Genomic DNA, 72,089 nt, shown 5'->3' with positions numbered 1-72,089 from the left:
CCAGTTGTTTCCTTAAATTAAGCATGTTATCCCTAGATTCAGACTCTATTCCAATCTTGATGTACCTTGACCCTAATTTCGATAATTATGCACTATCGTTCTATTTGTTTTCAATTGTTCTTATGCTTTTATATGCATCACCCTTATTGTTTAATTTGAAACCCGATTGAATGAAATGACTTGTGACACCATAACCATGAAATTTTATGTATTGTTCATACCTGTTTTGATATAACTTTTATTTCAGGATCATGCCACCTAAAAAGAAGAACCCAGCAATAACTTCTACCACAGATCCTAATGTTCTTCGACTTCTGGAAACCTTACAATAGCAAATAAATGCTATAGCTCAACAACAACTAACTCTTCAATAACAAATCGAAAACCAAGATAACAATGAACCATACCAACCACCTGATCCACCAGTACCACCTCGATAAATTGTTACTTTCAAAGCTTTTCAGAATGTGAATCCACCTGCATTTCATGATACCACTGATCCGGTAATAGTTAATACATGGATTAGGGAAATGGAACGAGCTTTTGAATTGGTTCAATTGGGAGAAGATCAGAAGACGCCATATGCTACTTATTTTCTGAAAGGGGAATTCATCTATTGGTGGGATTCAGTGAAAGCTATGGAGACAAATCAGCCAGTTTCTTGGGAAAGGTTTAAGAGGTTATTACAGGAAAAGTATTACCCTAAGTATATGCGGAATTAGATGGAGCTTAAAATTCTTGAATTGAAGCAAGGAAGTATGTCTATATTGGAGTACGAGAAGAAGTTTACGGAGCTGTCAAGGTTTGTTATGAAGTATACCAACACTGAGGAAGAGAAAGCAAAGAGATTCCAAAAAGGATTAGAGCCTTGGATCGGAGATAGAGTGGCTATGTTTGAGCTTGATACTTATGCTGGAGTAGTACAGAAGGCTGCTCTGATTGAGAGTAATGGGATACAGTCAAGGAAATAAAAGGATAACAAGAAGAGAAAGGTTCCATTTTATGGAAAGAAGTCTGAAGCCGGAAGCTCACAAGACAGGAGTGTGAAAAGGATTGGATTCTACAAAGGTGAAAATTTTCAGAAGAAGGGAAATTTGAGCAAGAGACAAGATTCTAAGGGGGACAACCAGTCAAGCCATGGACAAGTTGGACAAAATAGATTTCAGAGACCAGAGTGCAAGCATTGTGGAAAAAGACATCCAGGAGTGTATAATAAGTTGAACATGACATGCTATAGATGCAATCAGAAGGGACACTTGGCTAACGAGTGTAAGATACCGAAGCCGGGAGTTACATTCTATAAATGTGGAAAGACTGGACATATAGCTAGGGAATGCAAGTCAACCGGACCAGTCAAGGCTTTGATGAACGTGGCAAGTACTAGTGCAAGCATGCCAGCTGAGGTATTGGCATTACCTCCACCATCTACCGCAACTCCGCAAGCGACAACAAGGACATTTGATTTAAAGATGAAGAATGCTGTTCAGAATTCTGAGGTGATAGCGGGTAAACTTTTAATGAATAATGTTGAAGCTAAGGTATTGATTGATTCTGGAGCTACTAGATCTTTTATATCAGAAACTTGTATTGATAAACTTAAATGTGATAAAATGACCCTGAGCGAGGTAATAGATGTGGTAATTGCGAACCAAGAGAAGATTCCTGTGAGTCAATTCTGTCCTAAGTGTGAGATTGATATTTCAGGGCATAAATTTTCAGCAGACTTAATACTTTTCAAGTTAGGGGAGTTTGACATAATCTTAGGCATGGATTGGTTAGGGAAGAATAATGCCCATATAGATTGTAAATATAAGAAAGTATATTTAAAGACAGAGATTGGAGAAAAAGTGGTATTTAAGGGTCATAGGCAAGAGCGACTGTTTCTTACAATCATCCAGGCTAAGAAATTTCTTAGGAGAGGTTGCGAATCGTTCCTAGCCTATATAGTGGATTTCGAAAGAGAGATCCTCTGCATGGAAGATATCCCCGTAGTCAACAAATTTCCAGATGTGTTTCCAGATGAACTACCAGGTTTACCGCTTGATCGACAGATTGAGTTGAGATCAACCTTGCTCCAGGCGCGAAACCAGTTTCGAAGGCACCTTATAGAATGGCACCAGCAGAAATGAAAGAGTTGTCAAGCCAGCTACAGGAATTGTTGGACAAAGGAGTGATACGTCCAAGTACGTCACCATGGGGATCACCTATTCTATTCGTAAAGAAGAAGGATGGAAGCATGAGGTTATGTATAGACTATTGAGAATTGAATAAGATGACGATTAAGAACCGTTACCCGCTACCAAGGATAGATGATTTATTTGATCAGCTGAAAGAAGCTAAGTGTTTTTCCAAGATTGATTTAAGATCAAGAAATCATCAATTGAAGATCAAAGAAGACGACATCTCGAAGACAGCATTCAAAACAAGATATGGACATTATAAATTCTTAGTAATGCCTTTTGGGTTGACTAATGCTTCTGCAGCATTTATGGATCTGATGAACCGGGTATTTAAAAAGTATTTGGACAAGTTTGTAGTGATATTCATTGATGATATTCTTATATATTCAAAGTCAGAAGAAGAACATATGCCACATCTATGGTTAGCATTGGAGATATTCCGACAAGAGTTGTATGCCAAGTTTTCTAAGTGTGAGTTTATGTTAAAGGAAGTTCAATTTTTGGGACATGTTATTGGAAGTGAATGAGTCAAAGTGGACCCGACAAAGATTGAGGAAATTATAATTTGGGAGAGACCAAAGACGCCTACGGAAGTGCGAAGTTTTCTAGGATTAGCGGGATATTATAGAAGGTTTGTTAAAGATTTCTCGAAAATCGCCACGCCATTGACTAAGTTGACTAGGAAGAATCATAAATTTGGATGGAATGCAGAATGTGAAGATAGTTTTCAAGAATTGAAATAGAGGTTGGTTACAGCTCTAGTACTAGTATTACCAGACGATCAAGGAGACTTTGTGATTTTCAGTGATGCTTCACATAAGGGCCTAGGTTGCGTGCTAATGCAACACAACAAGGTGATTGCGTATGCGTCAAGACAGTTAAAACCACATGAATTGAAGTATCCTACACATGACTTGGAATTAGAAGCTATAGTATTTGCACTTAAGATCTGGAGACATTACCTTTACGGAGAAAGGTGTGAGATCTACACGGATCACAAGAGTTTGAAGTATATTTTCACTCAGAAGGAGCTCAATATGAGGCAAAGGAGATGGTTGGAATTAATTAAGGACTATGATTGCTCGATAAATTATCATCCGAGAAAGGCAAATGTGGTAGCTGATGCTTTGAGTAGGAAAGAGAGGTTGAATATTATAACGACTCGTGTATTTTTCTTTTTATTTTAATGTTTAAAAGTGTAATAAAGGTTTAAATAATTAAATAAAATGTGTGTAATGGTTTTGGCAGCAGTTATTGATTGTTATTTAATTATTTGTGATCTGTTGATATGTAGGATGGAATTGTGTAATTTATTAGTGAGTTATACGATTTTATTTCGCTTGTAAAAGTGACTTTATTACAGTTTTAATTTTATAAATATTTGGATTGTCTTTAAAATTGGTTTTATAATTTTATAATTTCAATAATTATTTTTAGGACTTTATAAAATTAAGAAATCAATCTTTCATTAATTATTCATTTTCGCATGATTTTCTGAGTGTGCTTAATGGTAAAATCCATATTTAATTATGGGAATCTTCAAAAATTATGAAAATTATATTTTATTAAGTTCGTATTATTCTGAAAATTTTAAAATTATTTTGGGAATTTTAGAAGTTAGTTTCACCCGCGCGTTATTTCCTTATTTGTTAAAGAGCGGGTTCAAAGTGCACCTCGAAGATCATTTAAAAAATTTCGAAACTTATATTTTATAAACTTCGGGATATTTATGACATTTTAAGATTATTTTTATAATTTTCTGAGATTATTTCGTGTGCACCTTTGTCTGTTAAATTCGAGTTTCAGGACAAAACCGAGCCACAAAACCTCCATATCTATCTTATACATTATGTGTCAGTTTCTTATTAATCAGAGGGACACGTGTTATATTTTATTTTGCAACATCTGTTAACAACAAAATAAAAAAAAATTAATAAACAAATGAACCCCCCGGTTGTTCACTGTCTTCCTCGATCTCTCTCCCCTCACTCTCGAATCTCTCTGTTCTCTCTCTCAATCTCATTATCTCTCGTTTCCCAGTTTCTCTTTTTCTTTCTTCCTCTCTGTTTCCGTTTTCTTTCCCGACGTTGCTCGTCTCGTCGCCGTTTCCGGTACTTTTCCGGTTGTTTCTTCCTGTTCGATTCTGGCTTTGTCTTGATTGGTATATATATATAAGTGTGTGTATTGTGTGTGTTTAAATTGCATATGTGTGTGTGTTGTGGCGGCGCGTAGCCGCGTGTGTGTGATGGTGTGTTTTCTGTTGAGCTGGTTCCTTGTTGGGCTTGTCCTGTTTGCAGTTGGGCCTGTTAATTTGGGCCTGGCTGTTGATGTTGGGCCTTTAACAGTGAGGCTAGTTGTGTGTAGTTGGACTTGATTTTTGGGTCCTGCAGTTTGGGCCTTCTCTGTTGGGCCGAATTGAAACAACTAGGTTTGATTGCTATAACTTTAATTCCTATTTTCCTTTTTCTGCAGGAATAAATGAATAATATTCATGAAATCAAAACTTTCGTTGCGGGGAATAATATTAATCGGTATAATTTATTTGGGAACCCGTATTATATCGGGCGCCAATAAATTCTGCCGCCGTTGACGATGAACTTCGGTGAGTCAACGGTGGACGGTGATGACTTTGTTCTGAGTCCTAAATTTTATAAATAAATAAAATAATTTACGAAAATACTTTTGGATTTAAATAACTAATTTTGAATGTTGTTGTAATGTATGTTGTATAAAATGATGGGGTGATATTGTGGATTGTTATGATTGTTGATGTCGATAGTAATCGACGGGTAGTCTTATAAACAAAGAAGTTGCTGCCAAAATTTTATAAAAATATATTTGTAAACATACATACTTATATTCTACGTGTTACCCCTAATTGTGTTTGGGCTACGTGATTATGTGTATAATAACTATACGAGTCGGGTTATCGGATTGGGTTATTAGGATTTGAGGATATCAAGCATGTCGGTATAACTAATTAGGGTACTCTGTATTTGTAGATCCCAGTCGAGTTTTCCTAAGACCAAAGTCTGCGTGAAAGCTACTTAGGGTTTTGTAAAGCGATGCAAGGCAAGTACCCCTGACCATTCTTTTATGGTTTAGTACGTATGAATAGCTAAATGTTTTATTCTCATAATGGAACAGAAACGTTCTAAGTTACGTATCCCCTGTAGTTATAAATCACTGTTTTCAAATTGTTTTGGGGAAAAGTAACTTCGAACGGTACCTATCTCGAATGAAATGAATTGCGAACTGGACTTTATATATGTGCTGGTAAAATAAATGATTTTAAAATGAGATAGGTACAAATGTTTTGAAAACTGCATAAAACGGTCAGATATGGGATACATTGGGGCCAGAGTAGGCCTATTGAGGTGGCGTAAGAGGCTAATTCGGTTGCGCGCAATATAAAACCGATTAGTCCAGCAGATCAGAGACCTAGTTAGTCTCTGAGTTCCAGAACAGGTAAATGGGATGGCAGTTAGAGCCGTCTGGTGTAGATAGCCTGATCAACTGTCTTCACATATCCGCTACGTATCTGATTTGGATTTGTGATACCTGTAAGAGCATAAATAGTTGATACAACGGTTTTATAAAAGTGATTAGCATGCTAAAATTAGACTCTGGTATTTACACAGCCCACTACTATGTTGTTTTGATAAAGCATGCTAGTTATTGATATCCAGTTATTTTCGATTTTCATTATAAAATATTGATATTAAGATTACAGTTATGTTCATATTATTGTTACATTACTGCTTTTATTCCGTTATTCATATGTTGGTGCTGCTGAGCGATTATGCTCACCCTTGTAAACTGTTATGTATATCTTGCAGATGCCTAGAAGACCAGTCAGACAGACCCGTGTTCCCGTCCCTTCTGGACCTGGCTCCTCTGAGGTAGTTTGTATCAGGCTATGAGGTCTGATGAGTTGCTGAATAAATTTAGAGTGTGTTAGATGCTGAATAAATGAGTTGTAATAATGTGAAACTGAATCATACTTGAACCTGGATCAGATCTTGGTTTGGGATCAAGTTAGTATATTTTAATAACAATCTCGTTGTTTATATTTTGGTTATTGTGTTTGGTGACGTCAACTCTTGACCCCGGGATTGAGGCCGTCACAGTTGGTATCAGAGCTACAGGTTCAAGTCCCTGATTCAGGTTAGGGATTGTGTCGAGTAGGTGATAACGTGAGTCTTTAGGTGTGAGTCAGCAACTCATATATAGGAGCAAACCTTTAGAGTCAGTCGAGAGTTCCGACGGTGTTACCCTGGCATCTATTAATTGTTTTGATAGAATTTCCTTGACCTGGTTATGTCTATCCTGTATAATTATTATGTTGACGGTGGCCTATTGCGATTTCGAGTTCTCCAACTCGGGAGAATCCCTTTGACTCGGATAGCTCAGATTCTGAGAGACCCCTGGATGTTGTTACTAAGGAGACCCCTATGCCTCATCCACCAGTTCTTTCCTTTATGCTGAGAGACATCCCTGGACCTGGTACTCGTCCCCGTTGGGTACGTAGGTCTGTGTCTGCTGTTAGGGATTTCCCTCCCGGCTGTGGTCCTAGTTCTTCTATGATGAGACCTCCAGTACCTCATGTGGCCCCTAGTGGTACTTCTTCACCGATCCCTTACCATGTTCACCGAGCGGTGAATACTTCCTTTATTAGAGATCATAGTCCGGAGTGGGCTGCTCAGTTTGATCAGATACCTATTGCACCTTTCTAGGGCATTTCTGCCCCTTCCCCTGAGGTGCGGGCCCGTGTGCGAGCATTGACCCAGATGGCGGTTGAGAGGGCTAGATCTATTGACCGTTTCATTAGCTCAGAGTTCAGAGCTGTGCAGTATCAGGACCTAGTGAATTGGCTAGTGTTTGAGCTAGGTTCCATTGGTGGTAGTGGTAGTGGTTAGACAGGTTTGCAGCAGAGAGATACAAAGCTCAGAGTTGACTTCTAGGATATCTGTAGTTGTTTACTTTGTATATGTATATTATGTTGTGATAGTTGTAGTAGGCGAGGCTGCTATGATAGCCAATTTTTGTGTGTATTCGGATGATTTCTTTTCGGTTGGATTTTCAATTATACTAGTTGGATTCTGTTGGTTATTGTATAGCAGCTGCTTTATTCTATTGTTCAGTTTTTATATATTGTGCGTTGCTATTATTGTTTTTATTATTATTGTTGTTTCTGTTGCTGGCATTTTTAGATTATAATCATTCACTCAGGACTGATCCAATTAAACTGGGGATGAGAATATTATCTTAGTGGCAACGCTCTCCTGATGCATAAATATAAACTGCCTGGAGCAATCCATTTCTTATATATGACTGTTATGTTTCAGGAGATGCCACCAAAGAGAAACTCTCAACCAAATAACGGATCTGCTGGGGATCCTTCCATGAGTGAATTGATGAACATGTTGCGTCAGCAGTCTACACAGCTGGTCCAACAGCAACAACAATTCCAGCAACGGCAACAACAATTACAACAACAACAACAGCAACAGCAGCTCATACAGCAACAACAACAGCAAATCCAACAACAGCAACTACAAATCCAGCAGCAGCATGAGATGAGGAGGAAAATCAGGGTGTTAGTTTTAAGTCTTTTCAGACAGTGAAGCCCCCAGAGTTTAAAGGAGAAGTAGATCCTGTTGCTGCCAGGATATGGGTAAAGGAGATGGAAAAGGCGTTTGCGCTCACCAAGGTGAGTGAGGATTTAAAGACGGACTATGCTAGTTATTTTCTAAAGAATTATTCAAATTATTGGTGGGAATCCACGTGAGCTCTAGAAGGAGAAGGTCCAATTCCATGGGCCAGATTCACAGAGTTATTTTTGGAGAAATACATTCCGGACTGTCTCCAGAGTCAAATTGAGATGGAATTTTTGGAATTGAAACAAGGAGATAGGAAGGTTATGAAATATGAAGCGAAGCTTACGGAGTTGGCCCGTATAGCACCGGAATATGTGAGTTCAGAAGCTCAACGAGCGAAGCGGTTTCAACAAGGGTTGAAGCCAGAAATAAGGAGTGGAGTTGTAGCCTTACAACTCAAGACCTATACTTCGGTAGTTCAGGCTGCCCTAGTGATAGAGAGTGATCAGAGGTTAGCTGCAAAGGAGCAGGGTGAGAAGAAGAGGAAATTTGAAAGTGGACCTGCTAGGTCAGAATCAGGAATAGCGAGTCAGAAGTTCCAGTGCTGGTTTGGAAAGAATAAGAATAAGAGGTTCAAGAGGCAGAATTTTCCCCAGGCGAAGCCCGGCACTACTTCAGTTAACTCTGCCCCAACGAGGGTTAGTAAGCCAATGGTTGATTGTAAGATGTGTGGGAAGAAGCACAGTGGACAGTGTCGAGAGAATATCAATTGTTTTAAGTGTGGACAAAAAGGTCATTATTCCACAGAGTGTAAGTCTGAGATTCAAGGAGTTACTTGTTTTAGTTGGGTAAAGTGGGGCACATAGCTAAGAATTGCAAGTCAGTGACCCAAGGTAATGCTGGAAGGAGTGTGTCCCAAGGACTAGCAACCAGTACTGCTAGAGCTAGGACTTTTAAGATGACCCAGAAGTCCCCAGTTCATGATTTCGATGTGGTTGCAGGTACGCTTTCTCTTAATTTCGTACCTGTTAACATTTTATTTGATTCATGAGTGTCCAAATCTTTTATATCTGTGAATTGTCTGAATAAAATGCAATTGATGTTGGAAGACCTAGAAGAACCTTTGACCATAGAAGTGGCTAATAAAGATAAAGTAACTGTAAGTCAATTTTGTCCTGGATGTTCCCTAGAGATTTTAGAGTATATGTTCCCTGTTGACTTAATACCCTTTGAGTTGGGAGACTTTGATATTATTTTAGGCATGGATTGGTTGTCTTTATATAAGGCGAATATTGACTGTAAGAAAAAGAGAGTTGTTATGTACACCTTCGATAATAAAAGAATCAGTTACCAAGGACAGAGATAAGATAAAAAGTTCCTTTCAGTGATGCAAGCGAAGAGATTGTTGCGGCAAGGATGTGAGGCGTATTTGGCTCATGTGGTGGATACGAAGAAAGAGACCCCCATTTTGGATGAGATTCCCATAGTGAGAAAATTCCCTGATGTGTTCCCAGAAGAGTTACCAGGATTGCCACTTGATCGAGAGATAGAGTTCTCTATTGATTTGATTCCTGGAGCTAAACCAGTTTCTAAGGCTCCATACCAGATAGCCCCAATGGAAATGAAAGAATTGGCTAAGCAACTTCAGGAATTATTGGACAAGGGAGTCATTCGACCCAGTATTTCTCCATGGGGTGCTCCAGTGCTATTTGTGAAGAAAAAGGATGGAAGTATGAGATTGTGTATTGACTACAAAGAGCTGAACAAGTTGACGATAAAGAATAAGTATCCTTTGCCATGCATCGACGATTTGTTTGATCAGCTTAAGGGAGCATGTTATCTCTCAAAAATTGACTTAAGATCTGGCTACCACCAACTGAAGACAAAGCCTGAAGATATTCCCAAGACTGCATTCAGAACAAGGTATGGCCATTATGAGTTCTTAGTGATGTCGTTTGGATTGAGGAATGCACCAACGGCTTTCATGGATTTGATGAATAGGGTATATAAGGAGTACCTGGATAAGTTTGTTATTTTATTTATTGATGACATCCTTATATATTCGAAGAATCCAGAAGAGCATGCAACGCATCTACGGATTGCCCTTCAGAAATTGAGGGAAAAGCAATTGTATGCAAAGTTATCCAAGTGCGAGTTTTGGTTGACAAAAGTACAGTTTCTTGGACATGTAGTGAGTAAGGAAGGCATCAAAGTAGACCCAGTAAAGATTGAAGTTGTATCAAGGTTGGAGCAACCGAAGACACCGACTGAAATAAGAAGTTTTCTTGGATTAGCAGGATATTATCGAAGGTTTGTAAAAGATTTCTTAAAGATTGCATCCCCATTAACCAAGTTGACCCGGAAGAATGAGAAGTTTGCTTGGACGGAAAATTGTGAAGAAAGTTTCCAGGAATTGAAGCGGAGATTAGTGACGGCTCCAGTATTAGCATTTCCAGATGAGACGGGAAACTTTTTTATCTATAGTAATGCTTCCTTGAAAGGATTGGGTTGTGTGCTAATGCAGCATGACAAAGTTATTGCTTATGCCTCCAGACAGTTAAAACCTCACGAGCAGAAATATCCAGTTCATGACCTTGAGTTGGAGGCTATAGTATTTGCTTTGAAGTTATGGTGTCACTACTTGTACAGAGAGAAATGCGATATTTATACAGATCAGAAGAGCCTGAAGTACATATTCACGGAGAAGGATTTGAACATGAGGCAGAGAAGATGGTTGAAACTGATTAAGGACTACGATTGTTCGATTAATTATCACCCAGGTAAAGCCAATATGGTAGTTGATGCCTTGAGTAGAAAAGAAAGATTGAATATGATTAAAATGGCAGAAGAACTAGCACGAGATTTGGAAATAATGGAGATTGAGGTCCGAGTACCTAGTGAGAATCAAGAGCAACTATATGAAGTTACTTTCCAGCCGGCATTAATGGAAAAGATCAAAAGGTGTCAAGAAGGAGTTATGGAACAAAAGTCAGATACTTTGACGGGAGAAGAGTTGTGTACTCAAAAAGATAGTCAAGGTTTGTATAGATTTTCATCCAGAGTTTGGATTCCTAATGTAACGGAATTGAAATACGAGGTATTACACGAAGCACATAACTATAGGTTTTCTATCCACCCTGGTAGTACTAAGATGTACCAGGACTTGAAGAGAAGCTTTTGGTGGCCAGGAATGAAGAAGGATATTGCCAATTGGGTATGTAAGTGTCATGTATGTCAAACGGTGAAAGCAGAGCATCAACGACCAAGCGGATTGTTACAACCTTTGGAGATTCCCCAATGGAAGTGGGAAGAGATTGCTATGGATTTTGTAGTGGGATTGCCAAGGACGAGAGCGAATCATGATGCTATTTGGGTAATCATTGACAGATTGACTAAGTCAGTGCATTTCCTTCCGATCAATGAAAGGTATTCATTGGAAAAGCTAGTTAAGTTATATTTAGATGAGATAGTTACCAAACATGGAGTGCCTGTGTCTATAGTGTCAGATCGAGACCCGAGATTTAATTCCAGGTTCTGAACTAAATTCCAGGAGTGCCTAGGAACAAAGTTGAATATGAGCACTGCTTATCATCCTCAGACGGACGGCCAAAGTGAAAGAATGATTCAGACCAAAAAGGATATGTTGAGAGTCTGTGTTCTGGATTTTAAGGGTAATTGGGTTGAACACCTACATTTGATTAAGTTCTCAAATAATAACAGTTACCATGCCAGTATCGGGATGCCGCCTTACGAAGCTTTGTATGGACGTAAGTGTAGATCACCATTATATTGGGATAAGGTAGGATAAAAGAAAATGTTAGGTCCCGAGTTGGTTCAGCAAACCAGAGATGCCATAGTGTTGATCCGAAAAAGGTTAGAAGCAGCCCAAATAGACAGAGAAAGTGTGCAGATTTGCATAGGAAAGATATGGACTTCGAGATAGGAGCTCTAGTGTTATTAAAAATATCACCTTGAAAAGGGTTAGTACGATTTGGTAAGAAGGGTAAACTTAGCCCTAGATTTATAGGACCCTTTGAGGTTTTGAAGAAAGTGGGAAAGGTTGCCTATGAGATAGCGTTACCACCGCAGTGGAAACACATTCATAATGTGTTCCACGTGTCTATGTTGAAGCCCTATATTCCTAGTTCGAATCAAGTCATAGAATATAAACCGATTGAGCTTCAGCCAAATTTTTCCTATGTGGAACAACCGATTCAAATCCTAGACCGTAGAGAACGAGTCCTTAGGAATAAGTCGATCCCTATAGTAAAAGTTCTGTGGAGAAATCCTCGAGTAGAAGAGTCTACTTGGGAATTAGAGTCAGACATGCTTGATAATTATCCTCATCTGTTTAGTTAAGTTAGATTATGGGGACAGAATCTTTTTAAGGGGGGAAGGATATAACGGCTCGTGTGGGACAGAATCCTCGAGTAGAAGAATCTTTTTAAGTTAAGTTAGATTATTTTTAGGACTTTATAAAATTAAGAAATCAATATTTCATTAACTATTCATTTTCGCATGATTTTCTAAGTGTGCTTAATGGTAAAATCCATATTTAATTATGGAAATCTTCAAAAATTATAAAACTTATATTTTATTAAGTTCATATTATTCTGAGAATTTTAAAATTATTTTAGGAATTTTTGAAGTTAGTTTCACTCGCGCGTTGTTTCGTTATTTGTTAAAAAGTGGGTACAAAGTGCACCACGAAGATTATTTTAAAAATTTCGAAACATATGTTTTATAAACTTTGGGATATTTGTGACATTTTAAGATTATTTTCATAATTTTCTGAGATTATTTCGCGTGCACCTTTGTCTGTTAAATTCGAGTTTAGGACAAAACCGATCCATAGAACCTCCGTATCTATCTTATACATTATGTGTCAGTTTCTTATTAATCAGAGGGACACGTGTTATGTTTTATTTTGAAACATCTCTTAACAACAAAATAAAAAAAAATTAATAAACAAATGAACCCCCCCGGTTGTTCACTGTCTTCCTCGATCTCTCTCCCCTCACTCTCGAATCTCTCTGTTCTCTCTCTCAATCTCTTTATCTCTCGTTTCTCAGTTTCTTTTTTTCTTTCTTCCTCTCCTTTTCCGTTTCCTTTCCCGGTGTTGCTCGTCTCATCGTCGTTTTCGGTACTTTTCCGGCTGTTTCTTCTTGTTTGATTCTGGCTTTGTCTTGATTGGTATATATATATATATAAGTGTGTGTATTGTGTGTGTTTAAATTGCATGTGTGTGTGTGTGTGTTGTGGCGGCGCGTGGCCGCGTGTGTGCGATGGTGTGTTTTCTGTTGGGCTGGTTCCTTGTTGGGCTGGTTCCTTGTTGGGCTTGTCCTGTTTGCAGTTGGGCCTAATAATTTGAGACTGACTGTTGATGTTGGGCCTCTAACAGTGAGGCTAGTTGTGTGCAGTTGGACTTGATTATTGGGCCCTGCAGTTTGGGCATTCTCTGTTGGGCCGAATTGAAATGGTTGGGTTTGATTGCTATAACTTTAATTCCTATTTTCCTTTTTCTGCAGGAAAATAAATGAATAATATTCATGAAATCAAAACTTTCGTTACGGGGAATAATATTAATCGGTATAATTTATTTGGGAACCCGTATTATATCGGGCGCCAATAAATTATGCCGCCGTTGACGATGAACTTCGGTGAGTCAACGGTGGACGGTGATGACTTTGTTCTGAGTCCTAAATTTTATAAATAAATAAAATAATTTATGAAAATACTTTTGGATTTAAATAACTAATTTCGAATGGTGTTGTGATGTATGTTGTATAAAATGATGGGTGATATTGTAGATTGTTGTGATTGTTGACGTCGATTGTAATCGACGGGTAGTCTTATAAACAAAGAAGTTGCTGCCAAAATTTTCTAAAAATATATTTGTAAATGTACATACTTATATTCTACGTGTTACCCCTAATTGTGTTTGGGCTACATGATTACGTGATTATGTGTATAATAACTATACGAGTCGGGTTATCGGATTGGGTTATTAGGATTTGAGGATATCAAGCATGTCGGTATAACTAATTAGGGTACTCTGTATTTGTAGATCCCAGTCGAGTTTCCCCAAGACCGAAGTTAGCGTGAAAGCTACTTAGGGTTTTGTAAAGCGTTGCAAGGTAAGTACCCCTGACCATTCTTTTATGGTTCAGTACGTATGAATAGCTAAATATTTTATTCTCGTAATGGAACATAAACGTTTTAAGTTACGTATCCCCTGTAGTTATAAATCACTGTTTTCAAATTGTTTTGGGGAAAAGTAACTTCGAAAGGTACCTATCTCGAATGAAATGAATTGCGAACTGGATTTTATATGTGTGCTGGTAAAATAAATGATTTTGAAATGAGATAGGTACAAATGTTTTGAAAACTGGATAAAACGGTCAGATATGGGATACATTGGGGCCAGAGTAGACCTATTGAGGTGGCGTAAGAGGCTAATTCAGTTACGCGTAATATAAAACCGATTAGTCCAGCATGTCAGAGACCTAGCTAGTCTCTGAGTTCCAGAACAGGTAAATGGGATGGCAGTTAGAGCCGTCTGGTGTAAATAGCCTGATCAGCTGTCTTCACATATCCGCTACGTATCTGATTTGGATTTGTGATACGTGTAAGAGCATAAATAGTTGATTTAGTGGTTTTATAAAAGTGATTAGCATCCTAAAATTGGACTCTGGTATTTACACAGCCCACTACTATATTGTATTGATAAAGCATGCTTTTTAGTGATATCCAGTTATTTCCGATTTTCATTATAAAATGTTGATATTATGATTACAGCTATGTTCCTATTATTGTTACATTACTTATTTTATTCCGTTATTCATATGTTGGTGCTGCTGAACGATTATGCTCACCCTTGCAAAGTGTTATGTATATCTCGCAGATGCCTAGAAGACTAGTCAGACAGACCCGTGTTCCCGTCCCTTCTGGACCTGGCTCCTCTGAGGTAGTTTGTATCAGGCCATTAGGTCTGATGAGTTGCTGAATAAATTTAGAGTGTGTTAGATGCTGAATAAATGAGTTGTAATTATGTGAAACTGAATCATACATGAACCTGGACCGGATCTTGGTTTGAGGTCAAGTTAGTATATTTTAATAATAATCTCGTTGTTTATATTTTGGTTATTGTGTTTGGTGATGTCAACTCCTGACCTCGGGTTAAGGCCATCACAAATATGGCAGCGGTATCAAAGGAATTATCTGAAGAAATTAAGAGATTTTACTTAGAACTGTGTGTTTGCGGAAAAGATGAGGAGATTTGTCGTACTATGACTTTTCAGCCATCATTGTTGGAAAAGATAAAGAAATTTCAGGAAGAAGTGATGAAACAGGAGAATAATCAACTGATCGGAGAAGAGATTTATACTCAAAGGGATGAACAAGATATATTAAGGTTTTCCTCAAGAATTTGGATTCCTCATGTGACTGAATTGAAGAATGAGATATTGCAAGAAGCTCATAATTCTAGATTTTCAATCCATCCGGGAAGCAGCAAGATGTACCAGGACTTGAAGCAGAACTTTTGGTGGCCAAATATGAAGTGAGAAGTAGCAGAATGGGTTGCGAGGTGCTATACTTGTCAGAAAGTGAAGGCATAACATCAAAGACCAAGTGGATTAATTCAGCCTTTAAAGATTCCAGAATGGAAGTGGGAAGACATTGCCATGGACTTTATAGTAGGATTACCACGAACGAAATCCGGACATGACGCTATATGGGTTATTGTTGATCGCCTTACGAAGTCGGCACATTTTCTTCCGATTAACGAGAGGCCTTCATTGGACAGATTGGTCCCCCTGTATGTGCGTGAAATTGTATTACGACATGGCATACTTGTATCAATAGTTTCAGACAGAGATCCATAATTTAACTCGAGATTCTGGAAGCAATTTCAGGAAAGTCTTGGCACCAAGTTGAATATGAGTACGGTGTATCATTCGCAGACTGATAGTCAAAGCGAGAGGACAATTCAAATAATTGAAGACATGTTGCGTAGCCGGTATCCTCACTTATTCTCCTAGATTCTGAGGACAGAATCCTTAAAGGGGGAGAGGATGTTACGACCGGTATTTCTAAACCCTATCTATATATAATTATGTGTTTATAATTAAAATTTAAAATTTATGGAATTATAAATGTGGATGATCTATATGACTGAGTGCCTATAAACTAAGTGTTTAATGTATTAGTTTAAATAAAAAAAATTGAAAAGAAAATCTTATCATTTAGTATTTTTAAATGATAATCAGAAGTACTTTATTTTATGTTAGGTCACACACACTGCAGAAGGGGGTTGAATACAGTGTTTACTACAATAAATCGAATATAAGAACTCAAGTAACAGAACACAGATTTTATTCAACACAATAAACTCTGTTACAAAGAACTGTTCTCTCTCAGTGATGAACAAATTATCACGAGAGCTGCTAGGGTTACAATGAATAATAAACTCTATTAAGATAACACACATAGTGTAAACCCTATGATGTGTTTATATAGACACACAGTTACTAGATAATCTTCTAATTGATATGAAATATAATTCTGCTTCCTAATATATATCAATCAGTTATCTTTTCTTTCAAATATTCTATTATTTATTGAATTCTTCTCCATGCATATCTCTTCTTATGTTTGTCTTGATCTTCTTTCCTTTCAATCAGCCGTCTTCCTTATCTGAAAGCCTCCTTAAGTCCTGATATTATCTCCTGATAAATATCTCCTGATAACTTAAGTTCTGACAACTTAAGTTCCGATATCTTAAGTCCTGACTTCAGTATAAGTACTGATTTCCAGTTAAGTACTGATTTGTCCTGTTAAGTAAGATCTGAAAACTAAACACAAATCATATTAGACATTACATCACAAATATATCTAACAATCTCCCCCAACCTGTAAATTAGCATAATATACAAGTTTAACAGATATTTGATGATGTTAAAAACATTAAGTACAAATGCATGAGAATTTGACTAGATAACTACAACTTACAGTCCTTATAGCTTTACCATCCTCAAGGTCTGATATCAGCTTCAGTCTGTATATCCTTCAGAATTTAAGCAGTTGTAGATCTTTGACTTGGCTTCAATTTCTGATCTCTTTGATATCAGGAGTTGTTCTGAGATAGTTCTTCAACAAACATCTCTCAGCATATTCAAGTTCATTGACCATCCTCCTTTTAGTATTTTTTAGTTCAACTGTATCTTCACCAGTTTGAAAGATAGCAGCCCTGAGATCATTTATTTTATCTTTCCTTATATCCTCATCTAGTCTGATGATATAGGCTTTATCAGACTCTAGATTGAATTCAAGTCCCTTAATACCAGAAAATATAGCGATGATTTTAGCAGTATTAGGCTTCATTTCAACAATTTCTCCACTGTGAGATATGTACTTATGATAGTATGGGCTATCAGACTTTATAGAGTAAAGCTTCTTCTGTCTTTGAATATTTGATTTTAAACACCCTGTAGCACCATCTGTTGATCTATTTTTCACTTGAAGCAGAAATAGAACATGTTCCAGTTCTTCAAAATACTTCAATAAAATTGCATTCTCCCTGATCTGGAATACCCTCCCATTTGTCATAAAGTATAACATGATATCTTCTTTCAAAATAGAGTGGTAAACCATTTGTACAAATTCAAGTTGATTCAATCTCTCAGGAGTTGCTCCTACACCTGGTTTACTTAAGGAAGTTGGATCATTGGTAGTATTGTGTACTCTCTTCTCTTTAGAACTACCCAATCCTGATTTATCTCTTGCTTCCTTTCCTGTAACAACTCTTTCTTCAAAACCACTTGATGCAATATTCAAAGGTTGAGTCTGTTGAGCTTTGGTGAATCCTGGTAGTAGAATATTTAAAGGTTTAACATGAGCAATGTCAGAGGTTTCCTTTTCCTTATCTTCTGATATCAAGCCAACTTGAGCTATATCAGAGGCTGCTTGCTTCACTATCATATCAGAACTTACTACATCTTGACTCTGAACAACTTGAGCCATGTCAGAGGTTGGTTGAGAAATCTTCTTTTTCATCAGAGTAAGACTAGCATCTTCATCAGATATTTCTTCATCCATGACTGGCACATATACCTTTACAGGTTCATCAACTTTTTCTTTACCCTTGGATCTTGGATCTACCTCCACTTGTGATTTGGCTTTGGTTGCCTCAGAATTTGTCCTTTCCTTAATCACAATACCCTTAGGTTTTGGAAGTTTCTTTTCAACTACAGAAGCTTTAGACTTGGAGTTGACAATTTCTGCTTTAAGTCTAGCTTCTTCTTCATTTAGACTTTCAAAGTCCATTCCAAGATATTTCTTTGAAATATCTTCATCAAGTTCCAGATGTTCAGTAGAACTTATCCTTCTACCAGTATCAGAACTTATTCTTCTCCCAGTATCAGAACTTGTTCTTTGACTTGTAGTTCCATCTTTGCTTGATGAAAAACCTTTACCTTGACCATGACCTCTACCCATTCCAGAGTTTCCCTGGTCATCATTTCCATCATCCTTACCCTTCAGTGATTGAGTAGATTTGCATTTGGACTTAATTACTTTCTCCCCCTTTTTTGGCATCAGCAGGTAAAAGAAGAGAGACAAGCAATTCCACTGAGGATTGGATATCACTGAGTTGAGTTTACTGAGAAGCTTGATTCTTTAGAATTTACGAAATTTGATCTTGTTGCTTCTCCTGAGTTTTTTCAATATACCCAATTCTGTCAAAGGCTGGCTTGAAAAATCTGTCTTTTCCAATTTTATATTCATATCTTGCTTGATCAAAGAATCTTGAATTTTATTCACCACCTTGTCATGAGTTATTGAGTGTTGACCCTGAAGGTGCCTAGTACTCATTGCAGTAATTCTAAGTTGTGCCTTGAAATCATCATTTATCAGCATTTCATCAGCTTTGGCAAGGTGCTCAGCAAGAATTTTTTTAGTAGGAACAAAACTAAGTGTGTTCCATTCCTTAGTATACTCCTTTCCTCTAGGATTTTCACTCCAAGGTACTGGGGCATCCTCTCTAACAAACTTCTTGTTTAAATCAGCTTTGTTAACTGTTTGTTGAGGTGCATGTCCTGAAGGACCAGCTGCATCAACATCTAGATTAGTAGCAGCTTCACCAGTAGATTCAGCATTGTCAGCATCAGAACTTACAGATCCTGCAGTATCAGCACCCTCCGATAAAATTACAGTATGTGAGGCGATAGAGGCTTCAACATCATCCTCTAAATTCTGATCTACAACTAAGTCTTGATCAATATCCAAATGTTGATGCCCACCTAAAATCTGATTTTCATCATCCAGATTCAAAATTGGTGTTGTTGGAATATCTTCATTGAAATCAACATCTAGAATTGGTGTTGTTGGTGGAGTGAGTTGAGTTGGTGGAGCTTCCAAGTACAGAACCTCAGGCACAATCAAGTTATGAATGTCAATTTCAGCACTTGTACCTAGGTCTTCGGTAGGTACTGGATCAATTATTGGAGACACAGGAGGTGTAGACGCTTGCTCTGGAATATCCTCGTGCTCTTGAATAGGAGACTTTGGAGCTTGAGTAAAGTCTGATTCAGTTGTGGGAAGTAATTCAATGACTACAGGTTCTGTTGGGATTAGAGATTCCTGACCCCCTTCCTTAGCTACTGCTTCCAGAATTTCTTCAAAGTGTGATGATTCACTTACAGCCCTCCCGGCTCTTTGCTTTTTAAGTCTCTTTGCAGAATTAGAGACTTTGGGAGCTTCATCATCAGAATTTAGCTTTCTAAGCCTTTTGAGGGGCCTATAACTCCCAGTTTCAGTATTTTTCTGAGAAGAGATCTTATCAGATTCTACAACAACAGGTTCTGATATGGGAATCTGTTCCTCATTATCTGACTCATCTCTCAGAATAATTCTCCTTCTCTTCTGTTGAGACTGAGGTACTATCTTAGTCCTCTTGGGTTTTGAAGATGAAGGCTTCACAGGATGTGCTAAAGGTTGAGGGTGAGATGACTGTGTTGGTTTGAAATATGTCCTGATGGAGGGTTGAGTTGGTTGAGTTTGAGAAGTTTGAGGTGTTTGTGTAGTTGTGGTATGTTCTGATGGCTGTTGTGTTGGTTGTGATGAGTTGGTGGGTTGAACATCAGGGTAAACAGATGTGTATGTTTGTGGATCAGCATTTACCAATATCTGTTTTACTAACTGAGAAATCTGTAAGGGTCTCTGCACTTGTTTCTTAATGTCAGCATTTAACAAATCATTAAAAGCCCTTTTTACAAGCTTAAAGGGTGGAATTAAATCACTGGTAGGTCGGGGTTCATCAGCACAACAAAAAGTATATATAAGCTGACTAAATCTAGCAAAGCATACTACATTCCTATCCTCTGTCATCCTATCCCATATGAAACCTAGCACAACACTTGCAAAATAAAAATGAGTTTGATGAATAAGAGCATACCCGATTTGCTGACTCATGATGTGAACATCATTAAAGTTGGAGCATTTATTGGCGAATGCCTTAGTGATACAATCAAAGAAAAAGCTCCATTCCTTTCTGATATTTGCTCTTTTCAGTTGACCCAGCTTTCCCAAACTTTTCTCATAGCCCAAACTGGCCATAAGCTACTGTAAGACAGGATCCTCCACTGTTGAGAATGTGCAACCTTCAGGTAAGTGGAGAGCTTTATGAACTGCTCCAGGAGTAACCATATGCTCGACATCTCCTGATGTGAAAATAATGCTTGGAGTACCAGTAGCACCAGCATCATCAAAAAGCCCAGTTCGCCAAAATGTCAACACTTGTTGGCTTGAAATAGTTAGAGGTTGGGTCAAAGCATACCCAATCTCACTATTGGCTAATAAATCATGTATAAAGTGCAGAGATGATGGAGCTTCATCCTTATTCAAGATTGCAGCATAGTTATTCGGTACAAACTTGGCTCCATCAATAATTAAATCCTTGGGCGCCATCAGAAATAAGTGAGAAGTTAGAGTGCATGTAAGGTGTTTGAGAAAATGTCTGTAAAGAAAACCGTTAGAAAATGTGAGAGAGAATAAGAAAGGAGAGAGAGTGAGTAGAATAAAAATTAAAATAAAAGATTTGAAAATCTTTTATCTCTTTTACTTAGACACCCCATGTGACAGCAGTTAATGAGAAGTGGAACAGACCTTTACACCTGTCAGGCATGCAGCAGTTAAGGCAAAAGTTAATGGGCACGGTAAATAAGTAATAGTTACATTGCACGCTCAGTTTTTTTAAAAAAACTGTTCCCACTAAACAAATGATTATTACTGCTTTATCTCACATAAACCATTATTCTGAGAAAATATGACCGTTCAAGTAATGACCAAAAATAAACCAAGTAAATAAATACTGCACATCAGCATCAGAACTTGACTATTATCAGAATTTAAAAGTCATCAGAATATGGCTCCTTAACTCGAAAAGTGAATGTGTATTTCTATAATTATTTACACAAATACTGATATGATTTCATCAGAACTTAATCATCAGAACTTTCATCAGAACTTGTCCTCAGAATTTATGCAACTAACACTTAAACTGTTCATCTAAAATAACATTTATCACCGCAGTAATTTTCATCATTCATATGGAGTGTAAGTGTGTGCAATAAGCTAAATATCAAACAAAGAGTAAAGTCTGATTCACTTCAGTATATCTTAGAAATAAGGCATAACTAAGAACTTTGCATAAAAACTGTCATTAGTTTGAAACCTACTATAGAATGAGTTCATGCATGAGTCCACCTCAACTGTTTTGTGCTCATTTTATGCATCTTTTGAAATTCCTTTTTACAGTGGCTTCTCAGTGTAAGTGAGTCACAACTGCTTATCAGAATTTATGCTATTATCAGAGTATTTCTCCAATAATCAGAGAATGTGAAAAGTCACCAAGAAAATTTTATTTTGATTTTCTAATGCATATTACTTAATACCAGCAATGCACTTGGGTCTTCCCTTCCACATATAATTTTCTCTAGATCTCAAAGGAGTACTTGATATTTATTTCTTTTCTTTTCTTTTGCTTTTGATAAGTGAGGCTTATCTGCACTTAGTACATCCATCAGATTTACTAACATCAGAACTTAACATATAAAAAGCACTATTCTAGTTTTTGACTTAGTAATAAGATACACAAAGTAAACTTTAACCAAGCTCAATATCAGAATTTGCTTGTGTTAAAAGATTTCCACATAAACAATTACTTCAAATATGGGATTTTTAGTATATTAAAGACTACTAGGTCAGCATCTAGCACAGTTATCCTCATTGGATTGAATAGTCACAGAAACATTCATATCAGTATCAGAGTTTAGAAATTCACATCAGACAACAATCAGCACTTAGAAAATTTCAATTTTAAGCACAGAATAAACAAAGATAGTAATATCTGTAAATACTGATCATAAAGTCTGATGTAACAGAACATAAACTAAGCAGATTTAGAGAAAGAAACTGAAACCATTCCAAGTTCATTTACCAATCTTGTAAAAGTAGCTTCACATAGTGGTTTTGTGAAGATATCTGCTAGTTATTAATCTGTTGGAACAAAATGCAATTCCACTGTACCTTCATCCACATGTTCCCTTATGAAGCGGTACCTAATGCTGATGTGCTTTGTCATTGAGTGTTGAACTGGATTACCTGTCATAGCAATAGCACTATGATTATCACAGTAAATAGGGGTTTTAGAATGTGTTAACCCATAATCCAGTAACTGATTCTTCATCCAAAGAATTTGTGCATAACAGCTTCCTGCAGCAATATATTCTGCTTCTGTAGTTCATGTGGAAATTGACTTTTGTTTCTTGCTAAACCAAGAAACTAATCTACCTCCAAGAAATTGGCAGCTTCCACTTGTGCTTTTCCTGTCAATTTTGCATCCTGCAAAATCTGCATCTGAGTAACCTATTAGCTTAAAGTCTGATTCCCTAGGATACCACAATCCTAGATCAGCTGTACCCTTAAGGTACTTGAAAATTCTTTTTACAGCTGTTAAGTGAGGTTCTCTTGGATCTGCTTGAAATCTTGCACAAAGACATGTAGTGTTGTGTATATGTTGTGTACTTGATGATTTCATGAACAAAACACCTTAGTAGATTTTACTTAGTGAAATAGTGTAGCACTCGACGGATAAGATTTATAGTCCCGACGGATGACTCATTATAGTCCCGATAGATGATGACTTATTATACATCGAGTGAGTAGCTTTTGTAACAATAAGTCTGTAGCATATTTCTGCATTCACCATTGTATATATTCTGTAAGTAGTATTCAAGTCATGTTGACTTTAACTAGATATGCAGAATAGGTTGATTAATTGTACATAGATGATGTCTTGTAATTCTGCATAAATAAAATGAAGTCAAGTGCAAGTTTGCTACCCGACGGATAACCTACAATGAAGTCGACGGATGATCAAATAGACAACCCGACGGATGATCAATAACTCGACGGATGATCATGAACCCGACGGATAAAGAATTCAAATATTTGTTGAAAGTGACAACACAGTCACATGCGTCGAGTGGATGCAAATGGAATATGGTAGCCTATTTAACTGGGTTTTCGAGAACAAAGAAGCATTGCCATTTCCATGCTATTATGAAAATATTCAAAGATGCTGGAATAGAGTAATGAAGTAGCATTGTAATAGACTAGATAGTTTTTGTTTTATTATCTTGTCTTATTACTTTATAATCTTGGTGATATATAAACCAAGTAGTAGCAACTAAGATACTATCGATCTAAGCGAGAAAGCAGAGAAACATTTGTAAGTAGAATTCTTAGCATTTCTCTGTAGTCTTAGAAGTTCAATTGTTGTAAGCAGCTATGAGCATTTCTGCACACAGGGTTCTTTCGATATATAATATATATCTCTGGTGGAATCATTCAAATCCACCAGAAAGTTTTTAAAGACTCTTGTTTTTAATTACTTGTGTTTTGATTCACATAAGTTTTTATTCCGCATTGTGCTAATCAATACACTTATATTTATATTTGAGTTAGAACATTTTATTTCTAGAAAAAGTTTCAAGAATTCCATTCAACCCCCCTTCTGTAATTCTTGTCATATTGTTAAGGGACTAACAATTAGTATCAGAGCAAGCTCTTAACTTACAAATAGTTTAAAGATCAAAACAATACAGCAAGATGAACAAGAAGGATGTTGGAGTCAAGATCCCTTTTCTGGATAAAGATAATTACCATCATTGGAAGGTAAAGATGCATATTCATTTGCTTTCTCAAGATGAGGCCTATGTTGACTGCATAGAAAGAGGCCATCATGTTTCAATGAGAGCAGCAACAGGAAACGAGCCATCAGTCCCCAAGCCAAGGCATGAATGGTCTGATCCTGACATTGAACAAGTCAGGAAGGATAAAAAGGCCATGAACATCCTGTTTAATGGAGTTGATGGAGATATGCTTGACAACATTATCAATTACAAAACTGCCAAGGATGTTTGGGATACAATACAGATAATCTGTGATGGCAATGAGCAAGTTAGAGAAAATAAGATGTAGCTCTTGATTCAGTAATATGAGCATTTTCACAATGAAGAAAGTGAGTCTCTCACTGACATTTTTAGTAGGTTTCAAAAACTACTAAATGCTCTAAAGTTGCATGGAAGGGTCTATCAGACAAAAAACTCCAATATGAAATTCCTTAGATCTCTTCCAAAGGAATGGAAACCAATGACAGTCTCATTAAGAAACTCACAAGATTATAAGGAGTTTACTTTGGAGAGACTGTATGGCATCCTAAAAACCTATGAGCTTGAAATAGAGCAGGATGAAAGGATGGAGAGAGGAAAGAAGAAAGGAGGATCCATTGCACTAGTTGCTGAGTTGGAAAAGGAGAAGGAAGTGAAGATGGAAGCTGTTGAATCAACTTCAAGGGTTTGTGAGAATAAGGGCAAGGGGCTTGCAGTAGAAAGTGAAGATTCTTTGAGCCAAGATGACATGGAGGACATTGATGAACACCTAGCATTTTTTTCCAGGAGATTTTCCAAGCTCAAGTTTAAGAAGAACTTTGGAGCAGCCAAGCCAAATAGAAACATGGTGGATAAATCAAAATTTAAATGTTTCAAATGTGGCTTGGCAGGGCATTTTTTCGGTGAGTGTAGGAAGTCAGATTCCAGTAAGAAAAAGTTTGAGCCAGTGGATTTTATGCAAAAATACTTTGAGCTGCTCAAACAAAAGGAAAGGGCTTTCATGACACAAGAAAATGACTGGGCAGTAGATGGTCTGGATGAAGATGAAGATGTCAGCTATGTCAATCTAGCCCTAATGGCCAAGTCTGATGAGACAGAAACAAGTTCTTAAAGTAATCAGGTAATTACTAAAACCTTGCACATTTATCTAAAGCTGAGTGTAATGATGCCATAAATGACATGCCTACAGAGTTATATCATTTGCGTGTTACACTTAAGTCTCTTACTAAAGAAAATGCTAAAATCAAAGAAAATAATTTGTTTCTGAGTGAGAGAAATAATATGCTTGAGTCTCAGTTCATTGATTTTGAAAAATTAAGAATTGAGTGTAAAATTGCCAAGGAAGAATTAACTGAGTCCTTGAAGAAAGAGGAAATTTTAAAGAAGCAGCTCGAGCATGAACAAGACATGGAAAACATCTAGGGATGTCCATGCTCAAATCACCAAAGTTCAAGGAATTGAGTCTTTCTGTGATGCAGCCTGGAAAAAGAACAAAGAGAAACTAGAACCAAATTTGGTAGAAGGAGTGCTTACAGATGTAGACTCGACGGATGATGAGGATCATCCGTCGGATAACAAAAAGTGTTATCCGTCAAATGATAAAAATCCTCATCTGTCGGCTGTAAGCAAGCCTATCAGTAAAGCCAAACTTGTTAAGCTGAATGAGAAGTATGGGTCTGTTTCCAAGAACTTTGTTTCAGGAGAATCGAGTCAGGTTAAGAAAGGGAAAAAGGATAATGTTGGTCATATGACTGTCAAACAGTTAAGTGATAGACTTGAAAAGATTGAGGCAAAAACAGATACTAAAAAGAAAAATAATAGGAATGGTAAAGTAGGGATTAACAATCACAATAACTACACACCTGATAAGAAAAATCTGTGTCAAGTGTGGTAGTGTAAATCATTTGTCTGTTAATTGCAAATCTGTCATGCCTACTTCCATGTCTGTCCAACCTCAATTTCCTAACATGAATGCCATGCCTCCCATACCTATGAATGCTATGTCTGCACAGAATATGAATGCTCAGTTTGCTAACATGCCATTTGCACCTAATCTTTATTATGCTGCATTTAGTATGCCACAAATGCCATTTAGCATGCCATACTGGAATAACATATTTACTAATAGCATGCCATTCCCTGTTAATAATAATATGCATGATAATTCTATTGTAATGAATGGTTTCAAAGGCCAAACTCAAATGACCAAGGATGAACCTGATATCCCTAAGTCAAATGAGATAAAGCCTAAGAAACAGAAAAAGAAAGCTAACAAGGCAGGACCCAAGGAAACTTGGGTACCAAAATCAACTTGATTTGATTTTGATGTGTGCAGGGAAACAGAAAGAATCTTTGGTACTTGGATTGTGGTTGTTCAAGACACATGACTGGTGATTCTACCATGCTCACAGAGTTTAAGGAGAGAGTTGGCCCAAGTATTACTTTTGGAGATGATAGCAAGGGTTATACTATGGGATATGACTTGATTTTAAAGGACAATGTCATCATTGAGGAGGTTGCCTTAGTGGATGGTCTCAACACAACTTGTTGAGTATCATCCAACTTTGTAATAAAGGCACCTCAGTAACCTTCAATTCAGAAGCCTGTGTTGTGACTAATAAAAGAAGCAACAAAGTGGTTCTCACTGGTGTGAGAAAAGGAAATGTGTACCTAGCTAATTTCAACTCATCTAATGCAGAATCTGTAACTTGTCTTCTCAGTAAAGAAAGTCAGGATGAAAGTTGGCTATGGCACAAGAAGCTATCCCATTTAAACTTCAAGACCATGAATGAGCTAGTAAAGAAAGAACTGGTTAGAGGCATTTCTCTAGTGGAGTTTTCTAAGGATGGACTGTGTGATGCCTGCCAAAAAGGGAAGCAGATTAAAGCATCATTCAGGAAGAAACTTGATTCAAAAATTGAAGAGCCTTTGCAACTGCTTCACATGGATTTGTTTGGAACAGTCAACGTATTGTCCATCTCATGGAAGAAATTTTTCCTAGTAATTGTAGATGATTTCCCAAAGTTCTCTTGGACATATTTCCTAAACTTTAAAGATGAGGCTAGTGAAATCGTCATCAATCACATAAGGCAAGTCAATAATCATCCTAATTTCAAGGTTAGAAGAATCAGGAGTGACAATGGAACTGAGTTCAAGAATTCTGTTATGAGAGCATTTTTTGAGGAAAATGGGACTCTGCATGAGTTTTTAGCAGCAAGGACTCCACAACAGAATGGAGTAGTAGAAAGAAAGAACATGTCACTTATTGAAGCTGCAAGGACAATGCTTGAAGAATCTAAGTTGCCAACATATTTCTGGGCTGACGCTGTAAATACTGCATGCTACACTCAGAATATTTCTCTGGTTAATCAAGCAAGATGCATGACTCCCTATCAATTGTTCAAGAACAAGAAGCAAACTATAATTTTTCTTCATGTCTTTGGCTGCAAATGCTATATTCTGGGAAATCAAACTGATCAAAATGGGAAGTTTGATGCTAAAGCAGATGAAGGAATTTTTGTTGGATATGCTGTTGGTAAAGCATATAGAGTCTACAATCTAAGAACCAACATTGTTGTGGAATCAATACATGTTGTGTTTGATGATAAAAAGATTGAAGGACTGAAAGATGGAGATTACCATGAGAGCCTCAAATTCGACAATGTGGAGATGGTTAGTGATGATAGTGATGATGAAAGTGATCAAGAAACAGTGTCTAAGGATAATGTAGATAAATCCACTACCAATGAAGCACAAAACTCAACATTTGTCGAGTTGCATAATGCTTCATCCGTCGGGAGGCAATCTGTGTCATCCGTCGGAAGACAACCAGCTTAATCCGTTGTTACTCAAAATTCACCATCCGTCGGGTTATCAAAATGAACAGGAAGTCAAGATAGATCACCTATAGAAAGTTCCCCTTTCTCAAATCAAAGATCCACAAACTCAGGGGGAGTTTCTAACAATCAAAACTCAATCACACATCAAGACAACAATGATGTTTCTTCATCTATAGCTAATCTAACTCAACAAAGGAAATGGACAAAAGATCACCCCTTTGAGCTTATCATTGGTGATGTTACGACCGGTATCTTCGTGTAATATTATTTGTGGATTTGGTATAATATTAAAGCCGAATAAAAATATATTCAATGATTGTACGTTTGTGTGAGTGCAAATTTCTGCATTATAAATTTGCTTTATGTAGTATATGATTTTTCAAAGCAAGAGTTTATTTAATTTCTTTATTTTTGATTTATAAGGAATATTCTAAGCCTTGGAAAAATTTTCTTTTAAAAGATATTTTGTTCACAAATTTTGAAAATGATTTTATAAAGTCTCTAAAAATCCAAGTTATTTTATGGTATAAATTTTATAATTTTTGAACTTGTATTTTATTTTATAAAAATAAATCATTATAAATTTTCATTATCATATTTAGCAAATTACAAGAAAGCCCTTGCATGCAAACCACCCTCTCATTCTTTTCAAGGACAAAGAGGACAATTCCAACCCCACTAACTCTTATTTTTCTAGCCAATTTCCTTCTTTACCCTTGCATGCAAATTGAACCAAGTTCAAGTGGAAGGATAATCATGTCAATTCCTAATTCCACTCACTTTTGCCAATACAAAAACCCTAAAACAAGCAAAGACATGATCATTTTCACTCATCACCCACACCACACTCATTCTTCTCTCCCTCCTCCTCCCTCACTCTCGGCCCTCCCTCTCTCACTCTCGGGTTTAGCCGAGAACCACCCCCTCCCTATTTTTCTTCATTCCTCCGTCAAGCTTCTACTCTTTATACAAGTAAATGTTATTTCCCATACCATGATCATTCATATTTCAAAGAGTTTTGAATAGAAAGTTTAAGTTTTGAAGTTGCATGTTAAGGTTCTAGTTGAAACTCAAAGTACAACCTTGATTCTTATGAGTTAAGGGTTGTTTTTGATAGGACTACAAGGAATGGAGAAGTGCCAAGTCTTGAGAGGGAAACTCTTGATGATTAAATGGCCATTCCCATCCATTTGATTCGGCCATGACCATATGGGAGCCGAATGAATGGTCCTTAAGACTATTCTTGTTGCTTAAATCAATTTTTGCATGTTTATGTGATAATGACTTGAATTTTATGGTGAAAATTTGATAAAAATCTTTGCATGCTAAGTGATCATCTAGGTATAGCTTATGCTAGGCTTGCATGTCAATTTTATGATAGAATATATGTAGAAAATGTGTTGTTTTGGTTTGCAAAAACCCGAAGACATGCATGCATGTGGAGTTCTCTTAGAATGTTATAAGATTTTGATCATTTGGAAAGATTTTGTTAGTGAGCCTTAATTTCAGTAGGAATAATGTGTTAATATTTATTTATGCTTCTTGTTGCATGGTAATAATTCGTGGTTATCTTTTAATAAAAATGCATATCTTGTTGTTTCAAAAACTTAATGATTGGTGAGTTGAGAAATGTGATCTCTTTTATTTTTCCATAATTGTACCTTAGGTAAGGATGATCTCACCCAAGGTTATTTTGAGAATAAGGGAGTTAGTTCAGTAGATTACCATGTTTAAGTCTTGGTTTAAGTATTGGGATGTTGGTAGTTGAGTTTGTCAAGTCAAAACCTTGGAGAAATGAGAGTTATAGTTTCTGCAGAAAATCAGTTTAGTACCCTGAGGTTTAGAGTGAGTTTTGACCATGTCATTAATGTGCACTTTGAGGCCCAAGCCACCAGAAGTTAGTATTGGGAGTATATAAAAGGTTTTAGGAGTTGGTTGGAGGTTTGCATGTCATTTGGTTAGGTGCACAAGTAGAATAACAAAATCTGTCCAGCAGGGAACAGTTTTGTTGCAACTTAGAAATAGGGAGATTTGACCATGTCATGGGTAGGCCCTCATTAGGCCCTGTTGGGCCTTAGTTAGAGGGAGTGTCAGAGAAGTTCTTCCAACCGTAGTTCATAGGATATGAGTTAGAACCATGTGTCACAAGTTAATTCAAGTCAGGGCGTTTTCTGCCCAGAAAAACAGGGGAATCTTGGACTTGTAGCTTAGGCCCAAGAAAGCCCAAGCCAGGCCCTTGAGCCACATCAAGTTTGTGAGATGCCCTTAGGTCAGGAGAGTCTTGTGTAAAAGTTTTGAAGAAAAACTTGTAGTTTAAGAGTGCCTAATGCACTCAAGAAACTATAGTTGTCATTCTGAAATTTGCACCAGTGAGCGCTTTCACTTATCACATAGTTTTAGAACACTTAGAAGTGAGTATTAGGTCAACCACCATAGTTGTAAGATGGTATAAGGTCATTAGAGCTAAAGGAACAAGTGAGGGTCAATAGGTTTCGGATAATTTAGGAAAGGCACATTGAGTTAGGAAGCCAAAATTAGAAGACCTTGTCTAGTTTAGCGACCAAGTGACTTAAGTTGTGAGTCGAGATCATCCAAGCCTAGTGTTGCATTATGGTATATATGGTGTTATTTGGTATTAATATATGATATGAGAATATGTGGCTATGTGTGTATAATTGTAATTTAAAGGTGAATATAAATTAAGTGCATATAGGCCTAAGTGCCATCCGTGTTTAATTTCGAGTTGTAAATAGGTTAAGATGGTAAGAATATATTATAATGAGGATTATTATTATTATGTAGGATCTCGAGATGAGGGAAAACTTGCCATAAAGGTCGAGTGAAGCTCCAGTTGCTCCTACCAGTCAGACCAGACCAGCCTTTCTCAAGGCAAGTGATTCAACTTGACCTTCGTATTTACTATAAACAGTTCATATAAATATTGATGCAATTATCCTGAGTCATTTGATATGTTTTGAATCAAGCGTATCTTTCGTTTATCTTTGAATTATATAGAAATGCCATGAACCCTCGAGTATGTATTGCAAGTAGTTCAAAAGCCTTTTCATGATAGTTAAATGCCATGATAAAATGAAGAGTTGATATATTACTTGATTGATCCTCTTGATTAACATGCTGATGATTCCTAAGTATTGATATCTCATCCTGATATTTGAACCCCTATAGAACCTTACCTTGATACTTGAAAGCCAGATATTTATCAAAGTTGTCCCTAATTGATTGATACCCCTCTTTCTTATCCTAAAACTTGTCAATTCTGATATATCCTGAGCTAAAGAATCATTTCTTCATACCTTAACACCCATAGTATTCATGAAGCTTATCTTCTTGATGATCCAACACTTGTACCTTGACGAGAAACCATTGCTTTAAGCCCAGTTTGGCATTACCCCTTTATATTATCCATTAGTCTCACTAAATTTTCCTGTCCAAGTTCTGACATATGAAAACCTTTTGGTTACCCTAATAGAGTAAAATTTTGTAAATCGTGGCCCTGAGATTTAGTACCATATTTCCCGTGTTTTGAGTTGATCTATAATCCCTTGATAAAAATGTTTACTGTTAAAAGAGATTTTGTTATAATTCGGCATCAGTTTTTGAAATAAATAAAATATGGGTTTTCAGTCCCAAAGGGGGATAAATGTTTTCCTTGAATAGTGGATCTGGACTGAGACGCGAGTCCTTTCCACACTTATATTAGGCTTAAAAGTTGCCCAGGGATTCCCGTTAATATTTTAGAACCCAGCGAGGTTCGGGATTACTTCGCGGCTGATCACCGGCTGTAATCCGTAGCGTCATAAAATGATTTTGATTAAGATATGATTTTGAAATTGTTTTGATACAAGCAAATGATGCCATCACTCATAGTTTTATCCCTCGTTATCATTAGTTATGTCTTTCCATTGTCATTCTTTAATGAATATCTCGATTTATGTTTTGTATCGTACTGTTAGCACTTGTTGAGCATTTGGCTCACTCCTTGCTTTACCCTGATATTACAGCTAACAGCTATGGTTAGATTCAAGCAGACTGCCCGTAAGACCTGTGATGCTGATGCTTATGTTCGAGCTCAGGTAGAATAAGTAATAATAGTTTGTGTGAGGACTCGGTACTTTTAATCAGATGTAATAGTTGGTAGTGTTGGGCTGTTCCAAACCCTAAACTGTAAGATCTTGGAGTTGGTTGTGTATTCTTCTTTTAAAATGTTGTAATAGTTATATTTAATTTGCTGTTTAAGTTGGGGGTGTGACAGGTGATGTTTCTTCTAGAGTTCAAACAAGAAGAGCAACTCAGGAAGAATGTCTATACAACAGCTTTCTTTCCAAGGAAGAACCAAAGAAGGTAGAAGAAGCTTTGTTGGACCCTGATTGGATTTTAGCTATGCAGGAGGAGCTAAACCAATTTAAAAGGAATAATGTATGGAAGCTGGTGCCCAAGACTAAAGGAAATAATCCAATAGATACCAAATGGATATTCCGAAACAAGATGGATGAAAATGACATAGTAGTCAGGAACAAAGCTAGATTGGTTGCTAAGGGCTATTGTCAGCACAAAGGAATAGATTTTGATGAAACATTTGCTCCTGTTGCAAGACTTGAAGCCATCAGAATCTTCTTAGCCTATGCAGCCCATGACAATTTCAAGGTCTATCAAATGGATGTCAAAAGTGCCTTTCTGAATGGAGATTTGGAGGAAGAAGTCTATGTCAGTCAACCTCCTGGCTTTGAAGATCCAAATTTTCCAGAACATGTCTATTATCTTTTGAAAGCACTTTATGGATTGAAGCAAGCACCTAGAGCCTAGTATGACACTTTATCAAAGTTCCTTTTGGAAAATCACTTCACAAGAGGTACTGTAGATAAAACTTTATTTTTCAGAAATGTTAATGGCTCTAGTATACTTGTTCAAATTTATGTAGATGATATTATTTTTGGCTCTACAGATGAGAAACTTTGCAAAAAGTTTGCCAAATTGATGCAAAGTAAGTATGAAATGAGTATGATGGGAGAACTAACTTACTTTCTTGGCTTACAAGTTAAGCAAGTTAGTGATGGAATATTCATTAGTCAAACCAAATATATTTATAATCTTTTAAAGAAGTTTGATCTAATGGATTGCACATCTGCAAAAACTCCCATGGCCACTGCAACTAAGCTTGAATTAAACACTACTAAAAAGTCTGTGGATATTTCAAGTTATAGAGGCATGGTTGGCTCACTTCTGTACTTAACAGCTAGTAGGCCAGATATAATGTTTGCTACATGTTTATGTGCTAGATTTTAGGCTGATCCTAGAGAATCTCACTTAATAGCTATTAAGAGGATTTTCAGATATCTCAAGGGAACACCAAATCTTGGCATTTGGTACCCTATAGATTCTGGTTTTGATCTAACTGGTTATTCAGATGCAGATTATGCAGGTTGTAGAATTGATAGAAAAAGTACAACAGGAACCTGTTAATTTCCAGGAAATAAGCTTGTGTCCTGGTTCAGTGAAAAGCAAAATTTAGTTTCTACTTCCACAACTGAAGCTGAATATATTGCTGCTGGTAGTTGCTGTGCACATATATTATGGATGAAAAATCAATTGCTAGACTATGGTTTGCAAGTTGAAAGGATTCCTATTTTCTGTGATAACACAAGTGCAATTGCCATCACTGAAAATCCAGTACAACATTCAAGGACAAAGCACATAGATATCAAGTACCATTTCATAAAGGATCATGTAATGAATGGTACTGTGGAACTACATTTTATTCCAAGTGAGAAGCAGCTTGCAGATATCTTTACCAAGCCACTGGATGAATCCACCTTCTCAAGGTTGGTAAGTGAGTTAGGTATGCTTAATTACTCTTAAATCTATCTGAGTTAATTTGCAAGTTGAAATGCAGCTAGAAACTTAATTGATTTTTCAGTCTTGGATGAAATTTTGGCTAAGTCAAAATTTACATCTCGACGGATGATCTTTATCCATCGAGTTTGATCATCCGTCGGTATATTATTTGCTAATAAAAATCAATTATTTTTCTGGAATATTTTATGTCTCGACGGATAACAGTTTATCCTCATTCGTCGAATTGTCTTAATCTCAGCCGTTAATTCCCTGGACATTATCCATCCAGTATACTTACAGTTTGTAAGCATAACATGACGGATAATGGGTGGAATTTTTACAGTTTATTTTTAAACGGCTATTTTAGGCAATCTCTATTGGTTACTTTATTTTACTTTATTATTTTTATCAGTTATTTTTGAGATAGTATAAAAGCTTATTTCATTGCAATTGCTTTTCTTTTATCATTCTCAATTCAACTGCTCTAATTTCATTCTCTCTCAAAGCACTTACTCTCTTTCTCTTCAAGCTCTTATTCTCTAACAATGGCACTTGTTGTAAAGATTATGTCTCAAACTGGGTTCATTTATGAGAAGAACAATTTCACGGCACTAGTGAACAAGGGTATTCAGCAATCTGGAGACTATCACAAGATGATGGACTTTGTGAAGAGTTGCAAGCTCAACTATGCCATGCTGGAATCACCCACAATCTTTTGTGAAGTTGTTGAAATGATGTGGACCACTGCTAGCTACAACTCTACAGATAAGACCATCACTCTAACCATTAAAGGTAAAGAATTATGTATCAATAGTGATGTAATAAAAGCATGTTTCAAAATTCCTGATAACAATGTGACTTCACCACACACTGACACTGACATAATCAATATGCTTAATTCCATGCACTATGCACTTCCTACTTCTAAACTGAGTGATATTATGAGAATGGGTCTTAGGAAAGAGTGAAGTTTCTTGTGTGATGTAGTTACAAAGGTTTTCTCAGGAAAGATCAGTAATTTTGATTCAGTGAATATTTCCATGCTTAACATGCTCTACATGCTAGTTACAGATAAATTCTACAATTTCAGTGACCTTGTCTTGTTTGAGTTAGGTTTTAAATTAGGAGAGTTAAATAAAAGAGGTAAGAATGTGTATTATGCTAGATTTCTTATGTTATTAGCTAACCACCTCTGTGAAGAGATTGTGCTTGAGAACCCTAACAATAAACTAGATTGTTGGGTTCAAGAGAGAAGGCTCATTGCAGATTTGAACAGGGCCAATCATCACAAGGATGTGCCAATGTTCTATTTTCCTATAATGCAAGCACCTCAGGTAAGTGAGGTAAGTTTACCTATCCCTACAACTATTCCAACCTCCATAATTTCTTTGAGTTCAAGTGTGGCTATGGCAACTGTGTCAATGACCAAACAGTTGCCTACCAAAGCTGCCAAACCTACAATTATTTCAAAATCCAAATCAAAGAAAGCCCCCTCTGGTATCTCCCAAAAGATGCCAGTTGAAAAATCCACTAAAGCCAAAGAGGGGAGTGTGAAGGAGGGTAAGTTAGGTGAGGGAAGGGGTGAACATAAAAGAAACCCCAAGAATAAGGTTGGAGAGTTGAGTGAGTCCCAGCCTAGCCACACTGCAGTTTTCCAACAAACTGCAGTGCTTAAAAAGGACAAAAGCTCATTTCTAGCTGCATCCTCCCAAAAGGATGTAGCTATTGAACAAAGCTGTCAACCAAGAGCACATGCCAAGAGGGTTAGGGATACAAGCTCACCCCAAACTTATGCCAGAAAGAAGAAATCTAAAACCTTTGGGGATGTACAGGGTACACACACTGTGCAAACTGGTGCTAAAGACACAGTCACTGCACCTTCACAAATTCAGTATGATGTGGCTCCAATAAATGTGGAGTCACATCCAAAATCTCTAGTTATAGAAGCACCTCAAACACCAAACTCACCAATAAATTCTCTGGATGTGGATATGATAAACACATCAATTCCTGATTCCCCTTCTTTAACTCTGTTGGGGAAGCCAAAATCTAGTGCAAGTGAGCATAATCTTTTAGATGATTTGTTGGCTCACTTGCCAATTCTTTCAGGAACTGTTATGTCATCTGTGCCTAAAATATCTTCAATTAGCACAAATTCAATAATAGTTTCAATTTCCAGCTCATTGATTTCTACTCTCTCGACAAATATTGCTCATCCGTCGAGTAGTGATTGTATCCCGATGGATAAGCTTTACAGCAGTTATCCGTCGGATATCAAAACCACTCACTCGATGGATATCACTTATCCGTCAAGTATCTCTACACAGCTTCAAACTTTATTTATTTCAAGTGCAGAAGATTTAGTGGTTGTACAGTCACTCTTAGGATTGAGAGAGAAGAGTGTTTTGAGTGAGAGTCTGGGTTGCTCCCAGGAAAAAGGAGAGGAAATGAGTGAAAATCTGCAATCTATTTCTTCAGGATTGGCAAAAGAGAGTGAGAGGAGTCCCACCTTAGTAGGTGAAGGTGAGGGTGGGGAGCCAGGGTGAGACCCTGATGCAACAAAAGAGAGATAATGAGAGAAATACAGGTACTGGAGCAATAAGGATGGATGTCATTGCTAGTGAGTCAATGAATGTCCAGGATGCAGACAGGGAAGGACTATCTCAGCATTCTAAAGCTGTTATAGATTCCACTTCCCATGATGCTGAGGCATTTACTCACCCTGTTCCAGCTTATCAACTTCTAGCTGAACAGGGCAATGACAATGCATAAAGGATGCTGAATTTGGTGCATACCACACAATCTATAATAAGAGCTAAGGATGCCATCACATCTTTGCCTTCTACAACTGGTGATGTGGACTATGAGACTGGTGGTTCAGCTGATTTCTTTGGAGATGGGAGTGGGGATAGTGAAGATGAAGCAATGGACATAGGGGGAGAAGTAGGCTCAAGTTCAAGGTCAGGTATGCCATTATGGGCATTCTCAAAGCAATGTGATGAGCATTACTTCAAGACAACCCTGATCCAGTTAATCAATCAGACAAATACTACTCTTCAAACCACTACCAATGCTATCACCAAGAAGCTCCTTCAGGCACATCTAGCCTCCCTGCAACTTCAACAAATCCAGGGCTTCCAACATGCTAGGGATGTGAACACCATGAAGGGTGATATTGAGGAGATGAAGAAGGCCCTTTCAGACAGGATAGATTCTAAACTTCCAGAAGCTACAATGCTTGACATCAAGAGGAAATTAAGGAATAATTCTGATCTGTCAACCAAGATAGATGCCTTGGACATAAGAATGTTAGCCATGGAAGCATCTTTAACTGCCATTCATCTTCATCAAGCCCAACAGACTGATCTACTTCAAAAACTGGTGGCTGCTCAAACCCCCTCCTCTACTCAACTTGATTATAACAAAAAGGGGGAGAAAGGATCAAGTGAGGGGGAGAGGCTTCAAATTCAAATCAGTAAAGTAATTGTACCTTCAATTACTATCTCAAATCCATCAGTTACAGATAGTATAGATCTGATCAATGCAGCAGCAGCCAACTTAAGAGCAGCTGATAAGGAAAAGTTGAGTTTAGTCAACTGGGAGAAGATTGATGAGGAAATACAGAAGAAGTTTGAACTTGTCAAAGATCCAGTTAAGTCAGCCATCCATCACTCTCAAGTTAAGCAAATTAGTGTGAATGAGATGAGCATGACTATCTGGAAAGAGGACAGTCTTCCTGCATCAAATCCCCAAAGGCTGAAATAATTCTTAAACCAAGGGTAAACTACTCAAAATCATCATTGAAGAACCCTTTGGACACTGTGTATGAGACACCTAAGCTTGATGAGAAGAAGCTCTGTCAAGGTCAATTGCTTTCTACAAAGATCTAGCTGATTCAGCTTCCAAAAGGAGAATTGCCAAGATTTTCAAAAATGGGAAAGAAATTTGTGTGGTGGCTGGACATCCTCAATTTGCTCAAGCAAAGAGAGAAGAAAAGGCTAGATTGAAGTGAGAAAAGAAGGAAGCTGCTCCGGATGCTAAAAAGACTAAACAAAAGAAAGAGCAGATTGCTATCTTGGCCAAGCTACATGCTGTAAATTCATCACAACAAATTCCATCTCAACCATCTGAAGCTATTGAATCAAAGAAGCAAGTTGAACAACAGAAGAAATCTCCAAGAAAGAAGGAATTGGCTAAAAGAACTAAAAGGAAACTGGATATTGTTGACAAGGAATTGGAAGATCAATTTCCTAAGGAATCCACATCATCTACAACTCAAGCATCAAAGCCCTCTGTGGTATTTGAAGATATCAGGGTGGTGGATCCCTACAAGAATATTCATGGTGAACCTATTTTGCCCAAAGATGAGCCAATAGAATGGGAGAATATACCAATTCCTGACTTCAATCTACCAATCCTTAGAAAGCCAAAAAGAACAAAGTCAAGAGCAGTCAAGAAAGTGAAGCTGTCACCTCTCAAATCCAAATCTCAAGTCAAAGCTCAATCTAAAGTCAGTAAGGAAGACTATCTGTACTTGTGTGACATCAAATAATTTTCTGATATAAACCTCTATCTGGATGAACTAGATGAAGTGAGAGGAATTGATGCATACAGAAACCTACCTGAAAGGTTAATGTTCAAGTACAAAGGAGGAAAGGAGATTCAGTGGCCTCTTCACAAGATCCTTCAAGAAAGCCAAGCTATACTGATTAAAGTTTATTCATCCTTCCAGAAGAACTTTGGGTTCAACATTACTGCAAGAAGATTGGTATTGAAGAAGATTGAAGAACTAAGAGTATTAGAGCTAAAGATGCACTCCCAAAGACTCTAATCATCCCTTACACAGGGAGAAGAGTGCATCTAAGGCCCTACTGGCTGATGGAGTTCATAGATGACAAAGGTGTGAGAAGATTCTTCAGATTAGAAGACCAATTGAGCATCTCTAGCAATGAGACTCTTTTGGAAATGCAAGGAAAGCTAAATCTCTCAGAATCTGGTGAACTGGAATTCCACAGGCAGCTCCAAAATCAGATTGAGGAAAACAACAGAAAGCTTGGAAAGAGATCCAGACCTTCAAGATACTAGAAAAATCTGCTCAGGCTAGAGGAGCATCTTGAAAAATGACTGTGAGCAAAACTTTGTACATTTTTGTTATTTTAAGCAATTTTTAGTAATATATACTTTCTCTTAAAGTCATATTTTTAGGGTATTTTGTTATCATCAAGTATCTCTTAATTTATGGCTACAATTCCAGTAGACATAAATCGGGGGAGATTGTTGTGTATATGTTGTGTTCTTGATGATTTCATGAACAAAACACCTTAGTATATTTTACTTAGTGAAATAATATAGCACCCGACGGGTAAGATTTATAGTCCCCATGGATGACTCATTATAGTCCCGATGGATGATGACTTATTATCCATCGAGTGAATAGCTTATGTAACAATAAGTCTGTAGCACATTTCTGCATTCACAATTGTATAGATTTTGTAAGTAGTATTCAAGTCATGTTGACTTTAACTAGATATGCAGAATAGGTTGATTAACTGTACATAGATGATGTCTTATAATTCTGCATAAATGAATTGAAGTCAAGTGCCAGTTTGCTACCCGACGGATAACCTACAATGAAATCGACGGATGATCAAATAGACAACCCGACGGATGATCAATAACTCGACGGATAATCATGAACACGTCGAATAAAGAATTCAAATATCTATTGACAGTGACAACACAGTCACATGCGTCGAGTGGATGCAAATGCAATGTGGTAGCCTATTCAACTGGGTTTTCGAGAACAAAGAAGCATTGCCATTTCCATGCTATTATGAAGATATTCAAAGATGCTGGAATAGAGTAATGAAGTAGCATTGTAATAGACAAGATAGTTTTTGTTTTATTATCTTGTCTTATTACTTTGTAATCTTGGTGATATATAAACCAAGTAGTAGCAACTAAGACACCATCGATCTAAGCAAGAAAGCTGAGAAACATTTGTAAGCAGGATTCTTAGCATTTCTCTATAGTCTTAGAAGTTCAATTATTGTAAGCAGCTGTGAGCATTTCTGCACACAGGATTCTCTCGATATATACTATATATCTCTGGTGAAAGCATTCAAATCCACCAGAAAGTTTTTAAAGACTCTTGTTTTTAATTACTTGTGTTTTGATTCACTTAAGTTTTTATTCCGCATTATGCTAATCAATACACTTATATTTATATTTGAGTTAGAACATTTTATTTCAAGAAAAAGTTTCAAGAATTCCATTCAACCCCCTTCTGTAATTCTTGTCATATTGTTAAGGGACTAACATGTAGCATACATGATATCAGGTCTACTTACAGTTAGATAGAGTAGTGAGCCAGTTATACCTCTGTAATCAGTAATATCTACTGATGTACCAGTATCCTTATCCAATTTTATTGCAGTAGCCATAGGAGTGGATGCACTTAAACAGTCTTGCATTCTAAACTTCTTCAACAAATTTTTGGTGTACTTGGATTGACAAATTAAAGTTCCTTCTTCATTCTGCTTGACTTGAAGGCCCTGAAAATAGCTAAGTTCTCCTATCATACTCATTTGATATCTTGACTGCATTAGCTTGGCAAACCTTTTACAAAGTCTGTCATTTGTAGAACCAAAAATGATATCATCAACATATATCTGCACCAAAAGTAAGTCCTTTCCATGGTTGAGATAAAACAATGTTTTGTCAATAATCCCTCTGTTAAATCCACTTTCCAGAAGAAACTGAGCTAATGTCTCATACCATGCTCTTGGAGCTTGCTTAAGGCCATAAAGTGCTTTATCAAGTCTGTAGACATGATTAGGAAATTTTGAATCTACAAAACCTGGAGGTTGTTCAACATATACTTCTTCTTCCAATTCTCCATTAAAAAAGCACTTTTTACATCCATTTGAAAGACTGTAAACTTTTTGTGAGCATCATAAGCCAAAAATATCCTTATGGCTTCCAATCTAGCAACTGGTGTAAATGTTTCATCATAATCAATTCCCTCATGTTGAGAGTATCCTTTTGCAACCAGCCTTGCTTTATTCCTTGTAATTATGCCATCACTATCAGTTTTGTTTCTAAACACCCACTTTGTACCAACAACAGATCTGTTCTTTGGTCTTGGCACTAGGGTCCAGACTTTATTTCTTTCAAATTCATTTAACTCTTCTTGCATTGCTTGCACCCAATCAGCATCTTGAAGAGCTTCTTCCACTTTCTTTGGTTCAGTCTGAGAAAGAAAAGAGTGATAGAGACATTCATTTGATGTTGTTGTTCTAGTTCTTATACCTGCTTCAGGATCTCCAATAATCAAGTCAGGTGTATGTACTTTAGTCCACTTCCTTGCAGATGGAAGGTTATCTCTAGAACTAGATGCTCCCCCATGATCCATGCTGTCTCCATCAACATTTTTTGATGCTCCCCCTGAAATTATGCTCTCTGATTTGGATCCTTCAGAATTTGAGTTTCTAGAATTATCAGAATTTGACCCATCAGAACTTGATGAATCAGAATTTGAGTTTCTAGAATTATCAGAACTTGCCCCATCAGAACTTGACGAGTCAGAACTTGAAGAGCCTGTTCTAGGTTCTGATACTTCTTGAGATGTGGTTGGATCTTCAATATGCTCCCCCTGCACAGGTGCATTTTCCTTTGGCATAGTCACCGCAGTTTCAATAACATCAGAGTTTAACCCTTCAGAGTTTGCAGTATCAGGATTTAGACTATCAGGATTTACAGAATCAGAATTTAAAACTTCATTCTCAAATCTCAGCTGATCATGATCATTGAAATCTTCAAGTCCTATAATCTTCTTATCATCAAAAGAGACATTGATAGATTCCATGACAACCCTTGTTCTTAAATTGTAGACTCTGAAGGCTTTTATGGAAAGTGGATATCCAACAAAAATTCCTTCATCAGCTTTTAGATCAAATTTGGATAGCTATTCAGGATGAGTCTTAAGAACAAAACACTTACATCCAAATACATGAAAATACTTCAGATTTGGCTTCTTTTTCTTCACCATCACATATGGTGTCTTTTCATGCTTGTTGATAAGTGTTGCACTCTGAGTAAAACAAGCAGTCTGCACAGCTTCAACCCAAAAGTAGGTTGGTAACTTTGCTTCATCAAGCATAGTTCATGCAGCTTCAATGAGAGTTCTATTCTTTCTTTCAACAACTCCATTTTACTGTGGAGTTTCAGGAGCAGAAAATTCCTGCTTGATTCCATGGTCTTTGTAAAACTCTTCCATAATCAAATTCTCGAACTCAGTGCCATTATCACTTCTTATGATTTTCACAGAGTCTTTAACCAATTTATCCAGTTGTTTGACATGATCAATCAAGATAGATGCAGTTTCACTTTTTGTGTGCAAGAAATACACCAATGTGTATCTGGTGAACTCGTCCACTATGACCATAACATATTTCTTCTTTGCAATAGATGTAACACCCCTAAATCTGGGGTCAGGGATCTGGGTTGTCACGAGTTCCATTTCCCTTAATAACACTTAATCTTAATAAACAATCAACTACTGCGTACTGTGACCCCACAATATACACACACACACACCACAAGTTATAGTCTCAAAGATTAATGCCAAAAATAACACAAGTCAGTTCATTCCACAATTATAAGTCGTTATACCTTGAAAGGGTTTTTGAATAAATTTACATTTCCTTGCAATTATTACAATTCATATAGATACATAAGTCTGGAATACCAAAAATTGAAAGCCTAGCCTATTGGTAATTCCTACCTCAGCTACTGGGCCATCAACGCCTCCAGAAAACTGCAGAACGTATCCTAACCGCTGGCGAATTGGGAGCTTGGTCATGTTCATCTTTTCTATATGTTGTTGTGTGATGAAAGAAGAAAGCAAGGGTGAGAAACAAGCCCACCGAAATAATATGTATAATAATTTACAATATATGAGCATTCTCATAGTACTCATGAAAGTCTTGGTCAAGAAGAAATGAACCAAATTGATATCTTAACGCGACCAAGTCGCAAAATATTCAGTATATATATACTTTTGAAAGTCTTTGAAATCCTCTTCCATGCATAATATACACAGAGTTCCAGTCTATAACTGTATAAAAATATCGTTGCAAGGTGATCTCATATATCTAACCTTGTCTCAACATTTTTGTGAAAATCTTTGTCATGCATAAGATAATCATTAACCAGATATAAGTTGAAAAGATGAAGTTACAAGATACTCCAATATACTTATATCTTTTCCGAATACTACTTGAACTACCACCGTTCAAGGTATAATCAGTTTCAAAAGTTCATCACATAGATGAGACTACAAGAAAAGACTTGAATAGATTCAATCTTTGAAATATCATTATAAATAATGAAGTTACGAGATACTTCATTAAGTCCCGATATATATATACACCTATATATATACATTTCATACACTCCTTGAAAACCTCTGTTATGAAAATTATAAACAGAGTTGCAATATTCAATGAATTTGGAAAGGAGAAAACCTTGGCATAAACCTGATATCTTGCTGATCAGGCAAAGATACCAATAAGTAACCTTTTCTACTAGTAGATGGACGAATTCCCCACTGGTCATCACCCTGGTCGCATTAAGACCTATGTTGGACTGCCACTCAGCCACTTATGCATTGATGGACTCCCACTGAGCCACTTACACTTTCATGGACACCCACTGAGCCCATGTTGCTTATGCCGACTCAAATAGATGAACTTACTTCCCGAACGAGGGGCAAGTAATCAAGATGTTTTCTTAAAACAGCAACCTCGTTGCGAATGTAAAATACACCACAGAGCCGGATCCCTCAAGTTTTGAGCGAGTATTTAAATCCCCTTCGAAAGGAAGATCTTAAATATAAAAATGAGTTTTGGGATCCGCCTTAACTTTTTAAAAATCATTTTGAAGACTCGAAAACATTTTTAAGAATGTTTTGAGTAATGCTGATTTAATGAAATAAATCAGTCCCGATATATTAGAAAATATCTGAATATTATTATTTAAATAATATTCCCATAAAGGATAATCTTTATAAAAATAATTGAAGTAGAAGTTTTAAAACTCATACTTGAAATGAATAATAAATAACCAAAGATATACTTATACGAAAGTACAATCTTTATTTGAATAATCGAAAATAAGTTTGATTATCGAAACATTATTCTTTAATAAAATAAAGAATATTATTTAATAAAATAAGCGGAGTCATAAGTCCTCGAATGAATATCCAAAATAATATTCATTAAATAAAGTAAGCGGAGTCATAAGTCCTCGAATGAATATTCAAAATAATATTCATTAAATAAAATAAAGTTATCAAATAAACCTTATTCGATTAATAGTTTTGAAAACTATATCAATATATATATAAATAAATAAATAAATAAATAAATATATATATTATACTCGGGAACATTGACTCCCGGTTTAGAAAATGTTCACCTTTGGGTCCCCTATACTAAGGGTATACGCAACTACTGCTAGCATATGTATTATGCAACTTATAAGCATTTGAATCAACAATTAGATATCAAGATTACAAAACAGGCATGCATATAAACCATATCAGCATGCTCCAATATATCGCAAGATTTGCTAATAACAATCATGCATCTGTCACAAGATAATGCATATACATATATACATCACAATAACAGTATAACGGGTAGAAAACTTGCCTGAGTGTTCCCGGATAGACTTAAGCTTAGAGTGGGTCCGATAACCTATGAACAACAACATAAGTCGGAATTAAACCCCGGTCTCTTAAGAAACTAGACTTTAACCAATTGAACCTTAATGTTCGCTTATTGTCACTTCTACGCTTAACGAATCACATAAGTCGTTCGAGTACCCTCGGCTCCACCATTTTTAATAAATTAACCATTAAGAATTTTAAGGCGATTCTTTCGCGAGTACCTTAAAAACTGCCTAATCCACTTTACATAATTGTTTCATACTCCAATTAGTCATTTAAGGGCCTTAACCAAGGTTTCAAAGTAAGGCGAGGGGTAATGGTTCGTTCGCGAAACGCCGTTACTTAAAATGGTCGTTTCTCCTAAACCGTACATCGGATTCAAGCGAACCACATATCAAAACGAAGCTCGTAACATGAACTATCTAAAAATGGTAATGTTCAAAATCTAGCAGTGAGTTCACGGGTCCTGAAGTTAAGAAAAAAAACAGTCTAAGGTAAATCGGGCATTACGACGGCTATGTTTACGCGATTACCAAAGTTTATACAACTCCAAATCAATCACAAACCAACTTACAACCAACATTACAACCAAAATCCATCCAACCCTCCCTACATCAGTCCATAACCTCATGATTTTCCCAATCCATTCAATCACAAACAAGTGCTACTAACCATACTAAGGTTCATTGACTAATAAACAAGATTCAATCATCCAAATCACTACGAACCCAACCAAACTTGAAACACACAAGCACCATGCTTCTTATATACTATAACAATCAAAACCACTCCTAAACATTCAAATTAAAGCTTAGGGTATGAGGTTTTACCTTCCTTGGTGAGTGATAAGTTGCTAGGAAGCCTTAGGGAGCCTTGATCTATCCTTCTACTAGCTGATCTTTCCAAAGAAATCAAGAACACAAAATTAATTTCAAGAAAGTACTATTCACCATCTTCTTGAATGATTTATAGAAAATGCTAGGAAAGGATTTTGAAGCTAAGATTCCTAGGAAGTATGTAACTTAACTAGGAGAAGTTAGGATAATTACCTTGTAAATTAGCAAGTGGAGAAGCTTGGACTTCCCTTTTGCTAAGAAAGAAGCCGAGAGCTTCATGAAGAAAAGAGAGAAAATGAATTGTTTGCTTGCTTGGTGTATTTGTGTGGTGTTTTGTTAGCTTGGTTAGTTTAGAATTTACTATGGTAAATAATGCTTGGCTATAAATCAACCAAAAAAACAATCTCACTTGTCATGCTTATGTCACCTTTCTTATGTCATCCATTTGCCACATGTCTTTGTCTTGTGGTTTGATGATGTCACAATCCTTGGCTTCTTGTTTAAGCTTGTCTCTTGGTCGCTTATTTGTTTTACGGTTCGCTTAACTTTCGTTCTCGTTCTTCTTTGAGAGATCATATCCGGGATCTTATTACTTGGGTTCCCCTAAACCTTTCTCAATATTTTATATTCCTTTTATGATCCTCTCTTATAATCCTTGAATTTAAATCATTTTCATCATGTTATCTTATACTCATTTCTTTTGGTATCTGGTGGATTTTCGGGAAAAATCAAAGTGCCCGGATTCGAATTCTAATGACCTTTACACACACTCATTTACTTTATGGAATACTAATACGATCTTAAAATTTTCATAACAGTACTCCTATATAGTGTGGTCTGATAATTTTCCTTAATCAGCAGCATCAGCAAAAGTTACTATTCATCAGGATTTCAAAAAGTCCAAATTTTTTGGGGTTATTACAATAGACATGACATTCACTGGACCAAATAGATCAACATGTAGTAGTTGATAAGGCTCAAGAATTGAAGATTCAGTCTTGCTCTTGAATGAAGATTTTCTTTGTTTTGCCTTTTGACATGAATCACAAAGGCCATCTGGAGCAAATACTGATTTTGGCAGTCCTCTCACAAGATCTTTCTTGACTAGTTCATTTATATTGTTGAAATTTAAATGAGAGAGTTTCTTGTGCCAATTCCAGCTTTCTTCAATTGATGCTATACTTAACAGACAGATTGCAGAACCATCAGTACTTGTTGAAAGCTTGGCTTCATAAATGTTACCATGCCTGTATCCTTTCAGAACAACTTTTCCTGTAGATTTGCTTACAACTTCACAGTGTTCTTCAAAGAAATCCACATGATAACCTCTGTCACAGATTTGACTAACACTCAGCAAATTGTGTTTAAGTCCTGAGACTAGAACTACTTTTTCAATGATGACATTCCCAATATTGATATTGCCATATCCCAGAATTTTTCCCATATTGCCATCTCCATAAGAAACACCTGGGCCAGCTTTCTCCACAAAGTCTGATAGCAGGGCTTTATTTCTAGCCATATGTCCTGAACATCCACTGTCCAGAACTAGGATGTTTTTCCTGTTGCCCTGCAATCACAAAGACCACTAAGGATTAATTTTAAGGATCCAGACTTGCTTGGATCCTTTGGCCTTATTAAGTTTGTTAACATTTGCAGTAGACTTAGCATCAGAGTTTATGTTAACAGTTTTCTTATCAGAATTTAAAATATCAGACTTTGCATCAGAACTTACACTAGAAGGAATAATGCTAACCTTCTTTAAAGAAGGTTTTATTTGATAATAATCATAGTACAAACTATGATATTATTTATAAGTATAAATGGAATGCCATAAACTACCACAATGAAAACAAGGATTTTGTGGCCTATATCTAACATACTGACTCTTAACACCTGATTTTGAAGGTAAGGAGTTTATGTTCTTATTCTTCCTGCAAAAAGAAGCCAGATGGTTAGAATTTCCACAGTTATAATATTTCTTTCTAGGAGCATTAGGAACAGACTTATAATCATTGCTTTCATTCACACCTTCCTTTCCATTCCTATTTTTCCTAGGTGGCTTTACCTTGTTTACATTCTTAACATCTTTCAGCTTATGCTTAAGCTGCTTCTTTGTCATTAAGCCTATATTAACTTTAGTTGGCTTACCCTGTTTTGGTTTGTCAGAAGTTAATTTCTCTTTAACTTCTAATTTATCAATATCAGACTTTACAACTACAAACTTAACAGGATTTACCTTTGGCTTTTGTTTAACAACTATAGGCTCAATTTCTACAGTTCCTTTATTATTCTTATCATCTCCATAACCTAAGCCCTCTTTCCAATTTCCACTACTTAACAAATTCTGAGTTGTTCTGCCATAGTTAGTCCAAGTCCTGATAATCTCTCTTTCCTTTTCTAACTCAGTTTTTAGAGATTCATTCATTTTAAGCACTTCATCTCTAACTTACAAAGCATCATCTCTATCTTTCTGAGTTTGATGGAACATAACTAACTCTTTCTCTAAATAATCATTCCTCTTTTTATAAGCAAGATTTTCAGAAGTTAATCTTTCACATGTTAAATTTTGATCTCTATAACTAATGAACATGGTTTTAAGATATCTTCTCAACTCAGTAATATCATCAGTATGAAAAGCATAAGTTGTTTGAGGTACCTCTAACTCAGCAGCTTCAGAACTGCTATCAGCATTTGCCATCAATGCATAGTTCACCTCACTTTCAGAATCTGAAGTGTCTATCCAGCTTTTCTTCTTTGTGACAAGAGCCTTGCCTTTGTCACTTTTTCCTTTCTTGCAATCAGGAGATATTTGGCTTTTCTCACCACAGTTGTAGCATTTGACATTTGAGTAATCTCCTCTGTCAGACTTTCCTCCTTTGCCTTCAGATTTTCTGAAACCTTTCTTATTAGAACTTGCACCTTTCCTGGAAAACTTCTTTCCCCTTCTGAATTTCCTGTATGCAATCTTTGTGATTCCTTTCACCATAAGAGCACACAGCTTCATCATCTCTTCATCAGGATCCATCTCAGATAGACTTTCAGTTTCTGAATCCTCATCACTATCAGGATTTGATGACTCAGTATCAGACTTTGTGATGAGAGCCTTTCCTTTGCTTTTCTTTGAGACAACCACTTTAGGGGATTCCTCCTCAGCCTTAAGAGCAACTGTCCTTGACTTTCTCCCATGCCTCTTGCTTCTTTGATCCATCTCAAGTTCATGAGTTTTGAGCATACCATAAATTTCATCAAGAGTCTTTTCATCAAGAGCATAGTTGTCTCTTATAGTAGTGGCCTTCAAATCCCAATTTTCAGGAAGAGCTAAAAGGAATTTCAGATTAGTATCTTCAAGATCATATTCCTTATCCACCAGTGACAGATCATTCAAGAGTTTGACAAATCTATCATATAAACCAGTTAATGACTCATAAGGTTTTGAGTCAAAGTGCTTATACTCTTGAGTGAGTATAGTCCTCCTGTTCTTCTTAATTGACTCAGTTCCCTGGCATCTTGTCTCCAAGGCATCACATATCTCCTTTGCAGTCTTGCAGTTAAATACCCTATTTGACATTACATTATCAATGGCACTGTGTAACAAATGTCTTACCTTTGCATCCTTTGCAATAGATGAGATATCTTCAGCTGTATATTCACTTTTCTCTTTTGGTACAGTCTGTGCTGGCTGATCTGCAACTATAACAGAGAGCTTGGTTGGCTTGTGTGGTCCTTCATTAATTCTGTCAAGGTATTCTGGATCTGTAGCTTCCAGAAACATAGAAATCCTCACCTTCCATATGGGATACTCAGAAGGTTTAAGTATGGGAACCCTAATAGTCTTATATCGATTATGGATTTGAGTCTTTGGAGTTTCTTCAGATTTGGTGGGCTTGGTTGGAGTTTGTGCTTCTTCAGACATGATTTTTTTGGATCTTTACTGTATGTATGTTAAAAGATTGCTCTGATACCACTTGTTTGGTCACACACACTGTAGAAGGGGGTTGAATACAGTGTTTACTATAATCAAATCGAATATAAGAACTCAAGTAACAGAACAAAGATTTTATTCAACATATTAAACTCTGTTACAAAGAACTGTTCTCTCTCAGTGATGAACAAATTATCACGAGAGTTCCTAGGGTTACAATGAATAATAAACTCTATTAAGATAACACACATAGTGTAAACCCTATGCTGTGTTTATATAGACACACAGTTACAAGATAATCTTCTAATTGATATCAAATATAATTCTGCTTCCTAATATATATCAATCAGTTATCTTTTCTTCCAAGTATTCTATTCCTTATAGAATTCTTCTCCATGCATATCTCTTCTTATGTCTGTCTTGATCTTCTTTCCTTTCAATCAGCCGTCTTCCTTATCTGAAAGCCTCCATAAGTCATGATATTATCTCCTGATAAATATCTCTTGATAACTTAAGTTCTGACAACTTAAGTTCTGATATCTTAAGTTCTGACTTCAGTATAAGTACTGATTTGTCCTGTTAAGTAAGATCTGAAAACTAAACACAAATCATATTAGATATGAAATCACAAATATATCTAACATTTTATATGAAAAATCGATTTTAAAAATCTTTTAACAATAAACTTTCAAATTTTATATCATTAAATTTCTAAAATCATAAGCTATTTTATGATATTTATTTTATGATTTATGGAGGTGCATTTATATTTATAAAAATTATTTTATATAAATTAGTTGATTTTTAAATTGCAAATTACTTAGTTGCCCATGCATGCAAATACCCTCCAATTCAATTTAAATGGCGTAAGAGACAATTCATACCCCACTAACCTTCTTCTATCCACCAAAAGACTAAACTACCCTTGCATGCACTTTTGTTTGGTTATTGGAGAAGGGAACTTTAGTAATTACAAATTCCACTATTGAATTAGTGCATGATGAACCATAAAGAGAGGAGTAAACCCAAAACCACACTCCACTCAAGCTCATCATTTTCACTCTCAAATTTTCTCTCATCCCCCTCTCTTTTTCTTCATTCGGCCGAAGCCCTTCCCCATTCCCTTCAATTTTTCTTCATCAAATCCTTGCCATTCTAGTGTAATTCCATTACCCATTCATATAATATACACCTTACAAGAAGTTCCATACTTAGGAGATGAGGTTTAATGCTTGCATGTCTTGATTTTATGTGATCTCCAAAGAGAAACTCTTAATTCATGTGGATTAAATAGTTCTCTATGAGATATACTTTTTATGTGCATAAACTAAGTGTTTCCATGAATAAAACTCTTTTAAAACCTTTGCATGCTAATGATCTTTAGTTGTAAAGTCATATTCTACTTTGCATGTTAGAGATAGGGCATTATTTTCAAGTATAATCATGTTATATATGCTTTTCTTTTTGAAAATGTACATGCATGCTTAGTTTGTGTTAAATTCGACCTTATATATGCTTAAAACGAATTCTTTCCTTGATATTATGCTTGATCTTAGTTGTTAAAAGTTAGTGTGCATGATTTTTTGAAGTAGTTAAGTATTTTAAGTCAAATTTATGAGCTAATAACCCTCTTGTTTAGTCGAACTTGATTTAGTGATCATCTTGAGTTGCATGTTAAGTTTTATTTTGTATGTTGGTACTATAGGGCATGGATGATCTCCATTATTGGTTTAACCTTAGTTTAGAGTCTTATAGTAGTAAATTTGCCTTGGTTGAGATTTAATTCGTGGTTTTAAAGTGGGAGTTAAGGTGGAAATGCTAGGATAGAATCCTGAAATTTTTTCCAGATTTGCATATGAGTTTTGTGTTGATTTTGAATGGGAATTTCTTAGGCATTGTTAGGCCCAAGACACGAGGAGTTAATACTTGGGGTATAATTGAGTCTAGAAGTCACAAATTAGAGAAACCCAACCATTTAGTGAGGTGCACACACCAAAATTTAGAATATGTCCAGCAGGGGATATTTTTGTTGTAACTTAGAAATGAGGAGTTTTGACCATGTCATGGGTAGGCCCTCACTAGGCCTTGGTTAGCCATAGTTAGAGGGAGTGTCAGAGGAGTTTTTCCAGCTATAATTCATAGGAATTGAGTTAAAATCATGTGTCATAAGTTAGTGCAAAACAGGACACTTTTCTGTCCAGAAAACAAGGGAACACTGGACTTTAAGCTTAGGCCCAGGTAGGCCCAAGCTAGGCCCTTGAGCCACACCAAGTTTGAGAGTTGCCTTATGGTCAGAAGAGTCTAGTGTAGAAGTTTGAGAGGTAAACTTGAAGTGTAAGGGTGTCAATTGTACTCATAAACCCATTGGTGTCACCTTGAAATCACTATAATGAGCAAAATCACTTAACCATTAGTTTTAGAGAACTTATGAGTGAGGCCTAGGTTGACCACCATAGTTGTAAGATAATATGAGGTCAGTAGAGTGTAAGGCCTAAGTCAGGGTCCATAATAACTTGATGGTTTAGAAAAGGCACTCCGAGTTATGAGGACGATATTAAGAGTTTTGGCTAGTTTAGCATAACTAAGTGACTTGAGTAAGTGGAGTGAGATCATCCAAGCCTAGTGATGCAATATAGTGTGTATGGATATATTGTTATGTACTTAAATGTGTTATGTGAACATGTGTGGCTATGTGAACTATTATGCTTATAAGGTAATTATAAGTGTGTGTGTATATAAGCCTAAGTGCCAATGTGCATAATTTTGGTTCATAATTAGGTTGAGTTAGTGAGTATATATTATAATGAGGACATTATTATTTTGTGTAGGCTCTTGAGACGAGGGTAAACTTTCCATTAAAGTCGAGTGAAGCTCCAGTTGCTCCCACCTTCCAGTCAAGTCAAGCCTTTCTCAAGGCAAGTGTTTCAACCTACCTTTTTATTTATACTGCAAGTGTGTGATAACCCAGTTCTTATATATTATGCGAGTATTCTAATTTACCTTGATATATATGATCCAAGTGGTTTCAAATCTATCTTTCGTATTATATGCAAATGTCATGAACCCTCAAACATCTATTGCAAGTAGTTTAACTTTGCTTGGAGATTTCTATGCATGTAATTCAAAATTCATACCATGCTAATATACCAAGTAATTTTGATGTGGCACCCTGTGCAAGTTATACTCAGTAACCTTATCTTGATACCTAAAAGTCGACTATCCCTTAAAAGTCATTCATGATTGCTTGATGACCCTATTCTTACTCCTAAAACATGATACCCTGTTATACTTTGAACTGATGATCACCTTCTTCATATTTCAATACCTATGTCTTATCCGGAACCATTACCTTGAACCCAGTTTGACTTAGTTCCTTCATACTATCCGACAACCCTGCTAAATCTCATTATCAAATTCCTTGTGAATAGAAACCTTGTAATTCCCTTGTTAAAGTATAGACTAGTTGATCATGGCCTTGAAATTTAGTGGACGTATTCCCTGTGCTTCAAAGTTGATCTAGAACCCTTGATAAAGATGCTCACTGTTTAAGAAATTAACCGTCACTTGGCATTAGTTTTTAAAATAAAAAGTTAAAATTTGGATTTCCAGTCCCAAAGGGGGACAAATATTTTCTTTAGATAGTGGATCTGGACTGAGACGCAAGTCCTTTCCGCTCTTAATTTGTAGGCTTAAAAGTTTCCTAGGGATCCCATTAATGTTCTAGAACCCAGCGAGGTTCGGGATTACTTCACGACTGATAACCGACTGTAATCCGTAGCGTCATAAAATGGTTTTTGATAAGGAAATGGTTTTGAATGGTTTTATTACAATAAAAGATGCCATTATCCTGAAAGTTTATCTCTTCATACAATATTGTTGAATCTTTCAATTCCATTGTTATTGCATTATTCTTGTTTATGTATATTATAGCGCTTGTTGAGCAATTGGCTCACTACTTACTTACCCCGATATTACAGCTAGCAGATATGGTTAGATTCAAGCAGACAGCGTGTAAGACTTGTGATGCTGATTCGTATGTTCGAGCTCAGGTAGTTAGTGATTTTGTGTGTGAGGACTCGATATTGGAATCAGGTTGTAATAGTTATTGTATTGGGCTGTTCCAAACCCTAAATTGTAAGATCTTGGATTCAGATGTATTTACTTCCTTTTGTTAACTAATATAATTACTCGTATATTGTATTTTGTAAATGTTTGGGGCGTGACATCAATTGCCTTTTAGATAAAAGTCCTATATTCTTTTCTTTCTTAACAGCCTTAATGGTCTCTTTGTTATCCTCTCTTTGAGTTTTATCATTTACTACCTTTTCTTGGGATGCTGAGGTTGAACCCTTCTCAAAGGTAGATTTGGGTTCATCAGCTTCTGGAGAGATGAACTTAACAGGAGTCTTAAGGATAATTTTATTTTCAGTGTCAACATCCTTTACTTCATCTACATAACCAAGACATTCTTTCCAGTTTTTCTCAGAAATCATCTCATGAACCTTTTTACCTGAAACAGTCCAGGCTTTAAGGGTTTTTCTCTCATTTTCTAATTCAATTTTTAACATACTATACTTAGATTCTTGTATCTTTTCTGTATGTTAGCTTTCTCACATTCTTTTTGAATTTCAATCTGATTTACTAAGTCAGACTCCAACTGATCATTCCTAGATTTTAAGACTTCATTTTCAGTTAACAGTCTATTGTTCACTAGAATCTTATTTTTAAAATTTCCATGGAGAGACTTAAGAATAGATTTCAATTCAGATATATCTTCAGTATCAACAGAGAAAAAAGAAGTTGATACCTTAGACTCAGAGGAAGCAGGAGTATCAAAACTAGCCATTAGTGCATATCATGTTTCTTCATTTTCAGAATCAGTGGAATCCATCCAATCCTTGCTTGATGTAATTAAGGCTTTGTTCTTCCCTTTGTCATGCTTTGTCTTTTTGCATTCTGTAGCAAAGTGACCAGGTTCATCACAATTGTAGCACTTGATTTTTGATCTGTCGACTTTTCCAGCTTTAGAGTCTTTTCCTTCTCTTCTTCCAAATAACTTCCTTTCTCCTCCACTAAACTTCTTCCTGAAACTTCTTTTCTTCTGAGACTTCCTGAACAACATCCTCTTGAAGCCCTTAACTAGCAATGCATCCATGTACATGACATTAGAATCTGTCATGTTCTCATCAATTTCAGAATCAGTATCATCATCAAGATTTGATGATGAATCATCAGTATCTGATTCTGGCAGATTGTTTTTTTCCTTGCAGCTTCAACAAACCTGTCTTTTGAAGCTTTAGCATTCACTTTCAAAGCAACTGATTTTCCCTTGTTGCTTTTCCTCTCTTTCCTTTGCTGAACTTCCAAATCATGAGTTCTCAGCATGCCATAGATTTCATCAAGAGTGACTATTTCCAAATTATACTGATGTCATATGATTTAAGTCTGAGTCTCTCATTCCTCATTCAAAGCTTTCAGAAACTTGGTGTTTGAATCTTCCAGATCATACACCTTTCCCACCAAAGATAGATTGTTAAACAGAGTGAGAAACCTGTCATAGATGTCTGGAGACTTTCATTAGACTTGGCCTCAAAATGTTCATATTCTTGAATTAAACCCTTCTATTCTTCTTGATGGCCATGGTTCCTTGACTTGGAGTCTCAAGGGCATCCCAGATTTCCTTGGCAGTCTTGTAGGCTATAACCCTGTTTGACATCACAGAGTCAAGACTGTTATGCAAAATATTTCTTACCTTTGCATACTTCAGCACATCAACTTTCTCTTTAGGTGTCCACTCACTCTTCTCCTTCAACTGAAGGTATTCAACAACAGTAGGAGTTGCATGCACCAATTTTGTTGTCTTGTAAGTTCCATCATTGATTACGTCGAGGTAGTCTGGATATGTAGCTTCCAGGTGCATGAGCATCTTCACCTTCCATATAGGATATTCAGTCTTTTTCAGAATGGGGATTTTAATACTTTCATACTTGTTTAGAGACATGTTTAGATCGTTTCTGATTGTAAATTTATCAGTTCGCTCTAATACCAATTATTGCCCAGTAATAGTATAATTGTTTAAGGGGGTTGGATACAATTGTATAGATGTTTCGAACAAGTATAAAAATATAACAGTTGTTTATATTTCTGATAAAAACTGTTACAAACTCTCTCAATAAATACTAATGTTCTTGAGAGCTACTAGGTCGTATGATACTCGACTTAATCACTATGTGATGACCTAAACTGTGTTTATATAATACACAACTGCTACAAACCAATCTAAGATATGCATTATCAATTACTAATAGAAAATGATACATATCTTTAACTGAATACATAAAGTCCTATCACTCAGAACATAACAAATATCCATCCCTCAAAATAAGGAATAGAATCAATCTTCATAACAGACCGCCTTCAGATGATGATGACATGCAAATACTGATGATGCATCAAGTCCTGACGATACATCAAATACTGATGACATCCAAAACACAATCAGATCCTGAGCTTCTTCTGATCATAGAGAATCATCACGTAACATCACCATCTACATTAACAAACTTTTCTTTTCTATTAATATCATCAACATCATCACTAGCATCACTATCATCATTTATATTCATTTTCTATTCTCTATATAAATCATCATCAACATCACTATTATTCATTTTTTTCTTTCCTTTTTCTCATTATATCACCCTCTTCTCTATCTTCCTCTTTTTCCATATAATCAACATCATAATCCATATCCAATTTTTCTTAGATTTATATTCATAGGTATCAACATCTATCAATTCATTAACATAATCTACAATAAGTTTATGATAAACTGAATTTTTTGCTATGGGTGTAAAATAATCAAAATCATCATTCTCACTAGATGAACTTGAATAACTAAACAAATGTCAAGCCATAAAAATAAGAAGAAAAAATGCACCTTTAATCTTGAGCTCCAAATAAAAATGGTGAAAAAATGAGAAGAAAAATGTGAATAAGGGGAAAAAGAAGGGTGGTGAAGGTGCATTTAATGATCATTCGGCAATGATTTATTGCAGAAGGAGTATTAAATGCTCCAACCAACCAACGCGCCAGTGATGCACGAAATATAAAAAGTTTTCACACCTTCCGCAATGATTCATTGCGGAAGCTCTTACTTCCCCAATGAATCATTGTGGAAGTGTTTGATTTTTTTAAAACAAATTTTTTTGGTAGAACTTTTTTTTTAATTTTTATAAATTAACAATAAATTTGATACGACTTGTTAATATTATTAAAAAAATTTATATCATTTTCTTTTTTTTTAAACATAAATATTGTTTATTTCACTTTTTATTATTGTAAAACAAGTACACTAAAAAATAAAAATTATTTAATAAATATAATATTAATTTTAGAATACTTTGTTTATGATATAAAATCCATTTAGAAAAGAGTATTACAATTCTGTATTACAAATATTTTAACACTTCATAACCACGAATGAAGTATTTTGAGTATGTATTCTATCATTTTCTTTGAAATATAAAATTTTGTACATTTAAATTTGAAACACATCTATATATATTTTTAAATATAATAGATAGGTTATTTCTGAAGTAGAATTGTAATGTTCACATTTATGTCCCTGGAAAAATATTTTATAAATTTTGTAGATACATATTTTTTAAATAATAAAATATAACTTTCATTAAATAATACTCGTTTCATTAATACTACAACTAGATAATTTGAAGAAACGTGTACCCAAGATGGTTTTTGATTCATAAACTAATCATAAACTCATGGTGTCATGAGTTTATGAATCAGAAACCATCCTGTGTATGAATTAAAAATTATATGGGGTACGCGTTTCCTGAAATAATCTAATAGTCGTAGATATTCACATTATAATTTTATTATTCAATGATACATAATTTTACGAAATTTATAAAATAATAAATTTTATTTTAATTAAATTATTTAATATTGACAACATAATTTGAGTATAAAGCAAGGATGCTGTACTTATTTAGTAATAAATTATTGTGGAAGGTGACGTGGCATCCACATTGAATCATTGTGGAATGTGACGTGGCTTCCACAATGATTCATTGCGGAAGGTGTTGTGAATATGTTGTGTACTTGATGATTACCTAAACAAAACATCTAAGTAAATTTTACTTAGTGAAATAATGTAGCACTCGACGGATAAGAATTATAGTCCCGACGGATAACTCGTTTTGGTCCCGACGGATGAGTAACTTATTATCCATCGAGTGAGTAGCTTATGTAATAATAAGTTTGTAGCACAGTGTTGTATGCACCTTTGTATAGAATCTATAGTAGTATATAAGTCATGTTGACTTTAACTAGATATGCAGAATAGGTTGATTAACTGTACATAAGCAATGTCTTGTAATTCTGTATAAGTGAAATGAAGTCAAGTGCCAAAATAGCTATCAACGGATACTTAACAAAGCTTCGACAGATGATCAAATGACTTTCAACGGATGTTTAAAATAGCAGTCGACGGATGATCAAGTAAGTCATCGACGGATGATCTGAAAGTCGACGGATGATCATATCAAGATTCAAACATCAGTTGAACAGTGAAAGCTGACACACAGCCATCGAGTTGGATACAAACACACTGTGGAAGCCCATTAACTGGGTAATAGAGGACGAAAAGCAGCAAAGATCAAGACTGTTAGATTTTATATTTATTCAGTTCTTTTGACTTTGTAATCTTGGTAATATATAAACCAAGAGAGTAGCAAATAGAAAAATAACTAAGAGAGCTAAGAAACAAACACAGAGAAATCTTTGTAAGCACTATCTTTAGCATTTCCTGTAATCTTAGTAGTTCTATTTTGTAGAAGCAGCTGTGAGCATTTCTGCACACAGAGTCCTCTCGATATATTAAATATATCTCTGGTGGAATTATTTAAATCCACCAGAAAGTTTTTAAAGACTCTTGTTTTTAATTACTCTTGTTTTGATTCATTAAAGTTTATATTCCGCATTGTGCTAATAAAAACAAATATATCTATAATCGAGTTGAACATTTTTTATTTCAAGAAAAAAAGTTCAAGAATTCCATTCAACCCCCCTTCTGTAATTCTTGCTATATTGTTAAGGGACTAACAATTGGTATCAGAGCAGGCTCTTAATCTACAAAGAGTTTAAAGATCAAAACAATACAGCAAGATGAACAAGAAAGATGTTGGAGTCAAGATTCCTTTACTTGATAAAGATAATTACCATCATTGGAAGGTAAAGATGCATCTTCATATGCTCTCTCAAGATGAGGCCTATGTGGACTGTATAGAAAGAGGCCCTCATGTTCCAATGAGAGCTGCAACAGGAAATGAACCATCTGTTCCAAAGCCAAGGCATGAATGGTCTGAACCTGATCTTGAACAAGTCAGGAAAGATAAGAAGGCCATGAACATTCTGTTCAATGGTGTTGATGCAGATATGTTTGACAACATCATCAACTGCAAGACTGCCAAGGAAGTTTGGGATACAATACAGATAATCTGTGATGGTACTGAGCAAGTAAGAGAAAATAAAATGCAGCTCCTGATTCAGCAATATGAGCATTTTCACAATGAAGAAAGTGAGTCACTCACTGACATTTTTAGTAGATTCCAAAAGCTACTAAATGCTCTTAAATTGCATGGAAGAGTCTATCAGACTAAAGACTCCAATCTGAAATTTCTCAGATCTCTTCCAAAGGAATGGAAACCAATGACAGTCTCATTGAGAAACTCTCAAGATTATAAGGAGTTTACTTTGGAGAGACTGTATGGCATTCTGAAGACCTATGAGCTTGAAATAGAGCAGGATGAAAGAATGGAGAGAGGAAAGAAGAAAGGAGGATCCATAGCACTAGTGGCTGAACTGGAAAAGGAGAAGGAAGTGAAGATGGAAGCTGTGGAATCAGCTTCAAAGGCCTGTGAAAGCAAGGGTAAAGGGCTAGCTACAGAAAGTGAAGATTCTTTGAGTCAAGATGACATGGAGGACATTGATGAGCACCTAGCATTCCTTTCAAGAAGATTTGCCAAGCTCAAGTTCAAGAAGAACTTTGGAGCTGCCAAGCCAAATAGAAACATGGTGGATAAGTCAAAATTCAAGTGTTTCAAATGTGGCTTGGCAGGGCATTTTGCAAATGAGTGTAGAAAGTCAGATTCCAGTAAGAAGAGATTTGAGTCTGTGGATTATAAGCAAAAATACTTTGATCTACTCAAACAGAAGGAAAGGGCTTTTATTACACAAGAGAATGACTGGGCAGCTGATGGTTTGGATGAAGATGAGGATGTCAGCTATGTCAATCTAGCCCTTATGGCCAAATCTGATGAAATAGAGACAAGTTCCTCAAGCAATCAGGTAATTACTACAAACCTTGCACATTTATCTAAAGATGAGTGTAATGATGCAATAAATGACATGTCTACAGAATTGTATCATTTGTGTGTTACACTTAAGTCCCTCACTAAAGAAAATGCTAAAATCAAAGAAAACAACTTGTTTTTGAGTGAGAGGAATAATGTGCTTGAGTCTCAGTTTGTTGAGTTTGAGAAATTAAAAATTGAGTATAGAATTGCTAAGGAGGAATTAACTGAGTCCTTGAAAAAGGAAGAAATTTTAAAGAAGCAGCTTGATCGTGAACAGGAGGTGATTAAAGCATGGAAAACATCCAGAGATGTTCATGCTCAAATCACCAAGGTTCAAGGAATTGAGTCCTTTTGTGATGAAGCCTGGAAAAAGAATAAGGAGAAACTAGAACCTATTTTGGTAGATGGATTGCTGACAAATGTCTCAACGGATGATGAGGACTATCCGTCGGATAACAAAATATGTTATCCGTCGAATGATGAAAATCCTAATCCGTCGGCTGTGAGCAAACCCATTAGCAAACCCAAATTAACCAAGCTAAATGAAAAGTATGGGTCTGTTTCCAAGAACTTTATTTCAGGGGAGTCAAGTCAAGCCAAGAAAGGGAAGAAGGCTAATGTTGGTCACATGACTGTCAAACAGTTGAGTGACAGACTTGAGAAGATAGAGGTAAAAACAGAGACTAAAAGGAAAAACAATAGGAATGGTAAAGTAGGGATTAACAAACATAATAACTACACACCTGACAAATATGCTCCTAGAAAAATCTGTGTCAAATGTGGTAGTGTAAATCATTTTTCTGATAATTGCAAATCTGCCATGCCTACTCCCATGTCTGTTCAGCCTCAATTCTCTAACATGAATGCCATGCCTCCTATGCCTGTTAATGCTATGCCTATACAGAACATGAATGCACAGTTTGCTATAATGTCATTTGCACCTAATCCATATTATGCTGCATACAATATGCCTCAAATGCCATTTAGCATTCCTTACTGGAATAACATGTTTGCACCAAGCATGCCATTTCCTGTTAGCCATAACATGCATAATAATTCTGTTGCATCTAGTGGTTTCAAAGGCCCAACCCAAATGACTAAGGAAGAATCTGAAATTCCTAAGTCAAATGAGTTAAGACCTAAGAAACAGAAGAAGAAAGCTAACAAGGCAGGACCCAAGGAAACTTGGGTACCAAAATCAACTTGATTTGATTTTAATGTGTGCAGGGAAACAGAAGGAATCTTTGGTACTTGGATAGTGGTTGTTCAAGACACATGACTGGTGATTCTACCCTGCTCACAGAGTTTGAAGAGAGAGCTGGCCCAAGTATCACTTTTAGAGATGACAGCAAAGGTTATACTGTGGGATATGGCTTGATTTCAAAGGACAATGTCATCATTGAAGAGGTTGCCTTAGTGGATGGTCTCAAACACAATCTGTTGAGTATCAGCCAGCTTTGTCATAAAGGCAACTCAGTAACCTTCAACAAAGAAACCTGTGTTGTGATTAATAATCAAAACAACAAAGTGGTTCTCACTGGTGTGAGAAGAGGAAATGTGTATCTAGCTGACTTCAACTCAACTAAAGCAGAATCTGTAACTTGTCTTCTCAGTAAAGCAAGTCAAGATGAAAGTTGGCTATGGCACAAAAAGCTATCCCATTTAAACTTCAAAACCATGAATGAGCTGGTAAAGAAAGAGCTGGTTAGAGGCATTCCTCTGGTGGAGTTTACAAAGGATGGACTGTTTGATGCATGCCAAAAAGGGAAGCAAATTAAAGCATCTTTCAGGAAGAAACTTGATTCAGCAATTGAAGAACCTCTGCAACTGCTTCACATGGATTTGTTTGGACCAGTCAATGTATTGTCAATCTCAAAGAAAAGATTTTGCCTAGTAATTGTAGATGATTTCTCAAAGTTCTCTTGGACCTATTTCCTAAATTCCAAAGATGAAGCTAGTGAAATCATCATCAATCACATAAGGCAAGTTAACAATCATCCTGATTTCAAAGTTAGAAGAATCAGGAGTGAGAATGGAACTGAGTTCAAGAACTATGTCATGAGAGCATTCTGTGAGGAAAATGGGATCTTGCATGAGTTTTCAGCAGCAAGGACTCCACAACAGAATGGAGTAGTGGAAAGAAAGAATAGATCTCTTATTGAAGCTGCAAGGACAATGCTTGGAGAATCAAAATTACCAACATATTTCTGGGCTGAAGCTGTCAACACTGCATGCTACACTCAGAACATCTCTCTGATTAATCAAGCAAAATGCAAGACACCTTATCAATTGTTCAAAAACAAGAAGCCAACTCTGAACTTTCTTCATGTCTTTGGCTGTAAATGCTATATTCTGAGAAATCAAACTGATCAAAATGGGAAGTTTGATGCTAAAGCAGATGAAGGAATTTTTGTTGGATATGCTGTTGGTAAAGCATATAGAGTCTACAATCTAAGAACCAACATTGTTGTTGAATCTATACATGTTGTGTTTGATGATAAAAAGATTGAAGGACTAAAAGATGGAGATTACCATGAGAGCCTCAAATTCGACAATATTGAGATGGTCAGTGATGAAAGTGATGATGAGAGTGATCAAGAAAAAGGGTCTAAGGATAATGCAGACAAATCTACTATAAATGAAGCACAAAACTCAACATCCGTCGAGTTACATAATGCTTCATCCGTCGGAAGGCAATCTGTATTATCCGTCGGAAGACAACCTGCCTCATCCGTCGATACTCAAAATTCACCATCCGTCGGATTATCAAAAGGAGCAGGAAGTCAAGGCAGATCACTCATAGAAAGCACCCCAATCTCAAATCAAAGATCCACAAACTCAAGGGGAGTCTCTAGCAATTAAAACTCAATCATACATCAAGACAACATTGAGGTCTCTTCATCTAGGGCTAATCTACCTCAACCAAGAAAATGGACAAAAGATCACCCCTTTGAACTGATTATTGGTGATGTTTCTTCCAGAGTTCAAACCAGGAGAGCAACTCAAGAAGAATGTCTATACAGCAGCTTCCTGTCTAAGGAAGAACCAAAGAAGGTAGAAGAAGCCTTATTAGATCCTGATTGGATTTTAGCTATGCAAGAGGAGCTAAACCAATTTGAAAGGAATAAAGTATGGAAGCTGGTACCCAAGCCTAAAGGAAAGAATCCAATAGACACCAAATGGGTATTCATAAACAAGATGGATGAAAATGGCATAATAGTAAGGAACAAAGCAAGATTGGTTGCTAAAGGCTATTGTCAGCAAGAAGGGATAGATTTTGATGAAACATTTGCTCCTGTTGCAAGACTTGAACCCATCAGAATCTTCTTAGCCTATGCAGCCCATGCCAATTTCAAAGTCTATCAAATAGATGTCAAAAGTGCCTTTCTGTATGGAGATTTGGAGGAAGAAGTGTATGTAAGTCTACCTCCTGGCTTTGAAGATCCAAATTTCCCAGAGTATGTCTATTATCTACTGAAAGCACTTTATGGACTGAAGCAAGCACCTAGAGCCTGGTATGACACTTTATCAAAGTTCCTTTTGGAAAGTCACTTCACAAGAGGTATTGTTCAAATTTGTGTAGATGATATTATTTTTGGCTCTACAGATGAGAAACTTTGTAAAACGTTTGCTAAACTGATGCAAAGCAAGTATGAAATGAGTATGATGGGAGAACTAACTTACTTTCTTGGTTTACAAGTTAAGCAAGTTAGTGATGGAATATTCATTAGTCAAACTAAATATATTTTTGATCTTTTAAAGAAGTTTGATCTAATGGATTGCACATCTGCAAAAACTCCCATGGCCACTGCAACTAAGCTTGAACTAAACACTACTGAAAAGTATGTGGACATTTCAAGTTATAGAGGCATGGTTGGCTCACTTCTATACTTAACAGCCAGTAGGCCAGATATAAGGTTTGCTACATGTTTGTGTGCTAGATTCCAGGCTGATCCTAGAGAGTCTCATTTGATAGCTATTAAAAGAATTTTCAGATATCTCAAAGGAACACCAAACCTTGGCATTTGGTATCCTAGAGATTCTGGTTTTGATCTAACTGGTTATTCAGATGCAGATTATGCAGGTTGCAGAATTGATAGAAAAAGCACAACGGGAACCTGTCAATTTTTAGGAGACAAGCTTGTGTCCTGGTTCAGTAAAAAGCAAAATTCAGTTTCTACTTCCACAGCTGAAGCTGAATATATTGCTGCTGGTAGTTGCTGTGCACAGATTTTATGGATGAAAAATCAATTGCTAGACTATGGTTTGCAAGTTGAAAGGATTCCTATTTTCTATGACAACACAAGTGCAATTACCATCACTGAAAATCCAGTGCAACATTCAAGGACAAAGCATATAGACATCAAGTACCATTTCATAAGGGAAAATGTAATGAATGGTACTGTAGAGTTACATTTTGTTCCAAGTGAGAAGCAACTTGCAGATATTTTTACCAAGTCACTGGATGAATCCACCTTTTCTAGGTTGGTAAGTGAGTTAGGTATGCTTAATTACTCTTGAATTTATCTGTATTATTCTTGCAATTTGAAAAGAAGCCAGAAATTTAGTTGATTTTTAGTCTTGGATGAAATTTTGGCTAAGTCAAAATTTGTATCTCGACGGATGACCATTATCCATCGTGTTGAGTCATCCGTCGATATACAAATTGTAAATAAAAATCAATTACTTTTCTGGAATGTTTTAAAACTCGACGGATAACATTTTATCCTCATCCGTCGAAGTATCTAAATCTGAACCGTTAATTCCCTGAACATTATCCATCGAGTATACTTACAGTTTATAAGCATTACACGACGGATAGTGGGTGGAATTTTTAAAGCTTATTTTAAAACGGTCGTTTTAGGCAATTTCTATTGGGTAATTTACTTCTCTTTATTATTTTCATCCATTGAGTCTGAGCAAAGTATAAAAGCCTATTTCATTTTAATCATTTTCTTTTATCATTCTCAAATTCAACTGTGTTATTTCATTCTCTCTCAAGCAAAAATCCTCTTTCTCTTCAAGCTTTTCTTCTCTAACAATGGCACCCGTAGTAAAGATCATGTCACAGACTGGGTTCATCTATGAGAAGAACAACTTCACTGCCTTGGTCAATAAGGGGATTCAGCAATCTGAAGACTATCATAAGATAATGGACTTCATGAAGAACTGCAAGTTAAGTTTTGCTATGCTGGAATCACCCACAATCTATTGTGAAGTTGTTGAGGAAATGTGGACAACAGCAATCTACAACTCTACTGACAAAACCATCACTCTGACCATCAAAGGTAATGATTTCTGTATCAATAGTGATGTAATAAAAGCATGTTTCAAGATTCCTGATGATAATGTAACTGCACCACACACTGACACTGATATTGTCAATATGCTTAATTCCATTCATTATGCACTTCCTACTGCAAAACTAAGTGAAATTAGAAGACTAGGTCTTACGAAGGAATGGAGTTACTTGTGTGATGTAGTAACTAAAGTCTTTTCTGGTAAAATCAGTAATTTTGATTCTGTGAACATTTCCATGCTTAACATGCTATACATGCTAGTTACAGACAAATATTATAATTTCAGTGACCTTGTTGTGTATGAGTTAGGATTTAAATTAGGTGACTTAGCCAAAAGAGGAAAGAATATTTACTATGCTAGATTTTTCATGCTTTTGGCTAACCATCTTTGTCAAGAGATTGAACTTGAGAACCCAAACAACAAATTAGCTTGTTGGGTTCAAGAGAGAAGAATCATTGCAGACTTGAACAGAGCCAACCATCACAAGGATGTGCCAATGTTCTATTTTCCTGTAATGTTGACACCTCAGGTAAGTAAGGTAAGTTTATCCATATCCTCAACTATTCCAATCTCTTCTATTTCTTTGACTTCAGGCATAGCTATGGCAACTGTGAAAATGACCAAACAGTTGCCTGCCAAAGCTGCCAAAACAACTGCAATTCCCAAATCCAAATCAAAGAAAATCCCCCTGGTATCTCTCAAAAGGTAGCAGTTGAAAAATCTACCAAAGCCAAAGAGGGGAGTGTGAAGGAAGGTAAGATAGGTGAGGGAAGGGGTGAACATCAAAGAAACCCCAAGGATAAGGTCGGAGAGATGAGTGAATCCCAGCCTAGCCACACTGCAGTTTCCCAACAAACTGCAGTGCTTAAAAAGGACAGAAGCTCACTTCAAGCTGCATCCTCCCAAAAGGATGTGGCTATTGAACAAATCTCTCATCCAAGAGCACAGGCCAAGAGGGTTAGGGACACAAGCTCACACCAAACTTACACTAGAAAGAAGAAATCCAAAACAACTGGGGATGCACAGGGCACACAATTAGTGCAAACTGGTGCTAAAGACACAGTCCCTGCACCTTCTCAAATTCAGATTGATGTGGCTCCAATAAATGTGGAGTCACAGCCAAAATCTCTCATTATAGAAGCCACTGAAACACAATACTCACCAACCAACTCACTGGAAGTGGACATGATAAACACTTCAATTCCTGATTCCCCTTCTTTAACTCTGTTGGGGAAGCCAAAATCCAGTGCAAGTGAGCATCATCTTTTAGATGATTTGTTGGCTCACTTGCCAATTCTTTCTGATTCTATTGTAACATCTGTGCCTCAAATAACTTCAATCAACACAGAGTCGACAATAGTTTCTCTTCCCACCTCATTCATTTCTACTCTCTCGATGGATAGTGCTCATCCGTCGAGTAGTAATTGTATCCCGACGGATAAGCTTAACAGCAGTTATCCGTCGGATAGCTTTACCACTCACCCGACGGATATCACTTATCCGTCGAGTGTCTCTGCACAACTTCAAACTTCAATAATCTCAAGTGCAGAAGATTTGGTGGTAATACAATCACTCTTAGGACTGAGAGAGGAGAGTGCATTGAGTGAGAGGCTGGGTTGCTCCCAGGCAAAAGGAGAGGAAAAGAGTGAATCTCAGCAATCCATTCATTCAGGATTGGCAAAAGTGAGTGAGAGGAGTCCCACCTTAGTAGGTGAAGGTGAGGGTGTGAGGGTGGGGAGCCAGGGTGAGACCCTGATGCAACAAAAGAGAGAACATGAGAGAAAAGCAGGTACTGGAGAAATAAGGATGGAACCAGCCATTGCTAGTGAGTCAATGATTGTGGATGATGTTGAAAAGGAAAGACAATTTCAGCAACATTACAAAGCTGTCATTGATAACATTTCCTTGGATGCTGACACTTTTACTCACCCTGTTTCAGCCTATCAACTGTTGGCTGCTGAGGACAATGTGGAGGCAGAGCAGACTTTGCACTTAGTGCACACCACAGAATCTCTTCAAAGAGATAAAGCTGCTGTAAACAGGATGCCTCCTCAAGCTGGAGAGCCATCTGAAGAATTTGGAGTAAATTCTGATGATGATGACTCTAGTTCTTTGAATGGTAGCATGAACTTAGGGGGAGCTGAAGGCCCAAGTTCTGCTTTAAGTTTACCTGAATGGGCATGGGCAAAGGAATTTACACCAGGACAATTTGAGGTGTCTTTGGTAAAACAAGTAACAGCTATTCAGCAAGCCCTTCAGGAAGCTTCAGATGCTGGTACCAAGGCTGTTCTTAAAGCTCATCTAAACTCTTTGCACTTAATGAAGATCCAACACTCAAGACAGAATATCAGTGTGGATGAATTGAAAAAGGAGATAGCTGACTTAAAGACATACAACTCTGAGAAGCTGGATTCAATAATGCTATATGGCACCATGCATGATCTATTACTAAGGTTGAGAAGAGAATCAGATTCTGACAAGAAGATAGCCAAGCTGGAGACCAGAGTTCAAGTTATTAAGAATTCAATGGCTCTACTTCTTCAAAATCAACAGACTCAGACAAATCTTCTCATGCAACTGGCTAAAGCACAAGGCCTAACTCCTCCACTTGATGATAATAAAAAGGGGGAGAGAGAATCAAGTAAGGAGGAGAAAGGACCAACTGAGGGGGAGAACATTTTAGTTCAAATCAGCAAAGTAATTGTACCTTCAATTACTATCTCCAAGCCACCAGTTGTAGATGGTATAGATCTTATAAGTGCAGCAGCAGCAAATTTGAAAGATGCTGATAAAGAAGAGTTGACTCTGATCAACTGGAAAAAGATTGATGAGGAAATACAGAAAAAGTTTCAATTAGTCAAGGAACCAGATCAGTCAGCCATCCATCACTCTCATATCAAGCCAATCAATGTGAATGAGATGAGCATGAACTATCTGGAGAAAGGACAATCTTCCTGCATCAAGACTATAAAGGCTGAGATAATTCTTAAACCAAGGGCAAGCTATCCAAAGTCATCTTTGAAGAATCCTATGGATACTGTGTATGAGACACCCAAGCCTGATGAAAAGAAGCTTCTGTCAAGATCTATTCTCCTCTACAAAGATCCAGCTGATTCAGCCTCAAGAAAGAGAATTGCAAAGATATTCAGAAATGGGAAGGAAATTTGTGTGGTAGCTGGACATCCACAATTTGCTCATGCAAAGGAAGAAGAAAAAGTCAGATTGAAGCAGGAAAAGAGGCAAGCTGCTCTAGATGCAAAGAAGTCTAAACAAAAGAAAGAACAGTTTGCTATCTTGACCAAGCTACAGGCTGTGAACTCTTCTCAACAAATTCCCTCTCAACCAACTCAAGCTACTGAATCAAAGAAGAAGATTGAAGAACAGAAGAAATCTCCAAGAAAGAAAGAACTGGCTAAAAGAACAAAAAGAAAGTTGGATATTGTTAACAAGGAATTGGAAGATCAATTTCCAATGGAATCCACTAAAGCTGAAACTCAAGCATCAAAGCCCTCTGTGGTATTTGAAGACATAAGGGTGGTGGACCCCTACAGGAACATACATGGAGAGCCAATAGAGTGGGATAAATTACCAATTCCTGACTTCAACTTGCCAATTCTCACCAAGCCAAGAAGGACAAAATCAAGGGCAGTCAAGAAAGTGAAGCTGTCACCTCTCAAATCCAAGGCAGTAGTCAAAGCTCAACTCAAGATCAACAAGGGAGACTACTTGTACTTGTGTGACATCAAAGAATTCTCAGACCTAAACCTTTATCTGGAGGAGCTGGATGAGGTAAGGGCAATTGATGCATACAAAAACCTACCTGAAAGGTTGGTATTCAAGTACAAAGGAGGAAGAGAGATTCAGTGGCCTCTTCACAGGATACTTCAAGAAAGCCAAGCTGTGTTGATCAAAGTCTATTCATCCTTCAAGAAAAACTTTGGGTTTAATGTAACTGCAAGAAGATTAGTATTGAAGAAGATTGAAGAGCTAAGGAGTGTTAGAGCCTAAGATGCACTACCCAAAACTCTTAACATCCCATACACAGGGAGAAGAGTGCATCTAAGGCCCTACTGGCTGATGGAATTCATGGATGACAAGGGTGTGAGAAGATTCTTCAGATTAGAAGACCAATTGAGTATCTCTAGCAATGAGACTCTCTTGGAAATGCAAGAAATGTTAGATCTCTCAGAATCTGATGAATTAGAATTCCACAGACAGCTCCAGAATCAAATTGAAGAAAACAACAGAAAGCTTGGAAGAAGATCCAGACCTTCAAGAAACTAGAAAAATCTGCTCAGGGTAGAGGAGCATCTTGAACTGACTGTGAGCCAAACCTTGTATATCCTGTTTAAATTGAAGCACTCTCAGTTTTATCTACTTATCTTTAAAGATATATGTTTAGGATGTTTTGTTATCATCAAGTATCTCTTAATTTATGGCTACAATTCCAGTAGACATAAATTGGGGGAGATTGTTGTGAATATGTTGTGTACTTGATGATTACCTAAACAAAACATCTAAGTAAATTTTACTTAGTGAAATAATGTAGCACTCGACGGATAAGAATTATAGTTCTGACGGATAACTCGTTTTGGTCCCGACGGATGAGTAACTTATTATCCATCGAGTGAGTAGCTTATGTAATAATAAGTTTGTAGCACAGTGTTGTATGCACCTTTATATAGAATCTGTAGTAGTATATAAGTCATGTTGACTTTAACTAGATATGCAGAATAGGTTGATTAACTGTACATAAGCAATGTCTTGTAATTCTGTGTAAGTGAAATGAAGTCAAGTGCCAAAATAGCTATCAACGAATGCTTAACAAAGCTTCGACGGATGATCAAATGACTTTCAATGGATGTTTGAAATAGCAGTCGACGGATGATCAAGTAAGTCATCGACGGATGATCTGAAAGTCGACGGATGATCATATCAAGATTCAAACATCAGTTGAACAGTGAAAGCTGACTCACAGCCATCGAGTTGGATACAAACACACTATGGAAGCCCATTAACTGGGTAATAGAGGACGAAAAGCAGCAAAGATCAAGACTGTTAGATTTTATATTTATTCAGTTCTTTTGACTTTGTAATCTTGGTAATATATAAACCAAGAGAGTAGCAAATAGAAAAACAACTAAGAGAGCTAAGAAACAAACACAGAGAAATCTTTGTAAGCACTATCTTTAGCATTTCCTGTGTTCTTAGTAGTTCTATTTTGTATAAGCAGCTGTGAGCATTTCTGCACACAGAGTCCTCTCGATATATTAAATATATCTCTGGTGGAATTATTTAAATCCACCAGAAAGTTTTTAAAGACTCTTGTTTTTAATTACTCTTGTTTTGATTGATTAAAGTTTATATTCCGCATTGTGCTAATCAAAACAAATATATCTATAATCGAGTTGAACATTTTTTATTTCAAGAAAAAAAGTTCAAGAATTCCATTCAACCCCCCTTCTGTAATTCTTGCTATATTGTTAAGGGACTAACAGAAGGTGACGTGCCTTCTGTAATGATTCAATGTGGATTACTTTAAACGACCCAGATTTGTTGGTTCCATAGCCACGTGGAGCCAATCATGGCTGTTATATAAGAATTGTGTTATATGAGGTGAAACGACATTACAATCCATGTTTTACTTCTATAAACTAAAAATTAGCATATCTCTAATAAGACCCACCATCACCCCCAATTTCATTTTGTTCTTTTGTGCATCAACTGCTCTACTATCAGACGAGTATATACACGTGTATTTGTTTTTGCCTTCTTTCTAGAGGAATAAGAAGAAAAATTCATAATAAAAATTTTGATGATTATGTATAACATGCTCTGTATAAAAAAGACGAAAGTACTGTTGATATACCAAAAGTCCAATTAGTAATGGGTTCTTTAATTTATTTTACAATTGCTAATATAGACTCATGTAATTTAAATATAAATTATAAGTTTCATTTGATTAGTCATGGCTTTTGTAAATATACAGAGAAGGGAATAAAGTAAAGATGGGGTGATAGCTCGGTAGGTTTCTTCCACGTATGTTGAACAAGAGGTTTCAGTTTATTTAAAAGAGTAATCAAGGTCATTGAACCTGATATAAAGGAAACATGTTTAATATGTTAATTAATACATGCTCATGGCATGATTCGAATCTCAGACCATTGTATAGAATAACTTTATTAAATAGTATATGTTACTGGTAATTTCAAACCTATGATAACTGTTTAAAATAACTTTAATATTACATCTATCTGTTGTAATTGAAAAGGATAACCAAGAATAAGTGGTAAGCAAATTACAAATTATACTATATTTTGCTTGTTATAGTTTGTTACCTTACACTTCTGCGATGCATGGGTTCTCATTAATATTTATATATTTATACATTTCTATTTATATTATCTATCTTTTCAAGGAAATTTTAATGTAAATATATGTTGGATATATTTGAGATGTCATGTCTAATATGTTTCATGTTTAGTTTTCAGATCTTAACTAACAGGAAATATCAGTTCTTACTGGAATCAGGACTTACTGGAAGTCGGGACTTAAGGATATCAAGACTTAGATTATCAGAAGATAATATCAGAAGATGGATATCAGAACTTAAGTACTGGAGGACTAACAGTTAAGGAAGGAAGCTGATTTACAGGAAAGAAGATCAAGACTAATACAAAAAAAAGATATGCATGGAAAGAGTTAGAGGACTAGAAGAATTATATAAGATATCTGATTGATATATTTTAGGAGACAGAATTATATTCCATATCAATTAGAAGTTATCTTGTAATTGTGTGTCTATATAAACACAAACATAGATTTACTCTATAAGAGTTACGATCATCGAGAAGATCATACATTATAACCTAGCAGCTCTCGTGATATTTGTTCATCACTGAGAGAGAACAGTTCCATTGTAACAGAGTTTATTATATCGAATACATCTATTTTCTGTTACTTGTGCTTTAAATCGATTTGATTGTATTCTACACTGTATTCAACCCCCTTCTACAGTGTTGTGTGACCTAATAAGTGGTATCAGAGCACATATGTTAACACACATACAGTAAAGATCCAAAACAATCATGTCTGAAGAAGAAGAAAATCCAACCAAGCCCGCCAAAACTGAAGAAACTCCAAAAACTCAAACCCATAGTCGATATGAGACTATCAGGGTTCTCATGCTGAGACCTTCTGATTATCCCATATGGA

This window comes from Apium graveolens, chromosome 7 (genome assembly GCF_009905375.1).
Source record: "Apium graveolens cultivar Ventura chromosome 7, ASM990537v1, whole genome shotgun sequence".
NCBI classification, from domain to species: Eukaryota; Viridiplantae; Streptophyta; class Magnoliopsida; order Apiales; family Apiaceae; genus Apium; species Apium graveolens.
This window is presented reverse-complemented; position numbering follows the sequence as displayed.